At 30.4% G+C, this 72,089-nt stretch overlaps 5 protein-coding genes across 5 annotated transcripts in view; all 5 read right to left on the bottom strand.

Annotated features, from left to right (window-relative positions):
• Nucleotides 1-138, bottom strand: part of LOC107429195 (G-type lectin S-receptor-like serine/threonine-protein kinase LECRK1) — a 2,622-nt gene extending 2,484 nt beyond the window's left edge. The window contains exon 1 of the mRNA XM_016039845.4: nt 1-138. This exon is cut by the window's left edge and continues 2,484 nt beyond it. Within this exon, the coding sequence (XP_015895331.2) occupies nt 1-37 (37 nt within the window). The 5' untranslated portion in view covers nt 38-138.
• A 7,600-nt stretch (nt 139-7,738) lies between these two features.
• LOC107429196 (G-type lectin S-receptor-like serine/threonine-protein kinase RLK1) lies at nt 7,739-9,340 on the bottom strand. The gene is made up of 2 exons (XM_016039846.2): nt 8,412-9,340; nt 7,739-8,273 (listed from the first exon to the last, which is right to left on the bottom strand). Exons 1-2 carry the CDS (start codon nt 9,338-9,340, stop codon nt 7,739-7,741), a joined length of 1,464 nt encoding a protein of 487 aa, XP_015895332.1.
• Nucleotides 9,341-28,514: 19,174 nt separating this feature from the next.
• Nucleotides 28,515-30,888, bottom strand: LOC132800293 (G-type lectin S-receptor-like serine/threonine-protein kinase LECRK1). The gene has a single exon (XM_060813660.1). It carries the CDS (start codon nt 30,694-30,696, stop codon nt 28,675-28,677), a length of 2,022 nt encoding a protein of 673 aa, XP_060669643.1. The 5' UTR covers nt 30,697-30,888; the 3' UTR covers nt 28,515-28,674.
• Nucleotides 30,889-43,038: 12,150 nt separating this feature from the next.
• LOC132800147 (G-type lectin S-receptor-like serine/threonine-protein kinase LECRK3) lies at nt 43,039-44,778 on the bottom strand. Its single transcript, XM_060813159.1, has one exon. It carries the CDS (start codon nt 44,776-44,778, stop codon nt 43,078-43,080), a length of 1,701 nt encoding a protein of 566 aa, XP_060669142.1. The 3' UTR covers nt 43,039-43,077.
• On the bottom strand, nt 44,775-45,482 carry LOC132800146 (G-type lectin S-receptor-like serine/threonine-protein kinase RLK1). Its single transcript, XM_060813158.1, has one exon. It carries the CDS (start codon nt 45,480-45,482, stop codon nt 44,775-44,777), a length of 708 nt encoding a protein of 235 aa, XP_060669141.1.
• Nucleotides 45,483-72,089: the final 26,607 nt, after the last annotated feature.

Raw genomic sequence — 72,089 nt, 5'->3', positions numbered from 1 at the left:
GGGGAAGTTGGAGAAGAAGAAGAAAAAGGATAGCCATTAATGGTCAATGAATTTCAAGGACAAAGCTACTAGCTGATCATTTCTAGCATGGGAACTTTATTAATTCACTGCATTTGATTTTTTTTTTTTTTGTTTTTTTTTTTTTTTTTTGGGAGGCATTTAGTTGAATTGTGTTTGGTTGAACTTGAGAAAAAGAAAAGTTGAAAAAGTGTTGGAAAAATCAGACCGCATTTTATTTATTCTTATTTGGTTGGACTTTTTTTCTTTTGGTGGCTTTTTGATTAGTCATGAATAATAATATATCAAACTTTATGGAATTTTTATTTGAGTAATTAACATTTAATTGTTTAGAAAAATGGAAATGAGTAAAAAGAGGCTCTTGAGAAAACAAAAATTTTAGACCTGACAGTGTAATTAGTTGGGATTATTTTGACATTTTGAACAAATTTGGCATTTTCGTCAATGTCGTGCCGTAGGGGGGAAGCCAAGACTAAGACCTACGGCCAATGGGCAGTCTACGTCAATGCGGGATAAAAGGATAATCAAGGATCATTCAGTGTTTATGACCGTTTGATAGAAATGTTGCAATATAAATTAGATTATATAGTACCTCGGACTTATTATAAACATATACTTACTTTTAAGAATTGGAATATAATATTTTTAAAAAAATCAGAAATTACTTTTGACATTTTGAATCAAATTATATTCAAAACAAAAATAAAGGTAAATTTTTGAAGTGATTCTTTGATTTGTGTGAGTCACATAATCCAAATTCAGTTTTTTCATTTGTTTTCATTTTGAATCAAATTATATTCAAAACAAAAATAAATATGAATTTTTGAAGTGATTCTTTGCTTTGTATGAGTCACATAAACCAAACTCAGTTTTTTCATTTGTTTTCATTTCTTTCTTACATTAACATTTAGATTATACTCAAAATCCTCAAGAAAAAGAGGATTTATTTGTTAACTTAATTTTTTACTTTGCAACATACCCTTAATTTTTTGTTGGTTTTTTGTTTGGCTTTGATTGATAAGAAAAAGCTTTTTGCAAATACCTGACAATAGGTTCCAAGCAAGTGAAATTTCATCATACTTTGTTTACAATGAAGCAAAATTTTCCATTTCTTTTCTTTATCATAATTTTTTTTTTAAATAAAATACATTGTGATAAAAAAATTTTAGTATGTATGTTTTACTAACTATTTATTATATATTATGCCAGTTTAAAAACTTTATTAAATAATTAATAAAAGTGAAAAACTAAAAAAAGCACTTTGAGTTTTGTAAATAAAAAACTACTTTGATAAATTTTTGATCAATTCAATATAATATACATTCGTTTTTTTTTTTTTTTAAATGTCATAGTGTTATAGATACTCCAATTCAGTTTATGATTTTACGTCTCATATTATATCTTTCTTTTTTTTTTTTTGTGTGTCCAATTAAATAATTAAACAATGTAATTTTTTATCAAATAAAATTTAAAATTATATATTATATAATTTTTCAAATAGGATAATATATTTAAAACAACCCATTAATAAATTTTGTTCCTCAACAGCTGGTTCTTGGAAATTTCTTCATCATATACATAGAACAAGATTTATATTGAATTCAAATTAAACAATGAAATTTTTAACTATATACATGCTGAAAGATTTCACTGCACTAAATTGCATTTTGAACTTATTTTTGCTTGATATTAATTATGAACATACGCCTTAACTGGTACATCAGCCAGCAGTGCCTCATAAGCTTCTTCAACATCGTAGGATTAAATTCATGGAAACTTTAGATATTTTATGGCTTTTGCTAATTTGAATTGCATTTAATTGTTTAGAAAATATAGAATGTCATGAAATCATTGTATATGAAAGGAATAAAGGGACTCATTGGGTAGAATCCTTTCTTTTACCCTTCTATTATCCTTTAGAAAACAGAGATCAAACCGCTAAAAATAAAAATAAAAATGTATTTGTTTATTTATTTTTATATAGAAATATTATGAACATCCGCTTGTGTTTGAGTAGCAGTGCTACCAATGGTTTCTAACACTCGCTTGTGCGTTCTTTTGTGCCCACACTGTTACACGTTTTCTCTATATTGCGAAAAACAATACATATTTTACATGAAATATAGCCCACACTTCCTCATTTTAATTGTAGCAAGTGCTCTTCTTGACAGAGTCCTTTCTTTTTCAATTTCTTTTACTTTTAATTTTTTTTTTTTAAATAATAATAGTATACGTGCAAAGTTGCATAGGATGAGGTTAATGTTGGAAAGGGCAAACGTTCACGTGCCTCTTGACTACTAGATGATATATTTAAAGATAATTTATCTTTTTCTTTTTGTTTTTTTTTTTTTTTTCCTTGAGTCGGGTTCCATTTTAGGGTGAGGCCAAGAATATATTCTCCACCCTGTATCCCTCCCTACTTATGTATATATAATAAAAACAATATTATTATTATTTATTTTTATATATTTTTTATTTGTTTTAAATATGAATATAAAATTTGTTAACTGGGTTTTAAACATTTTAGTTTAATTTTTTTTTAAAAAAAAATAAAATTAAAAATAATTGAATAGGAAAACAGGGATGGGGCTTACCACAACAACTCCAAAGAAATTGAAAAAGAAAGGACTCTATCAATAAGGGTATTTGTAAAATATAAATTAAATAGTAATTCTATCCACACTATAGATTTTAATATGTATAATCTTTATTTTTAAACTTTCAAAGTCCTATAAATTTAGATATCTACAACCTTAATTCCTAAGTTTTCAAAACTCAATCCTTTTTCATGAATGTTTAAATATACAATCATGTTTCCAATTCCTTTTCATAAATATTTAAACCTAAAATGACGTTCATAATCTGTTTTTATGGAATATTAACATTCATAATCTATTTTCATGAAATGTTCCTTTTCATGAATGTTTGAACCTACAATCACATTTTCAAACCCTTTTTGTGAATATTTGAACCTACAATTATGTTCGCTTCTTTTTTAAGGATGTTTAAACCTATTTTAAAATTTTTTTTATGAATATTTGACCCTTTAATCATATTTTCAAATGCTTCTAATAATATTTGAACCTACAATTCACATTTCCAAACACTTTTTATGAATATTTAAACCTACAATCACATTCACTTGAATTTTTTCATGGAATGTTAACATTCATAATCTATTTTCATGAAATGTTTCCTTTTCATAAATATTTGAACCTACAATTACATTTTCAAACCCCCTTATTATGAATATTTGAACCTGCAATTACATTCACTTCTATTTTAAAGATGTTCGAACCTACTTTTGAAATTTTTTTTTTTTTTTAATGAATGTTTGAACCTAAAATCAGATTTTCAAACCCTTTTTATAAATATTTAAACCTACAATTCACATTTCCAAACTCTTTTATGAATATTTGAATATGCAATCGAATTCTTTTTCAGGAATGTTTGAACCTATTTTAGAATATTTCTTTTCCATAAATGTTTGAACGTAAAATCACGTTTTCAAAATTTTTTTATGAATATTTGAAACTACAATCATCTTCACTTAAATTAAGAACTGTCTAAACCTAGAATTATTCTAGGTTTTAAAAATTTTTTTTATGTATATTTGAACCTACAATCACGTTCACTTGAATCCCTTTTCATGAATAATTAAACCCACATTTACCAAGTTGTTCATTTTTCTTCACCGATCAATTTCCTAGATTCTTCTATATATATTATTTTTTACTTCTTCTTTCAATTTTCCACAAAACAGGACAAAGTTGCTTGGTTGGCCGGTGGGCCGCACGCATTCTTTTATTTAAGCAATGTTTTGAATGTTGGTCTTTCTCGATGTGGGCAAGGATATCAAGTTTCATTATATGTTTATTACTCAGTTTGAGAAAAATGTTCCAAGTATAAATTATATTATATAGTACCTCGGGCCCATTATAAAACATATATTTTTAAAGTATTATATTTACTTTTAAAAATTGGAATACAATATAAAATAAGGGATTACTTTTGAATCAAATTTTAGTCACCAAATTATATATCCAAAATCAGAACAAAAATAAAGTGTGAACCTTTAAAGTGTTTTGCCTTTAATTTTTTGAGTTCAAAATCTCAAATTGACTTGTCACATAAACCCAAACTTTTTTTTTTCCAATTTGTTTTTATTTCATTTTGGCATTATAAATTTAGGTTTATATTTGGGATCCTCAAGAAACAAGGGGGAATTATTTGTCAACCCAATTTTTACTTGCACCATTCTCTTACATTTTTGTTGGTTTTTCCATTTTTTTTTTTTTTAATGGCTTTGTTTCCAACTGGGTTGTTGTTTTTCCTCACAAGTACTTGATAATATAAGAGTCCAAGCAAGTGAAACCTTCGTCATACTTTGTTTAAATTGAAGCATATTTCTCCATTACTTTTCAAATACATGGAATGTGCTAGTAGATTGATCGCTTGGCATTGAAATTGCAAGTAATGTTTTCATAGCCCTTATGATATCCCAGTATATTTATATTATACATAAGGAGGTTCTTATGCAAGATCTTGTGTTAAAAACAATTGGTTGGCTTTCTAACAATGTAAAATACAGAAGTTCAACAACATTATCATACCTCTTGTAAAATTTCGCGAGCTGTGCATACAACAGCCTTTTCCTTTTGGCTCTTGCAATAAATCTTATTGGAATGGTCACCACTAATTGAAAAATCAATGCCAGAAGGGATGTCATATCATTCAAGGTACATCCTCAAGACAGGGGCTCTCTGCAGGATATTTCTATGCATTCTCTCATATTTATGAAAAAAAAAAAAAAAGCCATACCCTTCTCCACGAAACCAACAGGACAAGTTCTTAACTACCATGAAGTTATATTATTCTTCTAATTTAGTTCTCAAATGTTTTTGATCATCTAACTTGGCATGCATTTCAATGTTTTCACAGTTCTACAGGCTTTTGCATTCCCCAATTAGACACAAATTCTTAGCTTTTTGTCCATATTGATTTTATGATGTACGCATATGCACAACGACAAATTAAGTACTAATAAATTACATGCTCAAATTCCAGCTTCCCAACTTCCCCCCCCCCCCCCCCCCAAAAAAAAAAAAAAAACAAAAAAAAAAATCCAGCTTCCCTACAACTAAACTAAATTACTTTCTTTGTCTGTCCCTCTCTTTTTTTCTAAATCAATTCCTCATAATATTTCTGGTGTGGTTAACTGCAGGATCAAAATATTCACAGATTCCCCGTTTGAGCGCATATGGCAAAACTTGCATTAAAGTTTTCTTGCGCATATGGCTATGGTTCAAACTGGTTAAAATGATAGTTTTTGAAGAATCACAAGATCTTTGATTTGTATCATTGTAAAGATCATAACTTGTGCAAAAAGTGATTGCATTGCTCTTGGACTTTAGCTTAAAAAAGTAGTAGCATATCTTTGCCACATACCTGACAATAGGTTCCAGGCAAGTGAAATTTCATCATATTTTGTTTACAATGACGCAAATTGTTCCATTTCTTTTCTTTATCATAGTTTTTTTTAAACCTACAATCATTTTCACTTAAATTAAGAACTGTCTAAACCTAGAATTAGTTTTTTTTTTTCTTTTTTAATGTATATTTGAACCTACAATCATGTTCACTTGAATCCCTTTCCATGAATAATTAAACCCACAGTTATCAAGTCGTTCATTTTTCTTCACCGATCAATTTCCTAGATTCTTCTATATATATATATATATATATATATATTTACTTCTTTTTTCAATTTTCCACAAAACAGGACAAAGTTGCTTGGTTGGCCGGTGGGCCGTACGCATTCTTTATTTAAGCAATGTTTTGAATGTTGGTCTTTCTCGATGTGGGCAAGGATATCAAGTTTCATTATATATTTATTACTCAGTTTGAGAAAAATGTTCCAAGTATATAAAATATATTATATAGTACCTCGGGCCCATTATAAAATATGTATTTTTAAAGTATTATATTTACTTTTAAAAATTGGAATACAATATCAAATAAGGGATTACTTTGACATTTTGAATCAAATTTTAGTCACCAAATTATATATCCAAAATCAGAACAAAAATAAAATGTGAACCTTTAAAGTGTTTTTTTACCTTTAATTTTTTGAGTTCAAAATCTCAAATTGACTTTTCACACAAACCCAAACTCAGTTTTTTTTTTTTTTCCAATTTGTTTTTATTTCATTTTGACATTATAAATTTAGGTTTATATTTGGGATCCTCAAGAAAAAAGGGGGAATTATTTGTCAACCCAATTTTTACTTGCACCATTCTCTTACATTTTTGTTGGTTTTTCCAATTTTTTTTTTTTTTTTTAATGGCGTTGTTTCCAACTGGATTGTTGTTTCTCCTCACAAGTACTTGATAATATAAGAGTCCAAGCAAGTGAAACCTTCGTTATACTTTGTTTACAATGAAGCATATTTCTCTATTACTTTTCAAATACATTGAATGTGTTAGTAGATTGATCGCTTGGCATTGAAATTGCAAGTAATGTTTTCATAGTCCTTATGATATCACAGTATATTTATATTATACATAAGGAGGTTCTTATGCAAGACCTTGTGTTAAAAACAATTGGTTGGCTTTCTAACAATGTAAAGTACAGAAGTTCAACCACAATATCATACCTCTTGTAAAAATTCGCGAGCTGTGCAGACAACAGCCTTTTCCTCTTGGCTCTTGCAATAAATCTTATTGGAATGGTCACCACTAATTGAAAAATCAATGACAGAAGGGATGTCATATCATTCAAGGTACATCCTCAAGACAGGGGCTCTCTGCAGGATATTTCTTTGCATTCTCTCAAATTTATGGAGTGTGCTTACGAAAAAAAAAAAAAAAAAAGCGTACCCTTCTCCACCAAGCCAAGAGGACAAGTTCTTAGCCACCATGAAGTTATATTATTCTTCTAATTTAGTTCTCAAATGTTTTTGATCATCTAACTTGGCATGCATTTCAATGTTTTCACAGTTCTATAGGCTTTTGCATTCCCCAATTAGACACAAATTCTTAGCTTTTTGTTCATATTGATTTTATGATGTACGCATATGTACAACGACAAATTAAGTACTAATAAATTACATGCTCAAATTCCAGCTTCCCAACTTCCCCCCCCCCCCCCCCCCCCAAAAAAAAAAAAAAAACAAAAAAAAAAAAAAAATCCAGCTTCCCTACAACTAAACTAAATTACTTTCTTTGTCTCTCCCGCTCTTTTTTCTAAATCAATTCCTCATAATATTTCTGGTGTGGTTAACTGCAGGATCAAAATATTCACAGATTCCCCGTTTGAGCGCATATGGCAAAACTTGCATTAAAGTTTTCTTGCGCATATGGCTATGGTTCAAACTGGTTAAAATGATAGTTTTTGAAGAATCACAAGATCTTTGATTTGTATCATTGTAAAAATCATAAAGTGTGCCAAAAGTGATTGCATTGCTCTTGGACTTTAGCTCAAAAGTAGTAGCAACTCTGTATATTTAGAATATAGATGTGTTTTATGTGTGGTTGGAATGAAATTCGTCTTACGTTTTTTTGTGCTCTGATAGAAAATAGAAAATAATTTCCCATAGACGTCAATGCTCAGTAACTGGCTTAAATAAGAAAAAAATTCGTTATCATAAACTATAGTTATCTTGGCTAACAGAGCACAGAAGTCATGTATACATGTAGTTTTATTTGATTTAAGACGAACTTCAAATCCCAGAAACAATATCCTCAATTTCTATGGAAGAAGACGAAAATGGACGTGGCGCAACTGAAACCTGAAGTATTTCTTCAAGCATAAGCATAACCTTCTTCATGGTGGGTCTTACATGGGGGTCATCCTGGACGCACCAAATGGCAACCTTCACAAATCTCTCTACCATCTTTATATCATCCATGGCCTCCTTATCATTTTTAACCAGATCACCTAATTCCCCTTTCGAACAGCAATCATAAACCCATTTTATAAAAAATTTCCCATCAGTTTCCAAATCTTCATTTCTTCGACTGCAAATGATTTCTAGCAGCACCACACCGAAGCTATACACATCAACCTTTACTGACACAGGCCCAGCCCTGATCCATTCAAGGGCAACATACCCTTCTGTTCCTCTGATTTTGGTTTTTGTATTGATTTGATTGCGAGGCAAAAGGTTTGCCAATCCAAAGTCAGAAATCCGAGCATCGTCATTCTCATCCAGAAGTATGTTTCCAGGCTTTATGTCACAGTGGATGATCTGCTTTCTGCATTCCTCATGCAATTAATTAAGTCCTCTCGCAATCCCAAATGCAATTTTTTTCCTCTGTGTCCAACTGGGTTTCACTTCTCCAAATAGAAATCTTGCTAAAGTGCCATTTCTCAAGAACTCATACAACAGTAACCTATGTCGTTTCTCTTCACAATAACCAACTAGGCGGACAAGTTTCTTGTGATTTGTTTGGCCTATAATGTTAACTTCTCTTTTGAATTTTGTGTTATTGTTTTCAAACACTCTGTCTAACATCTTGACCGCAATGAGACCAGTTGATCTCGTTTTACCTCTGTAAACTATCTCAGAAGATCCCCTGCCTAGCTCTACCTTGAATCCATTAGTAGCCTTTGTAAGCTCCTTGTAGGTAAATTGCTGCAATCTACTTTCATTTGGAGAAACCTCAACTTCAAGGACCTTCCTCTTTAAGTATAAGGAACCCACAAGTATTGCACTCATAATTACATAATACACCAACTCAGAATGGCCTGAGAGTACCGACGATGGCAGAAAAACCACTATGCTCTGGTCCTTTTGTGGGATATTAGCTGTTTTGAGATAAGCTATGGCATTAAATTCAACTTTCCCATCGGAAAGTGGAGGCCTCTTCTTCCAACAGCGCATTGTATGGGGACCAAAAATGACTGCTGCACGTAAACAGGCATTTTTGCAGCTCTCCCTACTAATAGAGCTAAGCACCTCATAATCCGAAAATGGAAAATTAACGTTTGATATCTCCTGCATGAAGTGGTTCTCCTGGTGGATTTGCCCCGAACTACTATTACAACCCAGTATGAAATTTGGTCTGCAGCCACTATATGCGTCAGTTGGATTGAACAAAGAATAACCATCTGAGCATCTGCAATTTGTCCTTCCATCAGATAACCATCTGAGCATCTGCAATTTGTCCTGTCCTTCCATCAGATAACCATCTGAGCATCTGCAATTTGTCCTTCCATCAGATTGGATTGAGCAGATACTTTGAATCCACATACTCCACCTCCCGTTTCTCCTTTTACGGCGGAGCATACACTGTTCGGTATTGATGTTATGGTTCTCCATGTTTCATTTGCACCAGACGGATCTTTGAAGTGGGAGTTTATGGCAAGAGCCCCATCAAAATTAAGACTCACTCTCATATATACACTATCTACTAGGATTTCTACAAGTTTATAACTATAACTAATTATTATAACGCTTAAAGCCATTATAAAGGAAAGCTAAGGTTCAAGTTGAAAATCCAAGCCTGAAACTGCAAATTAAAGTAACTTTTTCATTAGGCCTTATGACATCTCAATATATATATTGGTAGACATAGTATATGTGCCTTCAAAATGTGGACAACCAAGTTGACTAGCAAGTTGAGATAAGCATGAAATGACCTTTTTGTTTTCTTTAAAGAAAGCGGCACATTCTTACATAAAAAATAAAAATAAAAATAAAAAATAAAAAATAAAAATTGTCTTCACTGGTGACGTAGTGTAATACAATTTGTGGGCTTCTGACAATGTCAGATAGCTATCAAGTGATATGCTAGAATGCTGTCACGTGACTGTATTTTGCTACATGGAAAAAATTCTACTATTCCCGGATTGCCCACCTATTCAATACTCTTTTAATGACAATGAATTACTTTTTTACATCAAATAATATATCATTTTTTTAAAAAATGGTTCCTTTCTCTTTCATATACTTTCTCATTTTCTCGATTCTATAACCAAAATAAATTCAGCATAGAAATCTTCTTATTTCTGCATCGTAAATTAAACCATATATCGGCCAAGGGCAAGACATCTAAAGCCATCCACTTTTTATCGTCAACAAATTTAAATAAATTTTTTACGGATTTTTTTGAAAAATATTCATTCTGTAATATGATTTTTGAAAAATAGTAAAAAAAAATTTTTAATAAAATTAGTCATCTTAAAATAAAAATATCTTTGATAAAATTAAAAATTATATAAAATATTTTTTTATCCCTTTTTTTTTTCCTCTACACAGTCGTTCATGTAAGGGTTTCTCTAACAAACCACTCTTTGCATCTCATCTCCTCTCACTCTCATTTTTTTGTATTTTTTCATAACTGAAACTAAATTCAAATAAAAATTTATTTTTTCTTTTATTAGATGAAACTAAGAAAATATGTATTTTTTTTATTTTTTCTCTTTCTCTTTTTTCTTATATTTTTTGTTAGTTTTGGAATTTTTAAGCTTTTTATTTAATATAGGTATGCAAGAAATTAATTTATGAGCTGTTATATGTGAGTTTAAAGATACTTAGGTGGCATATGGTTTGAAAATGGAAGAAAATTTTTGTAAAACTAAAAATTACGAAAAACAATAAAAACGGAGAAAATTTGGCCAAAAAAATGAACTTCCGCCATTTTCCTCTAGTTTGTTAGTTTTCGCAAGTTTTCCGCTAATTTTTTGACAGTTTTCCGCCAGTAGGAAAAAGCTATATTTGGCGGAAAAAAAAATATAATCAACTTTTTAATACAGTTAATATGTTTGTTTATTATTATTCAAATTTTTATATATTTATTGATTTAGTTTAACGTTATTCATTTAATTTTGTAATAAAATGGAAGATGATGATATTATAATTGCGGTTTTATACAATGGAACATTGGTACAAAATGATGATGGTAATTGGGAATATCGAAATGGTAAAAATATAATGGTTTCCATCGGTAAGAGATGCACAAAATCAGAGTTAGAGGATGAGATTTTCAATTCTATTGAGATAGATCGAAATGAATATTTGCTAAAGCTAAAATGGATATATAGACGATGTGCAGAAAAGTTGAATCCTACAGAAATACGCTGTGATAGGGATGTGAAATGCTTTCTTCAAGAAGTAAGGAATGGAGGGATGACAATGATGTGGCCTCCATTGTATGTTGAGGTGATTTCGAAAGTTGAACATATATGTAGAAATGTTCATCAAACAGCCTTTGCTTCGGATAGTGAGAGTAATCTTTATTATTTTTCTTGTCCTCCAATTGGCATTCGTCTACCACAAGTTTCTGGTACTGAACCTATTTAGACTACATCTCAGGAAATTATGGTTCAAAAAACTCAGTTTAGAGATCAAGTTGATGTTCATGAAGTCTGGACATCATTTAACATCCACGAAGGAGTTGATGTTGGAGGTGACTATGCTGAACGATTTCCTAACGATGAGGAGTATGAGCAGTTGCATAATATTGATCATGATGAGAATTACAATGCAGCAGGGGATGATGTTGATCATAATGATGTAGATTTTGATCATGAGTTACCGGACAATGATAATGAGATGCATCCTGAAATGAACAATGAAGGAGTTGATGATGTTAGGGTTCATCGTGCTACAAGTGACCACATATCATCGAGCAACAGAATTGGTTCTATAGCCATATTTTCGTCAAAGTTCACTGGCTGTGAGAGCATAGTAGTTGGACAATTATTTCGCAACAAACGTGACTTACAGAATAAACTGAGTATCTATTGCATGCGAAAAAATAAGGAGTTCAAGGTGACACAGTCAACTACACAACGGTATGAGGTTATATGCTTAGAAAATACTTGTAAATGGCGATTACGTGCAACCACATTTAAAAATGGAGAAATATTTGTTGTGAGAATTTTTGATAATGTACACAGTTGCTTGTTAGATATCGTGCATCAAGAACATAAGCAGCCCAGTAGACAGGTTATTGGGCAATGTATCAAATCTAAATATGAAGGTATTGCACGTGTTTACAAACCCAAAGAAATTTAACATGATTTTTTGCAGAAATATGGGGTGAATATAAGCTACAAAAAAGCATGGAGAGGTAAAAAGTATGCACTTAACAGTGTTAGGGGATCTCCAGAAGATAATTTTGCTAAGTTATCTGCCTACTGTTATGAGTTAGTGTCAAAGAACCCTGGAACTGTTACATGTATCAAAACAGATGATAATAACAATTTTGTATATTTCTTTATGGCGATTGGAGCAAGCCTTAGGGGATTTAAATCCCACATAAGACCCGTATTGGCTGTTGATGCAACTACATTGAAAGGAAAATATAAAGGGTACATGTATATTGCATCAGGCATGGATGGCAATAAGCAAATATATCCTTTGGCTTTCGGCATTGGAGATGGAGAGAACGAGCAAGCATATACATGGTTTTTCCAAAACCTCAAGGATGCCATCGAAGATTGTCCAGATTTGGTATTTGTGAGTGATAGACACCCCGCTATTGAAAGGGCATTACGCAAAGTTTTTCTCAATGCATACCATGCGTTGTGCACGTACCATATAAGCAGAAATATTAAAGCAAATGGACATGTGAAAGATGAAACAATAATATAATGTTTCATGCTCGTAGATAATGCATATTTGGTTGAAGATTTTGAGTTTTATATGGGGCAAATTGAGGCAAAAAACAGTAGGACTGCCCAGTACATTCGATCATGTGACCTGCAAGGTGGACACGTTCTCTTTTTCCATGTAGAAGGTACACTATCATGACCACCAATATTGCAGAAAGCTTAAATGGTATTTTGCTAGATGCTAGAGAGATGCCAATAGTAGCATTAATTGAGCATATACGAGATTTACTGCAAAGGTGGTTTTATGAGCGACGTACTGCAGGTGTAAAATTGACGAAGCCCACCATATGGAAGAGCAACTCAAACTACGAAATTTGGAGTCCATCGGACTACGTGTGAAAGCCATTAATATGCATGAATTTCTTGTGGAAGGTGGGAGTTTAAGGGGTACAGTTAATCTCCAACCAAAAATATGCTCATGCAAAATCTTCGATCTTGATTAATATCCTTGTGATCATTGTATTGCCACTTGCAGAGACCACAAAATTGCTCCTTATGGCATGTGTTCTCATTACTACACCGCGGATGCATATCGTGCAGCTTATGCTGAGTCCATTTACCCTGTGTTAGATGAAAAACAGTGGCATGCCCCGGATGACATGGCAAGTCGTATTGTTCTTCCACCAAGATGGACATGTAGGCGAGCCAGTAGGCCGAGAATGCAAAGCATACCATCCGAAGGTAAAGATGTTATTGGACGTAAATGTAGCCGATGCCGTGGTGTTGGACATTATAGGCAGAGATGTACGAATCCATTGTCTTATGCTTCGAATTAGAAAGTTTTAATTTAGTGTTATGGTTTAATATATTTTGATAATTATTTTATATCTTGGATATTATATTTTCTACTCCATGGTGGAAGATTTATTAGCAGTCTTTTTTTTTTTGAATTTAATCCCAAATGAAAAGAGGCTTTCTGGAGTTGATTTTAAATCTTTAGTTTACATATCATTTTACGAAATGCCCAAATGATTTTGAAAAAAAAAACAAACATATATCATTTTTTCTTTTCTTTAAAATGGTTATTGATTTTAAATGTCAATATATTTTTTGTTAATTCCATCTTCATCTTATATAATATTTGTCTCCACTCTCAATTTTTTTACCCCACTATTAACTTAAATAATCTATTAGAAATTGATTTTCCAAGTGGAGGAAATTAGTTTCTGATAGGAGTAAAAATTATTCAACGATTTCCGCTTGGAGAAAAAATTTTCCGCCTGGCAGAAAATTATCCAGAGGCTACAATTAATCTCCATATGGGATTTTCGACTGGTGGAAAAATTTTCCGCCTAGAGGAAATATTTTCCGACAAGCAGAAAATTTTTTAGAATTTGCAATTGAGCTTGTGAGACGTTTGTGCATAATGAAATTCTAATAAATAAACATGGCACATTTTCTATAAGGTCAATTAGTTATCATTACATCAATAATACATCATTATCTTTGTTAAATGAATATTATAAGCCACCATTATCTGTACAATTAAAAATCTAATATAATAAATAATATGCATCTATAAACATGACAAAAGGAAAGAAAAATGCATCACCACCCAGCTCATATGCTTCGTTCTTTGTTATAAGCCTCATATGCATACTTTTTCCTAAAGAACTCCATGTTATCTTTTGTGAATGTCACTGGTAATCTAACATGTAAAAACTCGATGGTCTTAAGTGTAAACATGCCACAGTCACCACTACAAAAAAAAATTATTATAACATATATTAGTATTATTAGAACCATATTCAATAGTTAATATTTATTCAACAAACATTTACGTATTAAGGGGTTTTACCCATTACTTTGCTGAGAGTAATTTTATGCCAATTCACATGTAAAATCATCAACAGAGTCTACAAGATCCGGCCGCTGTTCATAAAAGGATGCAAACCGCAGTAAGTAAGGTAACATAATGCATAATTTCTAGAAATAAATTTCTCCCCTGTTTCGGTTGCCAGCCTTATCTGAGTCATATACAGTCATATGACGCTCTTTCAAGTCCACGTGCCCTACCAGCCAATGTATGTTGCACTTGTTTAGTGGAATCAACAACTGTCAATACATTATAGGATTTCAGTTAGCACAACAAATAAAGGAAGGCATATGAATAAATGAATAGTTAACATTACACAATTTGGACATGTATATTGTACATGATTTACACATTTCCATGGCTTCGACTCCTTCATTCGAATCCCCAATACATATTCTTGCATTGTATATGAGAATTGGAACTTAGATGGATTGGCGAGGAACTTTCCATAACACTGCTCAATGTATACCTACAACAAAATAAATTATTAATTACCCAAAATCACAATAGCCACATATAGGACACCTGGCCTTTAAAACTTCTTTACTTTGAGAAAAATATTTTTCGATAGGAGAAAAATTCTTTCCATTTGGAGAAAAAAATTTCCGACAAGTGGAAAATTATCCAGAAGCTTGAATTGAGCTACATATAAGGGATTTGTGAAAAGTGGAATTATAATAAATATGTCACATTTTGTAGACGGTTAATTAGATATCTTTACACCAAAACCCATTATTATCTTCAATAAATGAACATCAAAATAATCCAATACAAGATAAGTATTAAAAAAATAGCTAGAAGTACATTATATATAAGAGCAAACTAATAAATGACTTCAACATCATACATAAATTTATCTGTACTTGGAAAAGACATATGGTAAAGACATCTCCATATCAAGCAGAGCTCGGCAGAGCAAGCTTCAACCTATACCATGCACTGTCCTATATCCAATCTACTTTCCTACTTCTATTTCTTGATTGGCCAAACCATATCATCACCATGGCCACATCATCATCTTCTACAATATTACTTCCAAATCCAATTTCCCACATCTCCAAAATTCAAGAATTTCAACTCCAATCTTCATACTATATCTATCAAAATTAAAACTCATGACTTCTAAACGAACCAAACATAGTAATATTTTTTACCCACACTCCACAAAATCATCTCCATCTATGGTTAAAGCCACCACCATAGCCAGCAGTCATGAATGCATACCAAGCTTAAAAATTAACCACCTACCAATTGTTTTGCCTCTTATTATGCTCTTGTATATCTACAGAGTAATAGAAATGACAAAAGATGATTATAAATATAATTACTTCAAGAAAATTGGAGAAAAAACATGAATTTTAAGACTAGAAGATGAGATTATCCCATTTTGGAACAATTGTTGGCTGGAAAGAAACTCTAAATTGAGTGCTTGGTGAAGTAAAAATAACTCCTACACAGATTTTATGTTTTGTGTAACATGGCGTTGTTTGTATTTTGATGTAATTTTGCATGGATTAGAAAAGCAAGTCAGCCATTAAAGCAGGACAGTGACTTAACTAACAAAGTAATTGTAATGCATATGTACGTACAACAAATAGTGGGGTCAAAAACAAAATAAGATGTTAAATATATAATCACGTATGTAATTTTTAGTTACTTGTTTGAAGCATGCCTAATTACCTAGTGCTTAGCCAAAAAAATATTCATAATAAGTGATGACGATGATAATTAAATATTTGATGATTCTGCAACTATAAATTAAAATTGCATTAAATAATAAAGCTCATAGCCAAAGAGATCGTTGGGTTGTTGAATTTGGAGGAAGGCCTAAAATCCATTTCGAATTGCTAAATGCTAATGTTGGATGGATGGATGGATAACCTAAATTTGCAGCCAAACAGATTAATTAATGGAATACTTGGTGGATCTTGAAGGAGAAATTACCTTCACTTCATCACTGCCTCGTGGGGAAATTGAAGGGCTACCCTCACTTGATAACTACTCAACTGGCTGTGACATTTCAAAGTGAAACTATGAGTCATACTATTTTTTGGGCCATTGCCACCCGTACCATTTCCCTTTCCTCTCCCAATTTCTACACATGATAAACAAATTCTTTAAAAACTAAACCCTCAAAATATAATAATAATAATAATAATAATAAACAATTTAAAATAGTAATAATAATTAATATAAAAAATTTGAATTTGTATAAACAGTGCAATTTCAAATCTTCATACCACCATCCTTGGAACTCGCCTTTTCCCTCCCATTTCCTACAATTTTAAGCATTGTTTTGCAAAAAATCATTGCCACATTCAGCAAAACTATACCCCAAAAAAAAAAAAAAAAAAGGTTTCCACATTTAGCAAGCTGAAACAGGGAAGAAGATACCTGAGGTTCAAATACCATAATTATTTTCAACCTTGCTGACATCCTTCCGATGAGAAATAAAGCAAGTCATTCTCTGAAAACCCATTAAATAATTAAAAAAATTAAAATTAAAAACAAAATTTGTACAGCCAGAAAACTAAAAATCCCACTTAAGTCGCCAACACAGAGAAAAAAATTTGTACAACCAAAAAACGTCTCTTTAAACGCGAAAAATTGAGAGAGAGAGAGAGAGAGAGATAGAGAGAGAAAGAGAGAGAGAGAGGAGGTGGAGAGGGGAGATGTGTCTGAGAGTGAGCTACAGATTCAGCCGTGCAGTTTTGGAAAGAAAGTGGAAAAAAAGAAATTGTATTGTTAAAGGGTATTTTAGTCCAAATACATAAAAAGGTGGTTATTGTTTTAAAAAAATATTTTTTTTTGTTATTTTTCAATTGTTAATTTAGAAGGTGATTACTTTTCAAAAAAACCCAATTTTTTACTCTTTCTCTTCCACCAAAAAAAATTGTAACAATGACATCAAAATTATTCTCTTATTGCTCAGAGTATCTTGACCGCATTTTAATTAAAAAATATATATATATATATATCAATTTTTGAATTATTTAAACAAAATCAAATATTGATTATTAATTTTGGAAATTTTGAAATTTCCATTATTTTTTCATTTTCGATTATTTTTCTTTTTCCTTTTCAGTTAAATTTTGGTTTGATCTTAGACTTCTATTTTACTGTTATTGAAGTAGATTTTGGTCCTGAAGTAGATTTTGGTTCCTGATTTTTAATGATTTTTTTTTTCCTAAAGAAGAGAAAGATTTGGTCCTTGACTTCAACTTTTTTTTTTTTTTTTTTTTGGTTGTAAAATGAAAAGTGAGATAAAAAACACATTGACATAGAGAATTTTAGTTATGTATATCTGATGATTTTAGGTATCGAAGAAAAGAGGCATTGATTGAGAATATTGATTGTGGTATTCTTGTGGCTTTCAATGTAGAAGAAAGAGGGTTGTGTGGGTTTGTTTTGGTTGCAGAGGAAAGAGAGTGAAAGTTGTGTTTGGGCGAGAAAAAAACCTTTGTAAGAGAGAATGAGGTGTTATCTAATATGGAAAAGTTATCCATATGACAATAAATCATATGAAAGAGTATTGAATGGGTGGGTACCGAGAGTATTAGAATTTTTTCCGTTATATATATATATATATATCATATTCCATAGCATGTACATTTAACCATTTGTATGTATATTTTTCAAAGAATAGACGTGTAAAATATTTACACATAATCACTGAAAAATTTACGCACATACTATAAAACTCTAGAAATGTAGAGAATGTCTTAAATGCCTAATAATCGCTTAATTGGCTCCAATTCAAGAAGTAAAAAACTTGTACAGCATTTGAGAAAAAATATGGAGAAAAGTGGAACTGTGGAAGACAGGCGACTTAATAGAGGTGTTTTGGGCATATAGGTTTTTTTTTGCTGCATTTGGTAATGGAACTTTATTTTCAAATGCTAGTTTATATATATTATGCAAGCTAGAAAATAAAAATGAAAAACCAAATTCCAAAACCATGTTAGGTTGGTTTACTATTTTAACTTGTAAACAACAACCTCTGCATGTAGGCATAGACCAATATATATATATATATATTCGGTAAATTCAAAAAAATAAAAATTATATATAGCTAAATTTAGACTTGGCAATTTATATCTATGGATCGTATTCGTGTCAATCCGTTTAATAATTGTGTCAAAAAAAATTCTAGCTAAACCTATATATATTACATGCTGAAAAATCCGACCGACCGACCGTATTGTAATTGGACTTGTTTTTTCTTAACTGGAACAACAAAGCAGAAAAGCTACACCTATACAATACATATATGTATATGAAAATGATGAAAAATCGGACTGCACTGAATTTCAAGTATCAAATATTAAATTTAAATGAAAAACACTTTTTGAGTCCTTGTAAAAGAGGGTGCCCGAGAAGCGAGGAGTAACAAACTTGCCAACCTTTTTTCACATCGTCGCGGGACAGCCCCACCATCAACTGTCTTTAAGAGTTCGAAACGATGCCGTTCCGTATTCAAGGTTTGAAGCTGCACGTGATAATTTCCACACCTTATTTACCGCGCGTATGAGAATTATATTTAAACAATGTCTTGAGTGCTGGTCTTCTCGACGTGGGACGAAGGATTATACCAAGGTTCCTCTGTGTTTATGACTTGTTCGAGAAAATGTTCCATGTATAAATTATATTATACAGTACCTCAGGCTCATTATAAAACATATATTTAAAGAATTATATTTACTTTTAAGAATTGTAATACAATATTTTTTTAAGAAAAAAAATCATAGATTACTTTGAGTTCAAAATTTCAAATTGACTTGTATGTGTCACATGAACCAAAATTCAATTTTTTTTTTCATTTCTTTTTATTTCTTTCATACATCATAATAAATTTATGTTTATAGTTGGAATCCTCAAAGAAAAAAAGAGGGAATTATTTGTTAACCCAATTTTTACTTGCAACATTGCTTTATATTTTTTGTTGGTTTCTTGTATGACTTTGATTGATTAGCAAGTAAAAATGAGTCCTTATGCAATCCCAAATGCTATTTCTTGTGCCTTTTGTTCCCAAATAGATTGTTATTCTCTTCATAATTACTTGACAATATAAGATTTCAAGCAAGTGAAACATTCATCATACTTTTTTTTTTTACAGTATTGAAGCATATTTTTCCATTTCTTTTCAATATATTGAATGTGCTAATATGTTATCGCTTGGCCTCCAACTGGACAAAAGTAAAATCTTTGTATTAATATTTTAGAATGAACTTGGATGTGATTAGAACAGTAGTTTTTATTTGGAATCCGAATTCTCCATTTGTTTTTACTGTATGTTTGTGTATATTTTTTTTTAAAAAAAAAAAAAATTTGATGATAGCATAATTACATGTAATCCCATGGCCTTCAACAAAAACAAGCAGAGATTCAATCCTTATCCTTTTTAGTTTTTTAGTTTTTATTTTTTAAGAATTTTTTTTAAAAAGAAAAGTACATTGGAATATATTTTAATAGCTACTTATTATATATTATACCTGTTTAAAAATTTTATTTAAACAATTAAGAAATAAAAACTAAAAGTATTTTAAGTTATTTGTACATAGAAATCTATTCTGATTAACTTTCGGTCAACTCAATATAATATATATGCTTACTGAAACATAAAAGATTGAGTTTTTACGTATTAACATGTACACGAAGAAAACAATTATAAACATCGACTGCATATAATGCAGTATAGTGCAACGAAATATTAATAACCGAACACAACTCCTGTATTTCAACAAATTAATTCCAAATCACTCCCACTATTTGGTAGATATTTTAGATTTTTTTTTTTTTCATTCTTTTAGGTCGTAGATACTTCAATTCATTTTATGATTTTACTACTCATATTATAACCTTTTCTGGGTCCAAAAAATAATAAATACATACCTTTCTTTTTAAAAAAATAGTATTCAAAATTATATTAAATAATTAAACAATATATTTTTATCAAATAAAATTTAACAATATATTTTATATAAATTTTCAAATATAATAATAATAATATTTAAAACGACCCATTAATAATTTTGTTCCTCATCGGCCGGTCCTGGGAAACTTCTACGTCATATTTCATAGAACAAGATTTATATTGAATTAAAATTAAACAATAAAATTTCTAACCATGTACATGCCGAAAAATCTCACTGCATTTAACTGCATTTTGAACTTATTTTTGCTTGATATTAATTATGACAATAAGCTAGCAGTGCTTGCTAACTTCTTCATAAAGAAATATTGGGCATTTTATGGCTTCTGTTAATTTGAATTGCATTTAATTGCTTAGAAAATTAAATGGAAGAAAGGAACTCATTGTTAATTGCAACTAAAACTGCTGTAGAATATCGTGGACTTATTGCATATGGAAGGAAGGGACTCATTGGGTAGAATCCTTTCTTTTACCCTCTTTTATCTTTTAGAAAAATGAGATAAAACAACTAAAAATAAAAGTAGAAAAATATTTATTTATTTATTTTTATATAGGAATTTTTTGAGCAATCTAATTTGACAAACCATCCAAACTAAATCCACTACAACTATTCACCCAAAAAAAAAATTTTAAAAAAAATTTCACAATTTTCAAAAAATAAAGATACTCCTTAATACTTGATAACTTTCCCAAGCCTTTCTATTAATAATTGACATTTATTAAACGAATAATGCTAGAGTATTAAGATGTTCACTTAAATAATGTATTATTCTTAAATAATTTTTGATATACCAACTAATCTATTAAGAATTTAATCAAGTAATATGTATTATTATATTATTGACTTACTTATTCATATTTAGAATATATTAAAATTTTAATACAAAATAAAAACATATCAGCATGTCACATCATTTAATATAGTAGTTGTTACTTTTAAAATTACTTTAAAATATTAATATAACTTAAATGTAAATAAATAAAATTTTAAAATAATAAGTGTATTAAATATAAACTAATATAATAATAACATAATGGAAGACTTTCTTATATTCCTAGCTTTATTTTATTTTGCTCACACACATCAATTATTTGACTTTATTTGGAAAAGTGAAAATGTATAGAATGTTATGTCTATTTATATGTGGAAAAGTCTCGGAAACTAAATCTGAAAAGCCTAATCAAACTGAGTCGATTTGGTTTGAATTTTGGCCCAATACTTTATTTTTTTATTTCTTTTATTTCTTTAATTTTTTAATTTTTTAAAAAATATTATTTTTATTTTGTAATAATTTAAATTTAATGCTACTAATATTTTAAACTAAATAATTAAAAATCATAAAAATATATCTAAAATATGATTAGGTATAATAAAAATATTTTTAAAAAAATATATTTGTACATGATTAGTTCGATTCAATTTGATTTGAATAAAAAAACCAAACAGAACCAATTTGATTCAATTTGATTAATATAGATCAATTTATGCCCACCCCTAATTCTAGGTGGCACCTCACAAATAGCCAAGTTAACATCAATTTGGTAGAACATTCATTACTGATAAAGTTAATGAAAAACCACACTTTTCAATTTTCATTAACAATAGAAGAACATGATGGATAAGAAAAGGTATACAAAAAATAACATAATATATATATTTTTTGTGGAAAAGTCTCGGAAACTAAACCCGAAAAGCCTAATCAAATTGAATCGATTTGGTTTGAGTTTTTGCCTAATACTTTATTTTTTATTTCTTTAATTTTTAAATTTTTTAAAAAAATATTATTTTTATTTTGTAATAATTTAAATTTAATGTTACTAATATTTTAAACTAAATAATTAAAAATCATAAAAATATATCTAAAATATGATTAGTTATAATAAAAATATTTTTAAAAAATTATATTTGTATATAATTAGTTCGATTCAATTTAGTTTGAATAAAAAAACCAAACCGAACCAATTTGGTTCAATTTGATTAATATAGATCAATTTATGCCCACCCCTAATTCTAGGTGGCACCTCACAAATAGCCAAGTTAACATCAATTTGGTAGAACAGTCATTACTGATAAAGTTAATGAAAAACTACACTTTTCAATTTTCATTAACAATAGAAGAACATGATGGATAAGAAAAGGTATACAAAAAATAACATAATATATATATTAGAGAGTTTTTTTTATTTTAGCAAATATTAATTGATTGCATTTAGCTTTTTATTTTTTACACTAAAAAACTGATGTAGGAAAAATAAACTTTCTAATGTAGCCAGTTAAATCTTGCGGGTCCCATAAACATTTCATTATTGGTGATAATAAATAACATTCTTTTTTTTTTTTTACTTCATTTAAAAAAAAAAATTAGCACTTTTTCACATTATAATACATATATGATTTCTAGTAACTAGTAAGAATGGCCCATTATCTAAATTGGGCTAAACTGCACTCAATCAACAAAATGAGCATATCTGGGCTAGACTTATGGGCTCTCAGTCTGCCAAATTTTAGAAGGTGAAAGCCATAAATTATTATTTCTTCCCGCAGTCAGAGAAGTTCCAACAGTTACTTTGCCCCTGGGTTGGGCAACAAGAACGTAAAAGGGAATATGGAGAAGAAGAACAAGAAGAGAAAATGTAGCCATTAATCGTCAGTGAAATTCATAGACAATGCTACTACCTGATCATTTCTAGTATGGGGAACTTCAAAAAGAAGAAAGATTGCAAAAGATTGCAATTATAGGATATACGTGTTTCTTTTTTTTTGTTTTTTGTTGCTAGAAAAGGATATACGTGTTTCTACTACTATATATATATATATATATATGATACTGCTCTACAAGTTTATCATTATTATTATTATTATTAAAGCGCTTAAAGCCATCAGAAAGGAAAGCTAACGTTGCAAATTGAAAATCCAAGAGCTTAAACTGAAAATTAAAGTAACATTTTCGTACGCCTTATAACTTTCTAGTATATACATACATATATATATATATATATTTTTAAGCAATGGAGCCCAAGAGATTGTGCATGGTAGCACATATATATATATATATATATATGTACCCTAAATTACCGTCCAATATATTTTAAACTCCATCCGTCAAGATAAAATTACTATCCCAATATATATAGCTATAGATGATGAACTACAAGTGAATGTAATTAGACTTCTTTTGTTTTTTGCTTAACTGGAACAATTAAGCAAAAAAGTTTCAGCACAAATATTATTAAATATTTAATAATTAAAATTCAAAGGAAAAAAGGGAAAAAATTATCTATGAAGATGACCAATAAAATTATCAAATTGAATGGTTCTATGTATAGATTACACTAATTATCATCTAGGAAATGAATTGAAAAAGTAATTGCTTTAATGCATATCCAACACAGGATATGTATGTTGCTGCCCAACTTAACCTAGGCTTTTATCGACCAAAATATTGAAACAATCAAGTAGAAAAGTTTCAGCATCAATATTATTAGAGATATGATAGTTTAAATTTAAAGGAAAAGTAAAAAAAAAAAATATATATATATATATATATATATGTATATATCTTTGAAAATGATCAATAATATTATCTAATTGAGTGTCTTTGTATATGAATTATATTAATTATCATATAGAAAATAAAACAAAAAAGGGATTGCTTTAACACGTATCCAACACAAAATATATCGATCACCAAGATAAAATTACCATCCCAATATATATAGCTATACATGTCGAAAAATATGATTGTAATTGAATTGTAATTGGATTTTATTATTATTATTTGCTTAATTGTAACAATCAAGCATAAAAGTTTTAGCATCAATATTATTAAAGATTTAACAACTAAAGTTCAAAGAAAAGGAATATATGTATATATATATATATATATATATTTTATATCTTTGTGTATGCATTATATTAATTATCATTTAAAAAATAAAATAAAAAAACAATATGGGTGTTCTCTTCTTCTTCTTCTGTTTGTTTGTTACTTTTTTTTTTTTTTTTTTTTTTTTTTGCTATTCGAAGGTACAAATAAAGGCACTTACCACGGAGCCATTCACTTAGGAGTGGGCTCGGTGCTGGTTGATTCGATTTTATGGGCTTTTTTAAACAGAACCGATCAACTTGGTTTGGATTGGATACAAAATTTAACCGAACCGACTGTCACGTTCAATTCGAAAACGAACCAAACAGATGGTTATTGGTCGGTTTGGGTTGGATTAACGGTTTGGGCCGATTTGAGCCTCATATTGGGCATCGGCCCAAATTTTTTTATTTATGCTATTTTGAGATAGAAATTATATACATTGAGCTCAAAATTATATAAAAAAATTTTAAGCCTTTTTAATTATCAATCTTCAATCATATTCATGCATTATATTTTGAATTAAGCATCTTTTTCAAACTATTATTTGAATTAAATAATATCTAAATTAAATGCTTGTAACAAACATTCACCTAACAAAAATACCAAATAAACTAACTATTAACTACAATACGACATAAAACCATACAACTACGATACAAGTGAAATAATATAATATAAAACCATACAACTACAATATAAGTCTACAACTACAACCTAATTATATAAAATACATCATACACCAATAAATAAATTCTATAACAAATCTAAAATCATTATTAATTATAAAATAGAATACAATTCGTATTTGAAATCTTAAATTTCAAAATGAACTTATAATTAAATAAATTAACAATCCATAGAAATGAAATTTATTTTAAAAAGTTTTCTTCCACACTCTTCAATCTCATTCTCACAATAAATAAAATAATAGTTTTATTTTATAATTATATACTATATTTATAAATAAAAGTAAAATAAAATATTAGTTTAATTGATGATCGGTTTGATGCGGATTGGATTGGATAAAATTTCATCCAACCCGCAATCCAAACCGATATATTCAAATTTTTTATATATTTAACTGAATCAAACCGATTAATAAGTTAAAATCAACCTAAACCATATAAAATATATCAGTTTGGTCAGTTTGATCGATCTAGTTCAGTTTTTGCCCACCTCTACATCCACTTCGTCAATATAGGTATCTCATCTACTATAGTCTAGCAATTCACCTTAAATGTGAAATCATAATTGTATTTGAACAATCCTCTTTTTTTTTTTTTTTTGGGCTTAAGAATCATCAAGCAGAAAAAGTTACAATTGGACTTTAAATGTGAACCGTAATTGGACTTGAACAATCATCATTTTTTTTATTTTTTATTTTTTTTTGGCTTAAGAAGCATCAAGCAGAAAAAGTTGCAATTGGACTTTAAATGTGAATTGTAATTGGACTCTTTTTTTTTTTTTTTTTTGCCCTCCTCTTTGCTTAACTGGAACAATGGACTTTAAATGTGAATCATAATTGGACTTGATCAATCTTTTCTGTTTTTTTTTTTTTTGGGCTTAACAAGCACCAAGCAGAAAAAGTTGCAGTTGGACTTTAAATGTGAATTGTAATTGGACTTCTTTTTTTTTTTTTTTTTTTTTTTCCTCTCCTTTTTGCTGAACTGGAACAATCAACTTTTCTTTTTATTTATTTTTACCTAAAAAGCATCAAGCAGAAGAATTTCAGTATCAATATTATTAAAGATTTGATTAAATGGAATAGCAGCAATGGAGAACAGACAGCCACAGATCGCCTTGACTTTGACTATTAGAGATTTAATAAATGGAAAAGCGACAACGTAGAACACACTGCGACCGACCACCATGACTTTGACTTTTGGAAAAAAGGGGTTGTCCGAGAAGCAAGCAGTAACCAGAGTCGCTGGACCACACCTCGACAGAGGGCAACCCTACCTTCAAACTTCTCGGAGGACATTTTCGTCAACGTGGAAATATTCACGCTCAAAGCTCCGTCTTTCATTTTTCTGGCCACAAGGGGAAAGATACTGGATTAAAACCCCCACTTTTCCCTGTTCGAAACGACAGGGTTGAACGATCAGGTTTTATTTTCATGTGTGATAATTTCCATGCCTTATTCACCCCCCGCCCCTGGTTGGCTCGTGGGTCATCTGCATTCCTTGTTTGAACAATATCTAAGAGATGGCTTTGGTCGATGTGGGACAAAAATATCAAGGTTCATCTGTGATAAATAAGACTAGTATATTTGAAGTACTATATTTACTTTTTAAGAATTAGAGAATAATATAAAAATTAGGATTACTTTGACATTTTGAATCAAATTTAGTAGTCAAATTATATTCAAAGGAAAAAAAAAAAAAAAAAGGAGTAAGTGTGAACCTTTAAAGTGATTTTTTTCCTTTTTTTTTTTTTGGCTTTGAATTCTCTTGAGTTCAAATGGATTTGTGTGTGCCGCATAAACCCAAACTCAGTTTTTTTTTTTCATTTGTTTTTATTTCTTTTCTTGCATAATAAATTTAGGTTTACATTTGGAATCCTCAACAAAAAAAGAGGGAATTATTTGTTAACCCAATTTTAACTTGCAACATACCTTTACATTTTTGTTGGTGTTTTGTATGGCGCCTTTGATTGATTAGCAAAACCGTGCAAGTAAATGAGTTTTTTTATAATCCCAAGTGCTATTTCTTCTGTCCTCCGTTTCCAATTGGGTTGTTGTTTTTCTTCATAATTACTTGACAATATAAGGTTTCAAGCAAATGAAACCTTCATCGTACTTTGTTTACAATATTAAGCATATTTCTCCATCTCTTTATATTACATTGAATGTGCTAGTATATTATCGTTTCGCCTTCAATTGGACAAAAGTAGAATCTTTGTATCAATATTTTAGAATGAATTTGGATGTGATTGAAACAGTGGTTTTTTAGTTTGGACCTCTTTTCGTAGAAAAAGGAAAGGGCTAGTCATCATGCTCATGAGCTTGAATGTGGCAGTATTATTGGACAACCCCCAGGACCACGCTGCAAAGTCACTCGTAAATATTTCAAATTCACGGCTGCTTCTTCTTCCCTAAACCCTCCAGTTGGACCTCAAAAACCCCCTAGGTAATGGAGAAAATAACTTCCAAAATGGAAATAAAATAAAATAAAATAAAATAAAAGAAAGGAAATGTGATTTGCTATCATTGTGCAAGCATTTTGTTTTCAAAGTTTTTACCATGAGTTTTGTCATCATTACTAAATATTTTTTATATAATATTTAGTCACAAGAAATCATAACGTTACATTGTGGTTGTCAAGATGAGAACTTCCTTTTTCTTGAGCACTCTAATCATCAGAATATATATATATATATATATTTTTGGATCTCTTCAATTTCTTTAAGATCTCCATATATTTTTTGTTCCATTGATTTGCTTGTATAATTGGCTTGTGTAATTTCTTTTAATTTTGTCTTTAAAATTAGATACCATGAAATTACCTTAATCGTCTAATTTACTTTTCAATTTTTTATTATTATCTAACTTCGCATGCATTTCAATGTTTTCACAGTTCTACAGTTTTGCATCCCCCAATTAGAGACAAATTCTTAGCTTTCTTTTCATCTTGATTTTATGAGGTATAAATATGTACAATGACAAATTAAGTATTAATAAATTACATGTTCAAATTAAAGATTCCCAACAATTAAACTAAATTACTTTTTTCACTATCTCTCCCTCTCTTTTTCTAAATAACTTCCACATAATTCTGGTGTGATTATGACCAAAATATTCACAAATTCCCAACTCTGGTGTGGTTGACTGAAGGAACAAATTAGTCAAAAATTCCCAGTTTATGCGCATATGGCAAAATTTGCATTGAAGTTTGCTTGGCCATATGATTATAGCTCAAACAGGTTAAAATGATAGTGCTTGAAGAATTGGAAGATATTTGATCTGTATCCTTTTTAAAATCATAAATCTGAGCAAGCATTCATATGTAGCAAAGGCAAGGCATAAACTGCCAAAAGTTATTGCAACGCTCGTGGGCTTTAGATCCAAAAAAGTATCTACTTCGTTTATTTAGAATATGGATGTCTTTTATGTTCGGTTGGAATGAAATTCTTCTCACTTTGCTGTGTACTATGAAAGAAAATAGAAAATAATTTGGCATAGATGCCCATGCTCAGTAACCGGCTTAAATAACAAAACATTTTATTATCACAAACTATATAGTTACCCTGGCAAGCAGTGCAGTACATGTATTTTTATTTGATTTAAGACCAACTTGTATGGAAGTAAACGAAAATATGCATCCTATTATATACTATTAATAAGGTAAACGAAAATATGCATTCTATTATATACTATTACTAAGGTGCACTCTGTTATATGTTATTACTAAGGTGCATATCTAATGCTCAATTTTTATGGAAGTAAACGAAAATGGAGCAGGCGGAGCTGAAACCTGAAGTATTCCTTCAAGCATGAGCAATACCTTCTTCATGGTGGGTCTTACGTTAGGGTCTTCTTGGAGGCACCAAATGGCAACCATGACAAACCTCTCAACCATCTTCCTATCATCCATGGCCTCCATGTCATTTTCAATCAGAGCATCCGGCTTCCCTTCCAAATAGCAGTCGAAAGCATAATCAGTTAAAATTCTTTTATGTTCCTCATTAACCTCCGTATCTAAGACATTTCTTCTACAGCAAATGATTTCTAGCAGCACCACTCCAAAACTGTACACATCAACCTTCACAGACACCGGTGCAGACCTGAACCAATCAGGAGCAACGTACCCTTTTGTTCCTCTGATGTTTGTTTTCGTATGGCTTTGGTTGATAAGCAAAAGCTTCGCCAACCCAAAGTCAGAAATCCGAGCATTGTAATACTCGTCCAGAAGTATGTTTTGAGGCTTTATGTCGCAGTGTATGATCTGTTTGCTGCATTCATCGTGCAAGTAAGCGAGTCCTCTTGCTATCCCAAATGCTATTTCTGTCCTCTGTTTCCAACTGGGTTTGGGATCTCCATATAGAAATTTTGCTAAAGTTTCATTTCTCAGGAACTCATAAACCAGCAGTCTGTGCTGTTTCTCATCACAATAACCAACTAGCCGGACAAGATTCTTGTGATGTGTTTGGCCTATAATGTTAACTTCTGCTTTGAATTCTCTGTCAATGTCTTCAAACACTCTGTCTAACATCTTGACGGCAATAAGACCAGTTGATCTCGTTTCACCTTTGTAAACTATCCCACAAGATCCTCTTCCTAGCTCTTCCTTGAATCCATTTGTGGCCTCTATCAGCTCCTTGTAGGTAAATTGCTGCAATCTGTTTTCGATAGAACTTTCATTTGGAGAAATTTCAGGTCCAAGGAGATTCCTCTTCAAGAACATGAAGAAACCCACAAATACAAAATTGACCATCACAGAACTGCCTAAGAGAACAGACAACACCACAATCATCAATATGTTCTGGTCCTTAGCTGGGACTTTTGGAGGAAGAAGTGGGATATCAGGAGACGAATTATAAGCTGTTTTGAAATAAGCTGTGGTATATAATTCAACTCTCCCATTGGAAAGTGGAGACCTCTTCTTCCAACAGCGAAATTTAAAGGGGTTAAAAACGACTGCTGCACATAAACAATCATGTAAACAAGCGGTTTTGCAGCTCTCCCTATTAATAGAGCTAAGCACTTCGTAATCCGAAAATCCAAAATTAACATTTAATTTCTCTTGCATGAAGTGGTTCTCTGGGTGGGTTTGCCCCAAACTATTATCGCAACCCAGTAAGAAATTTGGTCTGCAGCCACTATATGCATCAGCTGGATTGACCAAAGAATAACCATCTGGGCATATGCAATTTGTCCTTCCATCAGATTGGATTGAGCAGATACTGTTAAACCCACATACTCCACTTCCCATTTCTCCTATTATCTCATAGCATACATCCTCCGGTATTGATGTTATGGTTGTCCATGTTTCATTTGCAGCAGACGGATCTTTGGAGTGAGAGTTTAGGGTAAGAGCCCCATCAAAATTAAGACTCACTCTCATATAGTAGTCCAAAGGATTTGAGACCGGAACTTCCGGTTTCATAATAAAGATTTTGCTTTCATTTTTTGTCAGTACATACAAGCCTGACAAATCAAACACTACTTGGTCACCAGGATTCGATGTATCGCCAATGGAAGAGTAATTATAATAAGAAAAGTTACCAGGCAAATTTATGGTAATAAGCTTAGCAATACCATCAATATCCAAACAAAACTGGAATCTTCTCGGTGTGAAGTTGTTATTACTTGTTCTTGCAGAAAGAAAACCACCAAACTTCATGATCTGAGAAGGCAGTAGCGTATCAGTGGGATGGTTGAAGCTCTCCCATAGGGGTTTAGAACTACCATCCAACAGCATAAAGTTGCCTGTATCATTCATCACAGCATAGTTTACTTCAGCAGAACTCGTTTTTCCAGAGTTCCATAATGTTTGAGCACCGTTTTTGAGCACGAGAGCACTGTCAGAAGTTAGCTCCAGTTTGGAATTCCTTGGAACCGGTTTACCTTGATTTGCATTTGCATACCAAACTGGGGTGAATGGGCGGATAGTTTGTAATACCAAATGGCAAGTACGAAGGCATCATCATCAAGCTGATGGAATCCAAATGCAAAATCTTCCGAAGGTGAAAGCCATAAAGAATTATTGCTTCCTGCAGTCAGAGAAGTTGGAACATTTATTTTGCCGTTGGTTTGAGCAACGACAACGGAAAGGGGAAGTTGGAGAAGAAGAAGAAAAAGGATAGCCATTAATGGTCAATGAATTTCAAGGACAAATCTACTAGCTGATCATTTCTAGCATGGGGAAGTTTATTAAGAAAAAAAAATTGCAGAAAACTGGAATTTATAGGCTACACGTACATGTTGAAAAATACAATCTGCATTTCATTGTTTTTTTTTTTTTTTTTTGTCTTTTTTTTTTTTTGGTGGAGGCATTATCAAACTATATGGCACTTTTAGTTGAGTTATTAATATTTACTTACGAAAAAAAAATTGCAAAAAACTGGAATTTGTAGGCTATACGTACATGTTGAAAAATACAATCTGCATTTGATTTTTTTTTATTATTTTTTTATTTTTTAGGTGGAGGCATTATCAAACTTTATGGCACTTTTATTTGAGTTATTAATATTTTCTTACGAAAAAAAAAAGACCTGACAATGTGTCAGGCCTAAAAATGTTCCAATAAAAATAGTTGGGATTGTTTTGAGATTTTGAACAAATTTGGCATTTTCGTCAATGTGGAGATATGCATGTTCATATTCATTTTGTGCCTTAGAGGTGGGAATGCCAATACTAAGACCTTCTAGCACGTGATATTTCCACACGTTAAGGTTGACTTGTGGTCAATGGGCAGGCTTCGTCGAAAGAAATCATAACGTTATGGTTGACTTGTGGCCAAGATTAAGACCTCCCGGTCTCGGAGTTCGAAACGGCAACGTTCCCAGTCTTCGTCAATGTGGGATAAAAGGATAATCAAGGTTCATTCTGTGTTTATGACTCTGTTTTAGAAAAATGTTCTCATAATTTTCTCCATTTAGAAAAATCATTTTATGATTTTACATCTCATATTATACATATATATATATATATATATTTTTTTTTTTTGTGTGTGTCCAATTAAATAATTAAACAATATATTTTATATAGTTTTTCAAATATAATAATATATTTAAAACGACACATTAATAAATTTTGTTCCTCATCAGTCGGTCCTGGAAATATTCTTCATCACATAACATATAACAAGGTTTATATTGAATTCAAATTAAACAATGAAATTTCTAACCATATACATGCTGAAAGATCTCACTGCATTGAATTTGTATTTTGAACTTATTTTTGCTTGATATTAATTATGGACATACGTCTTGACTGGGACATCAGCCAGCAGTGCTTGATATGCTTCTTCATCACCGTTAGATTAAGTTTATGGAAACTTTGGATATTTCATGGCTTCTGCTGATTTGAATTCATTTAATTGTTTAGAAAATATAGAATACCGTGAAATTATTGCATATGGAAGGAAGGAAGGGACTCATTCGGTAGAATCCTTTGTTTTACCACTCTCTTTTCCCTTATAAAACAGAGATCAAATGGCTAAAAATAAAAATAAAAATGTATTTATTTATTTATTTTTATATAGGAATTATTCTACGTACAATCTATTCTGACAAGTTTGAGCAGTGCTAACAATACTTTGTAGCACTCGCTTGTGCATTATTTTGTGTCTGTACGTTACACGTATTCTCTACATTTTGCCAACACCAATACATTATTTTACATGAAATATAGCCCACACTTCTTCATTTTAATTACAGAAGTTCTATTCACAGAGTCTTTCTTTCCAATTTCTTTTACTTTCAATTTTTCTTTTGTTAATAATAGTATTATGCACAAAGTTGCTAAGGATGAGATTAATGTTAGAAAGGGCAAACATTCACTTGTCTCTTGACTTCTAGAGGATTTAATTAGGGTTAGCAAGTTATCTCGAACCATCTTATCCCTATAATATCCCAATTTTAATTGGACGGGGATTCCCCCAAGTTAATCACGATGGCGGAGTAGAGATGAGCAAAATTTTATTTTATTTTATTTTATTTTTTTTTTTTGGGGCCTTAGGTTAGAGACCAGGAATATAGTCTCCGTCTGTATCCCTCCCTATTTACATATATATATAAAATAAAGAAATATTATTATTATTTATTTTTATATATTTTTCATTTATTTTAAAAAGAATATAAAAACGTTAACTAAGTTTAGATATGTTTGTTAACAAAATTTAATTTTATTTTATTTTTTTAAAAAAATGTGGCCTATCCTGATTCTCCAATAAATGAGAAATGAGACAAGGATAGGAATGGAAAATCAACCCGCTCAACCTCTCAAATAAAGGTGTACAAGCTAAGGACACTTCATGTGAAATGTGTATTGGTTTAAGCAAATGATGGTATAATTCACATTCAGTTCTTTTTTTTCTGGTCAGGCAATTTCCTAACTTCTTCAACTTTCTTTTTCTTCATTTTCCATCTTTTTTCAAAACAACGATATATTAAAACGAGACAAAATTATTGGGTTGCCTTGTGGGCCATGGGCATTCTTTATTTGAGCAATGTTTTGAGGTTGGTCTTTCTCGATGTGGGACCAAGATATCAAGGTTCATTCTAAGCTTATGATTCCGTTTGAAAATAATGTTCTAAGTATAAATTATATTATATAGTACCTTGGGCTCATTATAAAACATATACCTTAAAGTATTATATTTACTTTTAAGAATTCGAATATAATGCAAAATAATGGACTACATTGACATTTTGAATCAAACTTTAGTCACCAAATTATATATTCAAAATCAAAACAAAAATAAAGTGTAAACCTTTAGAGTGGTTTGCTTTGTTCTTTTGAGTTCAAAATTTCAAATTGACTTGTTTGTGTCACATAAACCCAAACTCAGTTTTTCCTTTTTCTTTTTTTTTTCTTTTTTTTTTTTCAGTTTGTTTTTATTTCTTTTTGACATTATAAATTTAGGTTTATATTTGAAATCCTCAAGAAAAAAGAGGGAATTATTTGTTAACCCAATTTTTACTTGCAGCATACCCTTTTTTGGTTTTTTATTTTTTTATTTTTTTTATTTTTTTATATGGTTTTGTTTCCAACTGGGTTGTTGTTTTTCCTCACAAATACTTGATAATATAAGGTTCCAAGCAAGTGAACCCTTCATCATACTTTATTTACAACATTAAAGCATATTTCTCCAATTCTTTTCAATACATTGAACGTGCTAACTGCAAGTTAAAGTAATGTTTTCATAGCCCTTATGACATCGCAGTATATTTATAAGATCTTGGGTTAAAGACAATTGTTTGGCTTTCCGACAATGTAAAATACAGAAGTTCAACAACATTGTCATGTCTCTTGTAAAAATTCACGAGCTGTGCATGCAATAGTCTTTTAACTTTTGACTCTTGCAATAAATCTTATTGGAATAGTCACCACTAATTGAAAAATCAATGACAGAAGGGATGTCATATCATTCAAGGTAAATCCTCAAAAGAGGGGCTCTCTGCAGGATATTTGAATGCATCCTCTCAAATTCACGAAGTGTGCTTTTGAATTAATGGCCAGGACTAACTTTAATTGCATTTATAAGGCACTCAACTTCATACCCTTCTTCATCACCCAAAACTGCTGTAGAATATTGTGGACTTGTTGCATATGGAAGGAAGGGGCTCATTGGGTAGAGTCATTTCTTTACCATCTCTTATCTCTTAGAAAACGGAGATAAAACAGCTAAAAATAAAAATAAAAAAATATCTGTTTATTTATTTTTATGTAGGAATTTTTTGAACAATCTAATTTGACAAACCATCCAAACTAAATCCACTACAACTATTCACCCAAAAATTTTTTTTTTTTAAGTTTCACAATTTTCAAAAAATAAAGGTACTCCTTAATACTTGATAACTACCCCAAGCCTTTCTATTAATAATTGACATTTATTAAACGAGTAATGCTAGAGTATTAAGATGTTCACTAAAATAATGTATTATTATCTTAAATAATATTAGATATACCAACTAATCTATTAAGAATATTAACCAAGTAATATATATTATTTTATTATTGACATACTTATTCATATTTAGAATATATTAAAATTTTAATATAAAATAAAAACATATCAGCGTGTCACATTATTTAATATAGTAGTCGTTACTTTTAAAATTATTTTAAAATATTAATATAATTTAAATGCAAATAAATAAAATTTTAAAATAATAAGTGTATTAAATATAAATAAACTAATATAAAAATAACATAAGGGAAGACTTTTTTATATTCCTAGCTTTATTTTGTTTTGCTCAAACACATCAATTATTTGACTTTATTTGTAAAAGTGAAAATGTATAGAATGTTATGTCTATTTATATGTGGAAAAGTCTAGGAAACTAAACCCGAAAAGCCTAATCAAACTGAATCGATTTGGTTTGAGTTTTGGCCAATACTTTATTTTTTATTTCTTTTATTTCTTTAATTTTTTAATTTTTAAAAAAAATATTATTTTTATTTTGTAATAATTTAAATTTAATGTTACTAATATTTTAAACAAAATAATTAAAAATCATAAAAATATTTCTAAAATATGATTAGTTATAATAAAATATTTTTAAAAAATTATATTTGTATATGATTAATTCGATTCAATTTGATTTGAATAAAAAAACCAAACCGAACCAATTTGGTTCAATTGATTAATAATATAGATCAATTTATGCCCACCCCTAATTCTAGGTGGCACCTCACAAATAGCCAAGTTAACATCGATTTGGTAGAACATTCATTACTGATAAAGTTACTGAAAAACTACACTTTTCAATTTTCATTAACAATAGAAGAACATGATGGATAAGAAAAGGTATACAAAAAATAACATAATAAATATATTAAAGAATTTTCATATTTTAGCAAATATTAATTGATTGCATTTAGTTTTTTATTTTTTATACTAAAAAACTAATGTAGAAAAAATAAACTTTCTAATGTATCCAATTAAATCTTGCGGGTCCAATAAACATTTCATTATTGGTGATAATAAATAACATTCTTTTTTCTACTTCATTTAAAAAAAAAAAAAATAGCACCTTTTTACATTAAAATACATATATGATTTCTAGTAACTAGTCAGAATGGCCCATTATCAAAATTGGGCTAAACTGCACTCAATCAACAAAATGAGCAGTTCTGGGCTAGACCTATGGGCTCTTATTCTGCCAAATTGGGATCAAACTAATTGTTTGGAGGATGTGGGAAACATTGCCGACAACGTTTGGATGAAACCATAGACACATATCTTATATGCATAAAACTCAACCAAAACCTAGCAGTAGCTTCATTATGAGACTACTCATTTGGACATTAAGGGGCAAAAATCATGATTAGGGAAAATATTCATTATTCTATTTGGACCCTCTTTTCACAGGAAAAAGGAAAGGGCTAGTCATCATGTTCATGAGTTGAATGCACTACTATTAGACACCCACAGACCTCGCTGCAAAGTCATTCATAAATATTTCACATTTACGGCTGCTTCTTCTTCCCTCAACCCTCTACTTGGACCTCAAAAACCCCCTAGGTAATGGAGGAATTAACTACAAAAATAAGAAGGGAAAACGAAAAAAAAAAAAAAAAAAAGGGCAATGGAATTTGCTATCATTGTGCAAGCATTTTGTTTTGAAAGTTTCTCTACGGGTTTTGTCATCATAAGTTCATAACTAAATATTTTTTATATAATTTGTAGTCACAAGAAATCATAACGTTATATAGTGGGTTGTGGTTGTCAAGATAAGAATTTTCTTTTTTGAGCCCTCTAATCATCAGCATATATAACTGCTTGATGTAGATAACTACACCAATCTATCAATAGTCTCTTTTTTGGTCTCTTCAATTTCCTTCAATCTGCATATCCTTTTGTTTTATTGACTTGTTTGTATAATTTGTTTTAATTTTGCATTTCAAATGAAATTCGGCTTTGCTGCCAAAAAATTAAATAAATAAATAAATAAAATTAAAGTAACAAATTTTGATTAGTGTTTGGGGGAGCTAGATTGCTACACAATCTTAGTTTGCACGTAAATATATTTCATATAATACTCACTTATTCACTGTTTTTAGGCTTTCGTAGTGTATAGGAAAGCATGGAAAGCTATTTCCCAAAAGATTTGGTGTAATGTTAAGCATGTGAGGGAGGGTTTGTGATCTCTAAAAATAATAATAATAATAATAATAAAATATAATAAAAAAGACTTATTCCTAATTTCATGCCAGAATTTATTGAAATACTTGAGGTGGATTCTATATTCTGTATGTCCATCAATCCTTATCAACTTGAAAGGGTAACAAATAAGAGAAGGAAACAATAAAAATGAGAGAAAACAATAATTGGAAGTCTAGGAATTGGAAGAGTATATATATAATTGGAAGCTTAGGACTAGCTACGTACACAAAATTCCTGAATTATAGCCTGGAAATATAGCCTTAAAAGTCATCAAATTTGTAAGTTTTTGAAGCAAAAAGAAGTATAAAAATCTTTAATCAAACTCCTTTTTGTCTGCCACATCCTAATCAAATCCAAGACTACCCTGTTTCTCCTTAAGCATTAATATTTATTTGTTTGTTAGCTTGATTGATCTAATAAGTACATTTATACATATTTGTGTAAAGAGTAATGTTACAAAGCATCAAACCAAGACATTAATTTTTTGATTCAAAAATAAATATGAACTACATATAGAGAAACTAAAAGATAAGTTAAATTCAAAACAAATTGATAAAATAATATCACATCATTCACAAATCACAATTACTTAAATAGCATTCACAAATCACAATCATTTAAATAGTAGTCCAAAGGATTCGAGATCGGAACTTCCGGTTTCATAATAAAGATTTTGCTTTCAGATTTTGTCAATACATACAAACCTGGTAACCAGGATTCGATGTATCCCCAGTGGAATAATATGTATGATAAGATTGGTTTCCATGCAAAATTATGGTAATAAGCTTAGCAATACCATCAATATCCAAACGAAACTGGAATCGTCTCAGTGTGAAGTCGTTGTTACTTGTTCTGGCAGAAAGAAAACCACCTATCTTCATGATCTGAGAAGGCATCAGCGTATCAGTGGGATGGTTGAAGCTCTCCCATATGGGTTTAGAACTAGTATCCAGGAGTATAAAGTTGCCTGTATCATTCATCACAGCATAGGCTACTTCAGCAGAACCCGTTTTTCCAGAGTTCTGTAATGTTTGAGCATCGTTTTTGAGCACGAGACCACTGTCAGAAGTTAGCTCCAGTTTGGAATTCCTTCAAGCTGGTTTACCTTCAATTGCATACCAAACTGTGGTGAGTTGGCCGGATAGTTTGTAATACCAAATGGCAAGTATGAAGGCATCATTATCAAGCTGGTGGAACAAATGCAAAATCCTTAGAAGGTGAAAGCCATAAATTATTATTTCTTCATGCAGTCAGAGAAGTTCCAACAGTTATTTTGCCCTTGGGTTGAGCAACAACAAGGAAAAGGGGAAGATAGAGAAGAAGAAAAAGAAGAGAAAATGTAGCCATTAATGGTCAATGAAATTCATAGACAAAGCTACTACTTGATCATTTCTAGTATGGGGAGCTTCAAGAAGGAAAAAGATTGCAAAAGATTGGAATCATAGGCTATACGTGTTTCCAGTACTATATATATATATATATATATATGATACTACTCTACAAGTTTTTTATTATTATTATTATTATTATTATTAGCAACGCGCTTAAAGCCATCAGAAAGGAAAGCTAACGGTGCAAATTGAAAATCCAAGAGCTTAAACTGAAAATTAAAGTAACTTTTTCGTACGCCCTATAACTTCCTAGTATATATATATATATTTAAGCGATGGAGCCCAAGAGATTGTGCATGGTAGCATATATATAAATATATATATATATCCTAAATTACCGTCCAATATATTTTGAAGTCCATCCGTCAAGATAAAATTACTATCCCAATATATATAGCTATAAATGATGAAAAATGTGACTACAAGTGAATGTAATTAGACTTCTTTTGTTTTTTGCTTAACTGGAACAATTAAGCAGCAAAGTTGCAGCACGAATATTTTTAAATATTTAATAATTAAAATTCAAAGGAAAAGGGGGAAAAGATATCTATGAAGATGACCAATAAAATTATCAAATTGAATGGTTCTACGTATAGATTACCCTAATTATCATCTATGAAATGAATTGAAAATGTAATTGCTTTAATGCATATCCAACACAGGATATGTATGTTGCTGCCCAACTTAGCCTAGACTTTATCGACCAAAGTATTGAAACAATCAAGTAGAAAAGTTTCAGCATCAATATTATTAGAGATATAATAGTTTAAATTCAAAGGAAAAGGAAAAAAATATATATATATATATATATATATATATGTGTATATGTATATATCTTTGTAGATGATCAATAATATTATCTAACTGAGAGGCTTTGTATATGGATTATATTAATTATCATCTAGAAAATGAAACAGAAAAGGGATTGCTTTAACACGTATCCCACAATAATATATATATATATATATATATCACCAAGATAAAATTACCATCCCAATATATATAGCTATACATGTTGAAAAATATGATGGGAATTGAATTATAATTGGATTTTATTATTATTATTATTATTATTATTATTATTATTATTTGCTTAATTGGAACAATCAAGCATAAAAGTTTTAGCATCAATATTATTAAAGCTTTAATACCTAAAGTTCAAAGGAAAGGAAAATATATAAATATATTTATGGGATGTTTGACAAAATGAAAAATATTGAAGGAAACTGATTTTTGGAAATCAGTTTTTTGAGATTCAGTTTCCTGATAATGAATTTTCTTAGGATTGTTTTTACAGTGTTTGGTTAATTATAGAGGAAAATAGGACTTACAAGTAATTAAATAAATTTATATATTAAAATTAAAGGATAAAATTGTATTTAAAAAATACTTAATATCAGTTTCTCAGGAAATTTTAGAATGACATCTCTTTAATAGGATCCACTTTCCCTGTCAGTTTTCTACATTATAAGATTTATTTTCCACTAGGGTTCACAAATTTCTTCTCTTAAAAATTATCCAAACAGAAAAAAATTTCACTTTCCTAAAAAATTTTAAATTACCACTAATTTTACTACTACCCAAAAACCCCATTTGTGTATGCATTATATTAATTATCATTTAAAAAATAAAATAAAAAACAATATGGTGTTCTCTTTTTTTGTTTTTGACTATCCTCTAAGCTCTCATCATTCAAATGACTTGAACTGTGTACTCAAAAATATAAATAAAGATGTTTACCATTGAAATCATCCACTTTGTCAATATAAATATCTCATCCATTATAATTTAGCAATTCACCGTACTTGGACTTGGACAATCTTTTTTTCTTTTTTCTTTTTTTTTGGCTTAAAAAGCATCAAGCAGAAAAAGTTACAATTGGAATTTAAATGTGAATCGTAATTTGACTGGAACAACCAATTTTTTATTTTTTCTTTTGGCTTAAGAAGCATCAAGCAGAAAAAGTTGCAATTGGACTTTTTTTTTTTTTTTTCTTTTCTCCTTTTTGCTGAACTGGAACAATCAACTTTTTTTTTTTAACTTAAAAAGCATCAAGCAGAAAAATTTCAGAATCAATAATTATTAAAGATTTAATAAATGGAATAGCAGCAATGTGAACACACAGCCACAGATCGCCTTGACTTTGACCGTTAGAGATTTACTAAATGGAAAAGCGACAACGTAGAACACATTGCGACCGACCACCATGACTTTTGACTTTTGGAAAACGGAGGGTGTCCCAGAAGCGAGCAGTAACCAGAGCTGCTGGACCACCTCGACAAAGTGGGGCAACCCTACCTTCAAAATTCTCGGAGGACATTTTCGTCAACGTGGAAATATTCACCCGCAAAGCTAACCGTGATAATTTCCATGCCTTACCAACTCCCTGCCTAGCTCGTGGGCCATCGGCATTCTTTGTTTGAACAATATCTAAGAGATGGATTTGGTCGATGTGGGACAAGAATATCAGGGTTCATATATGATAAATAAGATTAGTATATTTGAAGTACTATATTTACTTTTTAAGAATTAAAAACTAATATAAAAATTAGGGATTACTTTGGCATTTTGAATCAAATTTAGTAGTCAAATTATATTCAAAGTAAAAAAAAAAAAAAAAAAAAAGAAAGAAAAAAAAAAGAAGTAAGTATGAACCTTTAAAGTGATTTATTTCTTTTTTTTTTTTTGGCTTTGAATTCTCTTGTGTTCAAATGGACTTGTGTGTGCCTCATAAACCCAAACTCAGTTCCTTTTTCATTTGCTTTTATTTCTTTTCTTACATAATAAATTTAGGTTTACGTTTGGAATCCTCAAGAAAAAAAGAGGGAATTATTTGTTGACCCAATTTTAAGTTGCAACATACCTTTACATTTTTGTTGGTCTTTTGTATGGCGCCTTTGATTGATTAGCAAAAGCGTGCAAGTAAATGAGTTTTTTACAATCCCAAGTGCCAGTACTTCTATCCTCCGTTTCCAATTGGGTTTCTCTTCATAATTACCTGACAATATAAGGTTCCAAGCAAGTGAAACCTTCATCATACTTTGTTTACAATATTAAGCATATTTCTCCATCTCTTTATATTACATTGAATGTGCTAGTATATAATGTGATTGGAACAGTGGTTTTTTAGTTTGGACCTCTTTTCGTAGAAAAAGGAAAGGGCTAGTCATCATGCTGATGAGCTTGAACGTGGTAGTATTATTGGACAACCCCCAGGACCACGCTGCAAAGTCACTCGTAAATATTTCAAATTCACGGCTGCTTCTTCTTCCCTAAACCCTCCAGTTGGACCTCAAAAACCCCCTATGTAATGGAGAAAATAACTTCCAAAATGGAAATAAAATAAAATAAAATAAAAGAAAGGAAATGTGATTTGCTATCATTGTGCAAGCATTTTGTTTTCAAAGTTTTTACCATGAGTTTTGTCATCATTACTAAATATTTTTTACATAATATTTAGTCACAAGAAATCATAACGTTACATTGTGGTTTGTGGTTGTCAACATGAGAACTTCCTTCTTCTTGAGCACTCTAATCATCAGAATATACCTTTTTTTTTTCTTTTTTGGGATCCCTTCAACTTCTTTAAGATCTCCATATATTTTTTGTTCCATTGATTTGCTTGTATAATTGTCTTGTATAATTTCTTCTAATTTTGTCTTTAAAATAAAATACCATTAAGTTACCTTAATCGTCTTATTTACTTCTCAAATTTTTTTGATTATCTAATTTCGCATGCATTTCCACGTTTTCACAGTTCTACAGTTTTGCATCCCCCAATTAGAGTCAAATTCTTAGCTTTCTTTTCATCTTGATTTTACGAGGTATAAATATGTACAACGATAAATTAAGCATTAATAAATTACATGTTCAAATTAAAGCTTCCCACCAATTAAACTAAATTACTTTCACTATCTCTCCCTCTCTTTTTCTAAATCACTTCCACATAATTCGGGTGTGATTATGACCAAAATATTCACAAAGTCCTAACTCTGGTGTGGTTGACTGAAGGAACAAAATAGTCAAAAATTCCCAGTTTGTGCGCATATGGCAAAATCTGCATTGAAGTTTGCTAGGCCATATGATTATAGCTCAAACAGGTTAAAACGATAGTGCTTGAAGAATTGGAAGATATTTGATCTGTATCCTTTTTAAAATCATAAATCTGAGCAAGCATTCATATGTAGCAAAGGCAAGGCATAAACTGCCAAAAGTTATTGCAACGCTCGTGGGCTTTAGATCCAAAAAAGTATCTACTTCGTTTATTTAGAATATGGATGTCTTTTATGTTTGGTTGGAATGAAATTCTTCTCACTTTGCTGTGTACTATGAAAGAAAATAGAAAATAATTTGGCATAGATGTCCATGCTCAGTAACCGGCTTAAATAACAAAACATTTTATTATCACAAACTATATAGTTACCCTGGCAAGCAGTGCAGTACATGTATTTTTATTTGATTTAAGACCAACTTGTATGGAAGTAAACGAAAATATGCATCCTATTGTATACTATTAATAAGGTAAACGAAAATATGCATTCTATTATATACTATTACTAAGGTGCACTCTATTATATGTTATTACTAAGATGCATATCTAATGCTCAATTTTTGTGGAAGTAAACGAAAATGGAGCAGGCGGAGCTGAAACCTGAAGTATTCCTTCAAGCATGAGCAATACCTTCTTCATGGTGGGTCTTACGTTAGGGTCTTCTTGGAGGCACCAAAGGGCAACCATGACAAACCTCTCAACCATCTTCCTATCATCCATGGCCTCCATGTCATTTTCAATCAGAGCATCCAGCTTCCCTTCCAAATAGCAGTCGAAAGCATAATCAGTTAAAATTCTTTTATTTTCCTCATCAACCTCCGTATCTAAGACATTTCTTCTACAGCAAATGATTTCTAGCAGCACCACTCCAAAACTGTACACATCAACCTTCACAGACACCGGTGCAGACCTGAACCAATCAGGAGCAACGTACCCTTTTGTTCCTCTGATGTTTGTTTTCGTTTGGCTTTGGTTGATAAGCAAAAGCTTCGCCAACCCAAAGTCAGAAATCCGAGCATTGTAATACTCGTCCAGAAGTATGTTTTGAGGCTTTATGTCGCAGTGTATGATCTGTTTGCTGCATTCATCGTGCAAGTAAGCGAGTCCTCTTGCTATCCCAAATGCTATTTCTGTCCTCTGTTTCCAACTGGGTTTGGGATCTCCATATAGAAATTTTGCTAAAGTTTCATTTCTCAGGAACTCATAAACCAGCAGTCTGTGCTGTTTCTCATCACAATAACCAACTAGCCGGACAAGATTCTTGTGATGTGTTTGGCCTATAATGTTAACTTCTGCTTTGAATTCTCTGTCAATGTCTTCAAACACTCTGTCTAACATCTTGACGGCAATAAGACCAGTTGATCTCGTTTCACCTTTGTAAACTATCCCACAAGATCCTCTTCCTAGCTCTTCCTTGAATCCATTTGTGGCCTCTATCAGCTCCTTGTAGGTAAATTGCTGCAATCTGTTTTCGATAGAACTTTCATTTGGAGAAATTTCAGGTCCAAGGAGATTCCTCTTCAAGAACATAAAGAAACCCATACATGTTGCACCCACAAATACAAAATTGACCAACACAGAACTGCCTAAGAGAACAGACAACACCACAATCATCAATATGTTCTGGCCCTTAGCTGGGACTTTTGGAGGAAGAGGTGGGATGTCAAGAGACGAATTAGAAGCTATTTTGAAATAAGTTGTGGGATATAATTCAACTCTCCCATTGGAAAGTGGAGACCTCTTCTTCCAACAGCGCTTGTTATCGGGGTCAAAAACGACTGCTGCACATAAACAATCATGTAAACAAGCGGTTTTGCAGGTATCCCTATTAATAGAGCTAAGCACTTCGTAATCTGAAAATGCAAAATTAACGTTTAATTTCTCCTGCATGAAGTGGTTCTCCTGGTAGATATGACCGAAACTATTATCACAACCCAGTAAGAAATTTGGTCTGCAGCCACCATATGCATCAGCTGGATTGACCAAAGAATAACCATCTGGGCATATGCAATTTGTCCTTCCATCAGATTGGATTGAGCAGATACTGTTAAACCCACATACTCCACTTCCCATTTCTCCTTTTATCGACCAGCATACATCCTCCGGTATTGATGTTATGGTTGTCCATGTTTCATTTGCAGCAGACGGATCTTTGGAGTGAAAGTTTAGGGTAAGAGCCCCATCAAAATTAAGACTCACTCTCATATAGTAGTCCAAAGGATTTGAGACCGGAACTTCCGGTTTCATAATAAAGATTTGCTTTCATTTCTTGTCAATACATACAAGCCTGACGAATCAAACACTACTTCGTCACCAGGATCCGATGTATCGCCAGTGGAAGAGTAATCGTAATAAGAAAAGTTACCAGGCAAATTTATGGCAATAAGCCTAGCAATACCATCAAGATCCAAACGAAACTGGAATCTTCTCGGTGCGAAGTCGGTGTCACTTGTTCTGGCAGAAAGAGAACCACCTAACTTCATGATCTGAGAAGGCAACAGCGTATCAGTGGGATAGTTGAAGCTCTCCCATATGGGTCTAGAAAAAATATCCAACAGCATAAAGTTGCCTGTATCATTCATCACAGCATAGTTTACATCAGCAGAACTCGTTTTTCCAGAGTTCCATAATGTTTCAGCACCGTTTTTTAGCACGAGAGCACTGTCAGGAGTTAGCTCCAGTTTGGAATTCCTTGGAACTGGTTTACCTTTATTTGCATTTGGATACCAAACTGGGGTGAATTGGCGGGATAGTTTGTAATACCAAATGGCAAGTATGAAGGCATCATTGTCAAGCTGGTGGAATCCAAATGCAAAATCTTTAGAAGGTGAAAGCCATAAATTATTATTGCTTCCTGCAGTCAGAGAAGTTGGAACATTTATTTTGCCGTTGGTTTGAGCAACGACAACGGAAAGGGGAAGTTGGAGAAGAAGAAGAAAAAGGATAGCCATTAATGGTCAATGAATTTCAAGGACAAATCTACTAGCTGATCATTTCTAGCATGGGGAAGTTTATTAAGAAAAAAAAATTGCAGAAAACTGGAATTTATAGGCTACACGTACATGTTGAAAAATACAATCTGCATTTCATTGGTTTTTTTCTTTTTTTTTTTTTTTTTTTTTTTGTTTGGTGGAGGCATTATCAAACTATATGGCACTTTTATTTGAGTTATTAATATTTACTTACGAAAAAAAAATTGCAAAAGACTGGAATTTGTAGGCTATACGTACATGTTGAAAAATACAATCTGCATTTGATTTTTTTTTATTATTTTTTATTTTTTAGGTGGAGGCATTATCAAACTTTATGGCACTTTTATTTGAGTTATTAATATTTTCTTACGAAAAAAAAAAGACCTGACAATGTGTCAGGGCTAAAAATGTTCCAATAAAAATAGTTGGGATTGTTTTGAGATTTTGAACAAATTTGGCATTTTCGTCAATGTGGAGATATGCATGTTCATATTCATTTTGTGCCTTAGGGGGGAATGCCAAGACTAAGACCTTCTAGCACGTGATATTTCCACACGTTAAGGTTGACTTGTGGTCAATGGGCAGGCTTCGTCGAACGGAATCATAACGTTAAGGTTGACTTGTGGCCAAGATTAAGACCTCCCGGTCTCGGAGTTCGAAACGGCAACGTTCCCAGTCTTCGTCAATGTGGGATAAAACGTAGATCCAACGGCTAAACATAAAAATAAAAAATGTATTTATTTATTTATTTTTATATAGGAATTCTACGTGCAATCTATTTTGACAAGTTTAAGCAGTGCTAACAATATTTTCTAGCACTCACTTGTGCATTCTTTTGTGTCTGTACGTTACACGTATCCTCTCTATTTTGCCAATACCAATACATATTTTACATGAAATAAAGCCCACACTTTCTTCATTTTAATTACAGAAGTGCTCTTATTCACAGAGTCTTTCTTTCCAATTACTTTTACTTTCATTTTTTTTTTTTTAAATAATAGTATATGAACAAAGTTACCAAGGATGAGATTAATGTTAGAAAGGGCAAACGTTCACGTGTCTCTTGACTACTAGAGGATTTAATTAGGGTTGGCAATTTAACTCGATCCATCTTGTCCCTATAATATCCCAATTTTAATTGGACGGGGATTCCCCCAAGTTAGTCAGGATGGCGGAGTAGAGATGAGGCAATTATTAGTATTTTTATTTTTATTATTATTATTATTATTATTATTTTGCCTTAGGTTAGATTTTAGGGTGAGACCAGGAATATGGTCTCCATTCTGTATCCCTTCCTATTTACATATATATATATATATATATATATATATATTTATATATATTTTAAAAAGAATATAAAAATGTTAACTAAGTTTTAAATATGTTTGTTAACAAAATTAAATTTTTTAAAATTTTATTATTTTTTATAAAAATAAAATAAAAAATGAGGCCAATCCTGATTCTCCAATACATGAGAAATGAGACAAGGATAGGAATGGAAAATCCCCGCTTAACCTCTCAAATAAAGGTGTACAAGCTAAGGACACTTCATGTGAAATGTGCAAATGATGGTTCTATTCACATTATAAATCACATTACAAATTTAATATCTACAATATTAATTTCTAACTCTCCTTATACCCTTCATTTTCAACAATTTTACAATTAAAAATATCTGAACCTATAATCACATTCACCCGTCAACAAATTTTGATATCTACAACCTTAATTCCTAAATCTTCAAATACCCTTCATTTTCAAGAATCTAATTGACAACTTTCTCTATAAGTCTAATTGAACCTATAATCACATTCAGTTCATTTTTTTCTGATCAGGCAATTTCCTAACTTCTTCAACTTTCTTTTTCTTCATGTTCCATCTTTTTTCAAAACAACGATATATTAAAACGAGACAAAGTTGTTGGATAGGCTTGTGGGCCATGGACATTCTTTATTTGAGCAATATTTTGAGGTTGGTCTTTCTCGATGTGGACAAAGATATGAAGGTTCATTCTAAGCTTGTGACTCTGTTTGAAAATAATGTTCTAAGTATAAATTATATTATATAGTACCTTGGGCTCATTATAAAACATATATTTTAAAGTATTATATTTACATTTAAGAATAGGAATATAATGCAAAATAAGGGACTACTTTGACATTTTGAATCAAATTTTAGTCACCAAATTATATATTCAAAATCAAAACAAAAATAAAGTGTGAACCTTTGGAGGAAACCACGGACGCATATCATATATATGCATAAAACTGAACCAAAGCCTAGAAGTAGCTTCATCTTGAGACTACTCATTTGGACATTAAGGGGCAAAATCATGATTAGGGAAAATATTCATTATTCCATTTGGACCCTCTTTTCACAAAAAAAAGGAAAGGGCTAGTCATCATGTTCATGAGCTTGAATGCACTACTATTAGACACCCACAGACCTCGCTGCAAAGTCACTCATAAATATTTCACATTTACGGCTGCTTCTTCTTCCCTCAACCCTCTACTTGGACCTCAAAAACCCCGTAGGTAATGGAGGAAATAACTACAAAAATAAGAAGGGGGGAAAAAAATAAAAGGCAATGGAATTTGCTGTCATTATGCAAGCATTTTGCTTTCAAAGTTTTTCTACGGGTTTTTTCATCATAAATAAATATTTTTATATAATTTGTAGCTACAAGAAATCATAATGTTATATAGTGGGTTGTGGTTGTCAAGATAAGAATTTTCCCTTTTTAAGCTCTCTAATCATCAGCATATATAACAGCTTGATGTCGATAATTGCACCAATCTATCAATAGTCTCTTTTTTAGTCTCTTCAATTTCCTTCAATCCGCATATCCTTTTGTTTTATTGACTTGTTTGTATAATTTGTTCAAATTTTGCATTTGAAATGAAATTTTGTTTTGCTCCCCGCCGCCCCACCCCCCACCCGCCAAAAAAAAAAAAACAAAATTAATAACAAATTTTGATTAGTGTTTGGGGGAGCTAGATTGGTACACAATCTTAGTTTGCACGTAAATATATTTCATATAATACTCACTTATTCACTGTTTTTAGGCTTTCGTAATGTATAGGAAAGCATGGAAAGCTATTTCCCAAAAGATTTGGTGTAATGTGAAGCATGTGAGGGAGGGGTTTGTGATCTCTAAAAAAAAATAAATGAATAAATTATATAATAAAAAAAACTTATTCCTAATTTCATGCCAGAATTTATTGAAATACTTGAGGTGGATTCTATATCCTGTATGTTCATCAATCATTATCAACTTGAAAGGGTAACAAATAAGAGAAGGAAACAATAAAGATGAGATAAAACAATAACTGGAAGTCTGGGAATTGGAAGAGTATATAGATAATTGGAAGCTTAGGACTAGCTACGTACACAAAATTCCTGAATTATAGCCTGGAAATATAGCCTTAAAAGTCATCAATTTTATAAGTTTTTGAACCAAAAGAAGTATAAAAATCTTTAATCAAACTCCTTTTTGTCTGCCACATCCTAATCAAATCCAAGACTACCCTATTTCCCCTTAAGCGTTAATATTTATTTGTTTGTTAGCTTGATTGATCTAATAAGTACATTTATACATATTTGTATAAAAAGTAATGTTACGAAGCATCAAACCAAGACATTAATTTTTTGATTCAAAAATAAATATGAACTACATATAGAGAAACTAAAAGATACACTACTAGAATCGAGCTGATACACGATGCAAGTACTGCGTCGCACTAAATAAACAGCGACGCATTCGACGGAGTCGCCAAATATCCTGTTGCGAAATATGTAAGATAACAGGCGACGTATCATAACAGTCGCCTATTCACAATTTTTAGCGACGCACATTTAATTTTTAACGACGCATACAATAATGTACTTATAGCGATGCATAAAATAGCGACGCTTTAGAATATTGTCGTTAAAACTTTTTAGCGACATTACCTTAATACGTCGCTAAATATTTGTGTCGCTAAAAATTTATTCTGAATAGCAACTCATTCATTTTTAGCGACACATTTTTTTATCGCCTATTTAGCGACGCATTATGTTTTAGAGACGAATTATGTGAGTCTCTTTTTTAGCAACCCATATATTTTTAGCGACTATTTTTTAGTGTCTCCAAATTAGTGACTCATGCATTTTTAGCGATACATTTTTTTGTCGCCTATTTAGTAACGCATTATGTTTTAGCGACGAATCTTGTGGGTCTCTTTTTTAGCAACCCATATATTTTTAGCGACTATTTTTTAGTATCTCCAAATTAGCGACCCGTTCGTGTTTTAGCGACAAATTATAAGAGTCGCATATTTATGAATTTTTAGCGATGCATTTACCCATTTAGCGACATATGCAGCAATTAACTTAAAGCGACACATTGATTTAGCGACGCTTTACGGAAAAGTCTTTAAAAATTTATTAGCGACTTTTTCGTTTAGGGTCGCTATATATTTATGTCGCTAAAATTGGAAAAATACTTTTAGTGACATTTTGTGTAGAGTCGCAAAATTTATGAGTCGCTAAATTGATCTTATTATATGTTGTTATATATTTTAGGCGACTTTTAATTATCTTAATGAGTCGCCATTTCTTTTATATTTTTTTAGATTTATATTTTTTAATTTTTAAAAATTTATTAAAATATAAAAGTAATTATAATACCAAAAAACCCAAACTAGCTTTGTCCAAAATAATTAGAATATAAAAATTTAAAATAAATACTTGTTCATAACAAAACAATTATCAATATAATTAAATATCATTTCATTGACATATTTTTACATATGCATGCTCATTAAGATGGAAGTTGATGTTCTCGTGTTGACGATATTACACCCTCATACTGCATATGGAAAAATAAAAAAATTTATTAACATTGACGCAAAATAAATTAATAAAAACTTAATCATTAATAAATTAATTTGTAATTTGGTAAATGAAAATTTAATGAATATTTTACCTTCTTAAGGTTTGGTGTGACACATTTCTCCTAATTAAAGTGGAAAACACATAAGAAAAAAACACATAATGAATAAATAAATATTACTTAAAACATAAGTTAATAAATATACGTACCAATTTATTTAGAAGATATTGTTTATCCATATCCCCTCACATTCATTACGAACATAGCCACTCTCATATTCATCCTCATGATCATTTTCATCAACACTTGGCAATTGTATGGCAAATGGATTGTGAGCCATTGTAGTATCGCCAAGAACATCTTCTTCAACAAAAGTACAATGTCATGGTGGCATGAAAACAACAGACCATCTCGAATCAAGTTGATCTTCAACATAAAATATTTGTTGAACTTGTGAAGCCATGATGAATGGGTCAAATTTATATCCAGTTTTACTAAAGTTAACACATGTAAACCCCATCTCATCAACTTTCACACCACTGTTGTCAACCCAATCACACTTGAACACTGGAATTCGAAACATAGTGTAATCGACGTCCCAAATCTCTCTTATGATCCCATAGTATGTCATCTCAGCTAAAATTGGGTTATTATCCTTAGCACTAGCAAAATGCTCACTTTTGGCAATAACTTTGACACCACTATTCTGGGTGACCCTCTTATTATCCATATTTATAGTGTTGAATCTAACCCCTCTAATGACATATCCTTCATGTTTCGTTACCACCCATTGCGGACCATGGGCTAACTATCGTAATGTTTCAGAAACTGTGTGATTAGGTTGACTTCGCTCTTGTGCAATCTAGTCAATTGAAAAAAAATATGAAAAATTAAAGCTAAAACAATGATATTATATATTGAATATTTAACTTTCCCATACCTTATCACGTAACCAGTACATAAATGTACGTTTGTGTTCGTCTTGAAACCATTTTGCTTTTTTTCCTTGATTTTTTTTGCTTGACTTCAAGACTTCAAAATGAATACTAAAACAAATAAAAGTTGTTGTAATTAATAAAAATATCCAACATATCAACTTAGTGATGCATATTAATATATTCAAAATATCAACTAAATTATACATGTTGATATATATATATATATATATATTAAAAATATCAACTAATTTATACATTAACATGTATATATGCACCTGACATACGGTTCCACTTCTGGTGTATTCGAAAGTACACATCTATGGACTTGCTCCCAAAGTTGTTGATCAATTGATTGATTTTTTCCACCTTTAATGGGGGCACCAACATCATACTTATCATTTAACTTTTGATATCTACCAATTGGGTTTCCAATGCATCTAATCCTCTCTGAAATTCACTACAAAACTCAATCACTTCTTCACATATGTAACCCTAGGCAATACAACCTTCTGGCCGATTTTTGTTTCGAACATAACTTTTCAATACTTTCACGTACCTCTCAAACGGGTACATCCACCTGAAATGTATTGGTCCACACAATCTTACCTCTCGAACCAAATGTACAGTTAGATGAACCATTACATCAAAAAACAATGGTGGAAAGAATTTCTCTAAAAGGCACAAAGTTGTAACAAGATCATTTTGAATATTTTCCAATTCAGCAACAATGATAGACTTCTTGCAAATTGCATTGAAGAAAAAAAAAAAGTCTTGCAATTGCATATCTCACATGTTTAGGAAGGATTGCACGAATTGTAAGAGGCAAGAGTTGTTGCATCAATGTATGACAATCATGAGATTTCAATCCTACCATCTTTAAGTCCTCCATTGAAACAAGATTCCTAAAGTTTGAAGAATAACCATCTGGAACCTTTAAATGCGCTAAACACTTACAAAACAATTTCTTCTCATGCTTTGATAATGTATAGCAGGCAGGTGTTAGGAAAGTTCGATTTCCTTGAGGCTTAGGGGCCAAGTTTTTCCGCAAACCCATTTCTTGTAAATCTAAGCGAGCATTAACTCTGTCTTTCATCTTACTAGGAATATTGAGCAATGTACCATATATGCTCTCACAAACATTTTTCTCAATATGCATGACATCTAAATTATGTCGCACATGGAGAAATTTCCAATATTCCAATTCAAAAAAAAATGGACTTCCTCTTCCAACATTCTTCAGAATCAACAGTCCTTTTCCTCTTGTTTGAGTTATCAAATCTTATTGCATTAAGCTTATCTAAGATTTCTTCTCCAGTCAATGGTTTTGGAGGCACTCCAAATTCTTGAAATCCATTGAAAGCTTCCTTTTGCCTTCTATAGTGATGATTTGGAGGAAGAAATCTTCTATGCCTGGTAAAACTCATTTTTTTTCCATGCTTTAGCCTTGTAGCAAAAGTATTTTCACTGCAAATTAGACAAGCATAATATCCCTTCACCGCATGACCGGACAAGCTACCATAAGCTGGAAAATCATTTATTGTCCATAGCAACGCTGCCTTCAAAGTGAATTTCTCTTGACGGTAAGCATCGAAGACCGTAACACCCTCATTCCACAACAGCTACAGGTCTTCAACTAATGGCTCCATGTATACATCAATTTGATTTCCGGGTTGCTTCGGTCCAGAAATTAGAAGACTTAACATCATAAATTTTCGCTTCATACACAACCAAGGAGAAAGATTATACACAACCGTCATCACAGGCCAACAACTATACCTACTACTCAACATATTATGTGGATTAACTCCATCGGCCGTGGTCCCAAGTCTCAAATTCCTATCTTCGGATGCAAAGTTTGGCCATAAACGATCAACCAACTTCCAAGATGGAGAATCTGCAGGGTGTTGCATGTCCCCTGTCTTAACCTTTTTCCCATTGGCATATGCCATGTCAAATTCTTAGCCGTTTCAACACTACGAAACATTCATTTGAAACGCAGAATAATAGAAAATACCATAAAACTTTATTTGGAATATTGCTAGCAACTCCATTCTTATCAATTTTCCATCTAGCAGATCCACATTTAGGACATTCATTAAGGTCCACATATTCCTTCCTAAATAGAATACAACTTTTAGGACATGCATGAATCTTGATGACTCCATTCCCAAAGCACTTAAAGTCTTCTTAACATTGTACATGGAGGTTGGCAACACATTGTTATTTGGCAACATCTCGGATAACAATTGCAACAGTACATCAAAGCTCTTATCAGAATATCCATATCTTACCTTTAAGTTGTACAATTTAACCAAGGCCGACAACTTGGTAAATTTGGTACAACCTAGGTACAAAGATTTCTCCGCATCTTCCAATAAGGTAGCAAATTCATTAGGATCATTATCAAAAGTTTCTAATGCAGCACGGGTTATGTCTAAGCTATTGAAAGCCACGTCTTCCTTATTACTACTATCATTTTCATTATATTCTACATTAATATTCGCAAAATGAGAAGATGGTCCAATACCATCAGCACATGACTCACCATGCCAAATCCATCGCTGATAGTTGACATCAAACCCATTCCAATATATATGGCCTTTAATATCCCTAATAGTATGGATTTTCATATTCCCACATTGCATGCAAGGACACTGTATGGCATTACAATCATTGGCATTTTCCATGCTAAATTTCAAAAATTCACTCACCCCCTTAGCAAAATCGCTTGAGGTTCTATCCTTCATTATCCACAATTTATCCATTTCCTTACCAATCTAAGCAAAACAATATCAAACAATATCACAAAAAAAATTATCGACAAAAGAAAGATTAAGAAAACCCATCGCAAAAAAATTATCGACAAAAGCAAGATTAAGAAAACCCATCGCAAATAAATTATCGACAAAAGCAAGATGAAGAAAACCCATCACAAACAAATTATCCACAAAAACAAGATTAAGAAAACCCAGCGAACCTAACCTTCGGTTATAATGAATAAATAAATAAATAAATAAAAAATAACCCAATCCACCACATGTCACCGCCAATCATAAAGCGAAAAGAAACTCATTGAAACCATGGAGACGAAGAAAGAAGAAGCCAAGCTAACCACGAGGGCAACACAGAGAAATCCAACTTCCAGATAGCAACGCAAGCAAATGGAAAATTAAACACGAAATATCCCACTCTTCAAGTCTCTTTTAGATTGCTTCCAATTCTAACACCTATTATGAAGTGTACTAACACATATTTTGTGAAAAGAAATGGTATTCAAAATCCCGCTTAAATTTTGAAAACGAGCCAAAAATTTTAAGAAAATGGATAAACAGGCGACGTATTCAAATAAACTGTGTCGCTAAAGTTTCTCCCTTTTTTTAATTCTTTTAAAACAAAAAAGTTTCTCCAAGTACTGTTTATTTCCTTCCTAAACTTTTGGCAATAACTCTAAAATTGTAATTTTTCGTTTAAAAAACTAGATGATTTAGCAACTCATTGAGATAAACAGGCGACGCATTTACATATAAAAGGGTCGCCTTATCCAATAGTAATTAAAATTTATTTTTTAATTTTAGTTACTTTTTTTAAAATTACATCTAAAAATATTTCCACATAGCATTCCAATGAACACCAAGTCAATTAATCTAAAAATATAAAACAGTTCTATCAATGCCCTTTTCAATTATTCACATATATGAGTATACACAAACACAAAAACACATCTCACGACATAATTTGAGATAGGATATAACAATTGTAAATTGGTCTAAAGCAAAGACCCATAGTCCAATTGCTCGAAGTAAGTATGTTCAATGAGTTGCACTTTCGTGTTTTTGGCTATCAGTGATAGTTTATTTGAACTCAAATAAACTAATAGATTACATTTGGGAAGGACATTTCAAATAACAAGCGACGCATTAAAATATTTATGAGTCGCTTATGAGCAAATAATTTGTTTTTGTGGGTTTGTGATCTTTCTGTTTAATCAATCTGATATTCTTTCAGCATCAAATAACCAGTGAAAATATTTAAACAAGATAAAGTAGGTTTTTTTTTTTTTAAATTATAAGTAATAGGCGACGCATAACCACTCTTATGCGTCACCTATAATAAAATATAATTTATTTTTTTTGGTCTCTTTTTTTAAACTCAATTTGATTTTCTTTACAACATCAAATATCCTGTGAAAATATTGAAGCAAATTATTAAATTAACAATTTTTTTTTTAAATTCATGGTAACAGGCGACTCATAAAAGAATTTATGTGTCGCTTGTTAGAAAATAATAATTTTTTTTTTTTGTTATCTTCCTGTTTAATCAATTTGATTTTCTTTCAGCATCAAATAACCAGTGAAAATATTTAAACAAAATAAAGCAGGTTTTTTTTTTTTTTTTTTTTTTTTTACTTATAAGTAATAGGTGACGCAGAATCACTCTTATGCGTCGCCTATAATCAAATCATAATTTTTTTTTATGTGTTATCTTCCTGTTTAATCAATTTAATTTTCTTTCAGCATCAAATAACCAGTGAAAATATTTAAATAAGATAAAGTAGGGTTTTTTTTTTTTTTAAATTATAAGTAATAAGCAATGCATAATCACTCTTATGCGTCGCCTATAATCAAATATATTATTTTTTATTTTGGTTCTTTTTTTTAACTCAATTTGATTTTCTTTACAAAATCAAATATCCTGTGAAATTATTTAAGCAACTTATTAAATTAACAATTTTTTTTTAATTAATGTTAACAGGCGACGCATAAATAATTTTATGCGTCACTTCTTAGAAAATAATAATTTTTTTTTTTTGTGTTATCTTCCTGTTTAATCAATTTGATTTTCTTTCAGCATCAAATAACTAGTGAAAATATTTAAACAAGATAAAGTAGGGTTTTTTTTTTTAAAAAAAAAATTATAAGTAATAGGCGACGCATAATCACTCTTATGCGTCGCCTATAATGAAATATAGTTTTTTTTTTTTGCTCAATTTGATTTTCTTTACAACATCAAATATCTTGTGAAAATATTTAAGCAACTTATTAAATTAACAATTTTTTTTTTCAATCATTCTAACAGGCGACTCATAAAAGAATTTATGCTTCTCATGTTGGCAAAATTAATATGATTTTTTTTTTTTTTTGTGATCTTTCTGTTTAATCAATTTGATTTTCGTTCAGCATCAAATCACCAGTGAAAATATTTAAACAACATAAACTATTTTGTTTTTTTTTATTACTTATAAGTATTAGGCGATGCAGAATCCCTCTTATGCGTCGCCTATAATCAAATATAAATTTTTTTTCTTGTTCTTTTTTTTAACTCAATTTGATTTTCTTTACAAAATCAAATATCCTTTGAAAATATTTAAGCAACTTATTAAATTAACAAATTCTTTTTTAAATTAATGTTAACAGGCGACGCATAAAAGTACTTATGCATCGCTTGTTAGAAAATAATAAATTTTTTTTTTTGTGTTATGTTCCAGTCTAATCAATTTGATTTTCTTTCAGCATGAAATAACCAGTGAAAATATTTAAACAAGATAAAGTAGGGTTTTTTTTTTAAATTATAAATAATAGGCGACACATAATCACTATTATCCGTCACCTATAATGAAATATAGTTTTTTTTTTGTCTCTTTTTTTTTACTCAATTTGATTTTCTTTACATCATAAAATATCCTGTGAAAATATTTAAGCAACTTATTAAATTAACAATTTTTTTTTTCAATCATTCTAACAGGCGACTCATAAAAGAATTTATGCTTCTCATGTTGGCAAAATTAATATGATTTTTTTTTTTTTGTGATCTTTCTGTTTAATCAATTTGATTTTCGTTCAGCATCAAATCACCAGTGAAAATATTTAAACAACATAAACTATTTTGTTTTTTTTTTATTACTTATAAGTATTAGGCGATGCAGAATCCCTCTTATGCGTCGCCTATAATCAAATATAAATGTTTTTTCTTGTTCTTTTTTTTAACTCAATTTGATTTTCTTTACAAAATCAAATATCCTTTGAAAATATTTAAACAAATTATTAAATTAACAAATTTTTTTTTAAATTAATGTTAACAGGCGACGCATAAATGTATTTATGCGTCACTTGTTAGAAAATAATAATTTTTTTTTTTTATGTTATCTTCTTGTCTAATCAATTTGATTTTTTTTCAGCATTTTAAATAACCAGTGAAAATATTTAAACAAGATAAAGTAGGGTTTTTTTTTTTTGTTTTTAAATTATAAGTAATCGGCAACGCATAATCACTCTTATGTGTCGCCTATAATCAAATATATTTTTTTTTTGGTTTTTTTTTTTAACTCAATTTGATTTTCTTTATAAAATCAAATATCATGTGAAAATATTTAAGCAACTTATTAAATTAACAATCTTTTTTAAAATTAATGTTAACAGGCGACGCATAAAATTATTTATGCGTCACTTATTAGAAAATAATAAAAAAACTTTTTGTGTTATCTTCCTGTTTAATCAATTTGATTTTCTTTCAGCATCAAATAACCAGTGAAAATATTTAAATAAGATAAAGTAGGGGTTTTTTTATAAAAAAATTATAAGTAATAGGCGATGCATAAGAGTGATAATGCGTCGCCTATAATGAAATATAGTTTTTTTTTTTGTCTCTTTTTTTTTTGCTAAATTTGATTTTCATTACAACATCAAATATCCTGTGGAAATATTTAAGCAACTTATTAAATTAACAATTTTTTTTTTTTAAATCATTCTAACAGGCGACTCATAAAAGAATTTATGCTTCGCTTGTTGGCAAAATTAATATTTTTTTTTTGTGTGATCTTTCTTTTTAATCAATCTGATTTTCGTTCAGCATCAAATCATGAGTGAAAATATTTAAACAACATAAACTAGTTTTTTTTTTAATTAATTATAAGTATTAGGCGACGCAAAATCCCTCTTATGCGTCGCCTATAATCAAATATAATTTTTTTTTTTGTTCTTTTTTTTAACTCAATTTGATTTTCTTTATAAAATCAAATATCCTGTGAAAATATTTAAGCAACTTATTAAATTAACAAATTCTTTTTTAAATTAATGTTAACAGGCGACGCATAAAAGTACTTATGCATCGCTTGTTAGAAAATAATAAATTTTTTTTTTTGTGTTATGTTCCAGTCTAATCAATTTGATTTTCTTTCAGCATGAAATAACCAGTGAAAATATTTAAACAAGATAAAGTAGGGTTTTTTTTTTTAAATTATAAATAATAGGCGACACATAATCACTATTATCCGTCACCTATAATGAAATATAGTTTTTTTTTTGTCTCTTTTTTTTTACTCAATTTGATTTTCTTTACATCATAAAATATCCTGTGAAAATATTTAAGCAACTTATTAAATTAACAATTTTTTTTTTTTAAATCATTCTAACAGGCGACTCATAAAAGAATTTATGCTTCGCTGGTTGGCAAAATTAATATTATTTTTTTTTGTGTGTGATCTTTCTGTTTAATCAATCTGATTTTTGTTCAGCATCAAATCACCAGTGAAAATATTTAAACAATATAAACTAGTTTTTTTTTTATTAATTATAAGTATTGGGCGATGTAGAATCCCTCTTATGCGTCGCCTATAATCGAATATAAATTTTTTTTTGGTTCTTTTTTTTAACTCAATTTAATTTTCTTTACAAAATCAAATATCCTGTGAAAATATTTAAGCAACTTATTAAATTAACAAATTTTTTTTTTAAATTAATGTTAACAGGCGACGCATAAAAGTACTTATGCGTCGCTTGTTAGAAAATAATAATTTTTTTTTTTTTTGTGTTATGTTCCTTTTGAATCAATTTGATTTTCTTTCAGCATCAAATAACCAGTGAAAGTATTTAAACAAGATAAAGTAGGGTTATTTTTTTTAAATTATAAATAATAGGTGATGCATAATTACTATTATGCGTCGCCTATAATCAAATATAGGTTTTTTTTGTCTCTTTTTTTTAACTCAATTTAATTTTCTTTACAACATCAAATATCCTGTGGAAATATTGAAGCAAGTTATTAAATTAACAAATTCTATTTTTAAATTCACGTTAACAAGTGTCGCTTGTTAGAAAATAATATATATATTTTTTTTGTACTATCTTCCTGTTTAATCGATTTGATTTTCTTTCAGTATCAAATAAGCAGTGAAAATATTTAAACAAGATAAAGTAGTTTTTTTTTTTTTTAAATTATAAGTAATAGGCGACGCATAATCACTCTTATGCATCGCCTATAATCAAATATAAATTTTTTTTTTGTTCTTTTTTTTAACTCAATTTGATTTTCTTTACAAAATCAAATATCCTGTTAAAATATTTAAGCAACTTATTAAATTAACAAATTTTTTTTTTAAATTAATGTTAGCAAATAATTTTTTTTTGTGTGTGATCTTTCTATTTAATCAATCTGATTTTCTCTCAGCATCAAATCACCAATGAAAATATTTAAACAACATGAATGAGTTTTTTTTTTTTTTTAATCAATCTGATTTTCTTTCAAGTATATTTATTTTTTATTTAACATTTCAAAACACTTAAAATTTATATACTTTTTAATTTTTATAGGCAACGTAGTTTCTTCTTTATACGTCGCGCGTTCTAATTTCTTTTTGATTTTTTTCTTTTGTATTTCCATTTTTTCTTTTGTTTGTGTCTTTGAATATTTTTATTTGCCCCTAAAATGTTTTTAATAACCATTTTTTATTCCCTAATATTCAGGAAATATTAGAAATAAAATGGCACGCTAATCGATGGGCTTTCTTTTCAACAATTAACCCCAAGTACGAAAACTTGAGAGTTGGAAGCAATCTAGGAGGTATGAGAAGATTTTGAAGGATCACACTCTCATTAGGCATTCTTGTTTCTTTCAAGGGTTTGAAGGATTTTGTGGGTTTCTTTCCTAAATTTCAAAGTTTCTTCTTCCTCTGCTTCTTCTTCTTGCCGGTGGTTGGGTTGGAAGCACTTCACCCTTTTGTCGTCGCCGTAACCGTCACCATGTTCGGTGGGTCGTGTACTTCGCCATCGAGGTGGGTGGCTGGGATTTTTGCCGTCTTGTCACCGGGATTGGGTTGCTGGGTTTCTGCCGTGCCGTCGCCGTCGGCTGCTGTGGTGGCTTGAAGTTCCTCTTGATTGCTGGATTTGTAAAGGTGTGCTGTTTTTATCCCTTTTTGGGTTCGGTGGTGCATGTGTTTGCTGGAAAAAATATTCTATTTGTTGGTTTTTTTGTTTTTTTAAATATTTGTTCGTTACTGTAATTTTGGTGGGGTTTTATGTTGTCAAAATCATGTCTTGTCGTCGACAATGGGTTAGCTAAATTTTTTTTGGAAAAATAGCTATATTTATTGAGTGGGGTTCGATTGTATGTAAAGCAAAATGATATGCTAATATTTGTATTATGTGTTTATATGGTTAAATTCAAGATATAGCCTTTATAAATTGCGTGGGAAATGCCAGAGATGGTGCTCTGTTATGGGTCTTAAAACGACTTCGTTTGTACAGCTCAAAATCCATTAGTGATTTAGTCGCCGGATGCAAAGTTTGAAAATGTTAATGACTGTTAAAGAGGATAGATGTTAAGAGAAGATACTATTACTGCATCACTTGGTAAATAAATTACATGAATTTATCATTTATTATTGTTATTAATGGTTTATTCATTATACTACACACTATGTTCATATTGTTAGTAATATTAATTTGTGTTTATGTTTTTTGTTTGTAGAATTATGGATCCTTTTAATGAATATGTCCTCTCAGATGGGGATGGTGCTGGATCACCATCCAGTGATATGGAAAGGCTGAATACGTCATCCCCAAGGCGTAGAAAATGAGGGGCTACAACAATGAAAGGCCTTAGGAAGTATTTAGCAAGAAACAAAAGCTTAGAACCTCAATATAATGAGGTTGGAGTTGCTATTAACTCTGAGGTCGTTCGACTAAACAATTTGGAGGGCTCGTTGGCTAGGAGCACAATACCAATTAATATACCTAATTGGAGAGATGTGTTCGATAGGTTAAAAGATAACATATGGGCATCAATAAAGGTACGGAGTGCATTATTGTTAAATATTGTTTATTATGAATAATATTTAATTGATGAAGATTTTATAATTCCTTTTTTGCATTTGTAGCTTGTATATATGCATTTTACTTGCATTTCTAACTTACCGCATTTACTTGTCAATCAATGTTACTAAATATATATATATATATATTTATTTATTTATTTTTTAATTTTGCAGTAATATACGGGTAAGGATGATAGTTTTAGGAAAGCAACTTTGAAAGATTGTTGTTACAAATGGAGAAAATTCAAGAATTACTTATATAGATATTTTGTTCGACCATATAGTGACACACCCAAAAAGTTGAAGCATCGACCCTCAATTTATGAATTCATAAGCCAAGAGATGTGGGACGATTTTGTACAACAAAGGTTGTAGGATAAATTCCAGGTATAGTTTTATTTAATGCATGTTAATGTTGTATTAAATTGCGCTGCCATTATTTATATAAAAATTAAAATTTGTTATGGTGACTTATGTTATTTGGGTTTTCTAATATGTATGTTTATAACTTTTGTAGGCATTAAGTCAAAAATATTCGGAAAAAAGGCAATTAAACAAGCATCCGCATAGGATGGGTTCTATGGGCTACGCAAGATTAGAAAGAGCCATTGTATGCAATTTATTTTTATTTGCATTTAACCATATTAATTTTGTCATTGTTACTTGATCACTTGCATTATTAAAATTAATTTATTTGTAATTTTGAAGTAACTTGAAAGAGGCATTGAAGATTATGTAGACCGAGATGACCTGTGGATACAGGCACGTATGGGGAAGGATGGAAAATATGCAAATGAAGAAACTAAACATGTAGCGGAAAAAATTATGAGTATTGTATTTTTTATGAATATTTGTTGCATGTATTATTATTTAGTTCATTATTATATAAACTGATATATTCATTTAAACAATATATTGTAGAATGACTTAAAGAAGAAGGCAACAGAAGGAGAAATTCGGCCTTCACCTCCGGTGGATATCCTCACACAAGCTTTGGGAAAAGAGGAGTATGGAGGTAGGCTTAGGGGTCGAGGCAAAGGATACACGGTGAATAACTTTTTCCATACTCCTAAGCCGAGTTCACAAAAAAAGACCAAGTCGGAGGGAAGTGGAAACAATGCAATCTATGAGATGCTGCTCAAAAGTCTGGTGGCGATCGTCAGAAATTTAAGCAGCAGCAACGCTGCCTAAGTTGATGCGCTTATATCGGCATGTGGTATTGACATTCCTTCACTCACTCATCCAACCGATACTGTTGCTGCTCCTGGGACCCAAGTTGATGATGTTGTTGGTCAAGGGACCCCCCCAGCCGATGAAGTTAATGCTCCTGGGACCTAAGCCGATGATGTTGCTGCTCATGGGACCCCCCCAGTCGATGATTTGATGCTCCTGGGACCCAATTCAATGATGTTGTTGCTCATGAGACCCAATCTACATCTTGGATTGATGCTCTTCGGATCTATCCTGAGGTAATTATTTCATATATATATATATATATGTATGTTTAAGTGGGTTATTATTATTTATATAGCTCCCATGGTTGAAGAGTCTTACCTACCGCCATGAGGTCATAAGATCGAGTCTTTAAGTTGAAGGAATATTGTCATGTGAACATATATTAATTTTTTTATTTTTTTTTTTAAACTTTGCAGGGTGTAAAATGCAATCTTGCACAAGGCAATGTTGGCCATATAGTAGCACGTGGCATTTTGGTACCTTCGCTGCCAACGGATATGTGCCATGGTGTGAAGCTAGGTGCAGTAAATTATAAGATCACTGTTGACGACGTTATTGATGGATTTGCACCTTTACCTACTCCGTCATTTGACATCATACGTGTCGGTGATGCTGAAGGTGCATTTGTTACATGGCCAAGAGATCTTGTTATCTTGCCATCTGAGGAGGTATTGTTCGATGCAGCTATATATATCAATGAAGTTTAAAATAATTTCATTTTTGTTCTATTTTAAATGTTGTTTGTTGATATTTGTAAGGAAGCTCGAACAGGTCAAATGTTGAGAATGATCAAGATGATAATGTTGATCCCTTAGTCGTTACCCCAACGATCCGAGAGTTGCTACGTTGGATCAAGGACGTCGATAGCGATCATTTATGCTTTTTTAATATGAAAAAAGCGATCTTTGGGGAAGAACAACAGTTAGGCATAGCGAGGAGCGATATAAACGATTTTTGTTACATGCAAGAATTATCTTCCGAATGCATCTTGTTCTACATAAGGTAAACTAAATTTGGATGTCTTTATAACTAATTCTTTAATTTAATTAATTAGACACTATAATTACTTGTAATCGGATTATGTAGGCATTTATGTAAGGGATTGACGGGCTCCTTCGAAGGGAATTATTGCTTTGTTCATCCGGATATTATTACTTCGGTTGGTCATCCAAACCCTCATGAACGGATGATAAATATATTGAGTAGATGGCAAGATGCAAGAAATAATCAACTATGGTTCTTTCCCTACTGTGCAAGGTAATATTGTGTTAGTTTTAATTGAATTATGTTGTGAAAATATTAATTTCGAAAAAATCATATTAACTAAAATATTTATTGGTGTTTTTAGGAATCATTGGATGCTATGTGTTGTTGATTTATACAAAGCAGTAGCATGGTTTTTTGATTCTTTGAAGACTTATAAGAATATAATTGATAAGGATCTAAAAACTTTGATCGACGAGTAAGTTAATAACTCTAATATTTTTAATTAATTATTCTTATATTGGATTTGTACTTTTGAAGCTACTATATAATCTTATACAATATTTATATTTCTGTATAGTTCCTTCGTTGCATGGGACCAAGGAAAGACATTTGAAAAGAAACTTCGGTGGTAAAATACTAAGGTAATTATTATATATAAACTTAGCAGTATTAGTTGTTAGTTAATCTAAATACTTGTATATATTCGTATCTAATATTACACATAATTTACTGTTACCAAATTTAGACACCGATGCAGCCCGGGAGTATGGAATGCGGTTACTACATTATGATGATAATGCGAGATATCATTAGGCACAAATTTCCTCCCCGGGACTTAAGAGGAATGGTAAATTATTATTAATTTAATGATTTCATCATATTTCTATTATGTAATAATTAATATTTATGATTATTTGTATATGTATTAACATAAGTTTCTCATGTTCAGTACGAAGGTGTCACTTGGTTACAAGCTGAAAATGTCAATGAATTTAGAGATGAATGGGCAACAGCGATGATCACAAGTATCTTAAACCAATGAATATCTATGCATGGTAGTGAAATAGCTAGCTTTTGTTAATAGCTTTTGTTTGTACATATAAAATATCGTAGACAAATTTGTGAACATCGCTCATAAGGTAATATTTGTTTTGCATGAACTTTGGTTTTAAACATACCAATTTTACAAAATTTCAAACAATATTAAAAATAATTAAAATAAACGGTGAACAGGCGACGCAAAATATGCTTGAGAGTCACCTGATACAAATAATGTAAAAAAAACAAAAACCATCATAGTTATGTGCTTTAATATTTTAACAGATTATTTGATGCCAAAAGTAAAACAGATTGATTAATATTTTTACAAAACCAAAAGAAAAAAAAAATATTTAAATAAAAGGTGAACAGGCGACGCACAAAATGCTTGAGGGTTGCCTGATACAAATAAAGAAAAAAAAAACAAAAAAAAAAGCTCTGTGATGCTGCTTAAACATTTTCACTTGTTATTTAAAGTTAAAAGAAAATCAATTGTTTAAAACTTACAAAAACACAAAAAAAATAATAATAATAATACACTAATAGGCGATGCATAATATTGTTTATGCGTCGCCTGATATCAATAATATGTCTTCCAGAAAAATTAAAATCCAGAACAGTTATTTTTCTTAAATATTTTCACTGGTTTTTAAAGTTGAAAGAAAATCAGATTGATTTATATTTTATGAGAAATAAATAAATATATGTAAGGGAATAAGGCGACGCAAAAAAATACTTTTGCGTCGCCTGATACAAATAATTTTTGGGAAAAAAAAAAAAAGCTCTGTGATGTTGCTTAAACATTTTTATTTGTTATTTAAAGTTGAAAGGAAATCAACTGTTTAATACTTACAAAAAACAATAAAAATAATAATTAACTAATAGGTGACGCAAAATATTAATTATGCGTCGCCTGATATCAATAATGTGTCTTCCAAAAAATTAAAAATCCAACACTGTTATTTTTCTTAAATATTTTCACTGATTTTTAAAGTTTAAAGAAAATCAGATTGATTTATATTTTATAAGAAAAACAAAAAAAAAAAATATATATATATATAAGGGAATAAGGCGATGCAAAATACACCTATGCATCGCCTGATACAAATATTTTTTGGAAAAAAAAAAAAAAAGCTCTGTGATGCTGCTTAAACATTTTCACTTGTTATTTAAAGTTGAAAGAAAACCAACTGTTTAATACTTACAAAAAATAAAAATAAAAATAATTAATAAATAGGCGATCCAGAATTCTAGTTACGCGTTGCCTGATATCAATAATGTGTCTTCCAAAAAATTAAAAATCCAGCACTGTTACTTTTCTTAAATATTTTCACTGGTATTTAAAGTTTGAAGAAAATCAGATTGATTTATATTTTATGAGAAAAAAAATATATATATATATATATATACATGGGAATAAGGCGACGCAAAATACACCTATGCGTCGCCTGATACAAATATTTTTTGGAAAAAACAAAAAAAAAGCTGTATGATGCCGCTTAAATATTTTCACTTGTTATTTAAAGTTGAAAGAAAATCAACTGTTTAATACTTACAAAAAACCAAAAAAAAATAATAATAAACTAATAGGCGACTCATAATATTGTTTATGCGTCGCCTGATATCAATAATATGTCTTCCAAAAGATTAAAAATGCAGCACTATTATTTTTTTTAAATATTTTCACTGGTTTTCAAAGTTGAAAGAAAATCAAATTGATTTATATTTTATGAAAAAAAAATATATATTTATATGTGAATAAGGCGACGCAAAATATACCTATGCGTCGCCTGATACAAATATTTCTTGGAAAAAACAAAAAAAAAACTCTGTGATGCTGCTTAAACATTTTCACTTGTTATTTAAAGTTGAAAGAAAATCAACTGTTTAATACTTACAAAAAACCAAAAAAAAATAATTAATTAATAGGCGATGCAGAATTCTATTTACACATCGCCTGATATCAATAATGTGTCTTCCAAAAAATTAAAAATCCAGCACTATTATTTTTCTTAAATATTTTTACTGGTTTTTAAAGTTAAAAGAAAATCAGATTGATTAATATTTTATGAAAAATGAAAATAAATAAATATAAAGGCATCAGGCGACTCACAATACGCCTATGTGTCACCGAATGTATATGTTTTTGGAAAAAAAAAATTATCTTTCTAATGCTGCTTAAATATTTTCACTTGTTATTTAAAGTTGAAAGAAAATCAACTGATTAATATTTATAAAAATCCAAAAAAAATTAATAATTTAATAGGCGACGCATAGAGTTTGTTATGCGTCACCGGATATTTATAATGTGGAACGAAAAATAATTTAAAATACAGCTCTGTAAGTTTTCTTAAATATTTTCACCTATTTGTAAAGTTGAAAGAAAATCAGATTGATTAACAATTTTCTTTAGTGTAGCATTTAAACAATACAATTGATATAAAATATACGCACTCTATTAAAGGCGACTCTGTTGGGCTGAATATTCAGCGACTCTTAACGGATGCGTGGTGTGTTGTTGTTTCTCGCGACTTCTTGACGCTGACATTTTTTGTATGCGTCGTCTATTGGTCGAATTTTACTAACGCATTAACCTCAAACTCGTGGTTTTTTTTTTTTTAAACGCATTTATTTCGTAGCGTCGCTAATAGTGTGTCACTAGAGCTTAATTTTCGTGTAGTGATAAGTTAAATTCAAAACAAATTGATAAAAAAATATCACATCATTCACAAATCACAATTACTTAAATAGCATTCACAAATCACAATCATTTAAATAGTAGCCAAAGGATTTGAGGCCAAAACTTCCGGTTTCGTAATAAAGATTTTGCTTTCAGATTTTGTCAATACATACAAGCCCGACGAATCAAACACTACTTGGTAACCAGGATTCGATGTATCGCCAGCGGAATAGTATGTATGATAGGATTGGTTTCCATGCAAAATTATGGTAATAGGCTTAGCAATACCATCAATATCCAAACGAAACAGGAATCTTCTCGGTGTGAAGTCGTTGTTACTTGTTCTGGCATAAAGAAAACCTCCTAACTTCATGATCTGCGAAGGCATCAGCGTGTCAGTGGGATGATTGAAGCTCTCCCATATGGGTTTAGAACTAGTATGTAGGAGTATAAAGTTGCCTGTATCATTCATCACATCATAGGCTACTTCAGCAGAACTTGCTTTTCTAGAGTTCCGTAATGTTTGAGCATCGTTTTTTAGCACGAGAGCACTGTCAAAAGTTAGCTCTAGTTTGGAATTCCTTCGAGCTAGTTTACCTTCAATTGCATACCAAACTGTGGTGAGTTGGCCGGATAGTTTGTAATACCAAATGGCAAGTATGAAGGCATCATTATCAAGCTGGTGGAATCCAAATGCAAAATCTTTAGAAGGTGAAAGCCATAAATTATCATTTCTTCCTGCAATCAGAGAAGTTCCAACAGTTATTTTGCCCTTGGGTTGAGCAACAACAAGGAAAAGGGGAAGATGGAGAAGAAGGAAAAGAAGAGAAAAATGTAGCCATTAATGGTCAATGAAATTCATAGACAAAGCTACTACCTGATCATTTCTAGTATGGGGAACTACAAGAAGAAAAAAGATTGCAAAAGATTGGAATTATAGGCTGTACGTGTTTCTACTAATATATATATATATATACACTAATATATATATATATATATATATGATACTGCTCTACAAGTTTATTATTATTATTATTATTATTATTATTAAAGCGCTTAAACCCATCACAAAGGAAAGCTAAGGTTGCAAATTGAAAATCCAAAAGCTTAAACTGAAAATTAAAGTAACTTTTTCATACGCCTTATAACTTCCTAGTGTATATATATATATATATATTTTAAGCGATGGAGCCCGCCATGGTAGCGCATATATATATACTAGGTTTGGCCCACGTGTTTTGCACGTGTATTGATGTGTAATATGTTAGCGTTATTAATCATAGATTGTTTTATATTAATTAGTATAATTATTATTTTCAAAATAGATAATTTATAATCAAAATTCATAATATTTACAAATAAATATAAAAATAAATAAATAAATGTGAGAATTTACCTGGAAATAATCATGACCTATCCCGTTCTTTCATTTGCCCCACCTTTTCTCTTCTCAGATTTCCAATTTTCTCTTTGTTTTGGCAGCAAGAACTAAAACTAAAAAATGAAAAAATAAAAATAAAAAATAAAAAATAGGTTTTTAGCTATGGCCATCCTTTTACGTAAAAGCGTCACTTATTATGTATAGATTTTTATCGAAGTTTTTTTAAAAAGTATCGCTAAAAATGTTTATAATAGTTATTATTTTTAAGAAAAGCGTCGATTTTTCTCCCTTTTGGCGACAATTTTTTTTTTAAAAATTAAAATCTATTTTTATCTTTTTATTTTTATTTTTTTTTTTACATTTTGTTTTTGTTGCCAAAAATGCTTAAAAATATTTATTTATTTTTTTGCTTGAAATATATTGCATTTAATTTTTAAAATTACATTGCTAATATTATAGAGAAATAAATCAAAATTAAAAATTATTTTTTTAATTTACCTAAAACAAAAGATCATTTCAATTAATACAATTTTAGTAGAGAAATACCAATTTTATAAGAAACTAATGAAAGCATATTGTAATACCAAAATTTAAATATTTTTTTATTTTTAGTGTTTGGTCTTGCTGCCAAAATTGCTTCAAAATATTATTTATTATTATTTGCTTGAAATATATTGCATAGAAGCCATACCGTGTCAGTGTGATCTCAAAGTCATCAGTTAGGAATTTTGTATTTAATAGAAATGAAATATCTATTTTATCCTTGGCATACTATTGTAGAAGAAACAAAAAAATGTAAATTTGGATAAATGAAATTGTAAAAAAAATAAAAAAAGAAAAAAAGAAAAAGAAAAAGAAAAGCCAAAACGCACGAAAAGCAGCCGTTTTTTAACCATTTTAAACAGTAAAACATGACCAAAACTTAGAAGCCCTTCTCGCTTATAGTATAGACTAAAAGATATATATATATATATCCTAAATTACCGTCCAATATACTTTGAAGTCCATCCATCAAGATAAAATTACTATCCCAATATATATAGCTACAGATGATGAAAAATGTGACTACAAGTGAATTGTACTTAGAGTTTTTTGTTTTTTGCTTAATAGGAACAATTAAGCAGAAAAGTTTCAGCACGAATATTATTAAATATTTAATAATTAAAATTCAAAGGAAAAGGGAAAAGAAAATATCTTTGAAGATGACCAATAAAATTATCAAATTGAATGGCTCAATGTATAGATTACGCTAATTATCATCTAGGAAATGAATTAAAAAAGCAACTGCTTTAATGCATATCCAACACAGGATTTGTATGCTGCTACCCAACTTAAACTAGGCTTTATCGACCAAAATATTGGAACAATCAAGTAGAAAAGTTTCAGATCAATATTATTAGAGATATCATAGTTTAAATTCAAAGGAAAAGGAAAAAAAAATTATATATATATATATATATATATATGTATGTATATATACAGTCCGTCTATGGTGCGGACCACAGTATTGGTGGCGATTTTTCATAGTATTAGTGACGATTTTCTAAAAAACCGTCGTTAATACTATAAAAAATCGTCACTAATACTGCGGCCCTCATGCGGACCATCCTCACCATAGAATTTTCATATATATATATATATGTATATATATATATATGTATATGTATATATGTATTTTTTTTTTGGGTAATTATATGTATATGTATATATCTTTGAAGATAATTAATAATATTATCTAATTGAGTGGCTTTGTATATGGATTATATTAATTATCATATAGAAAATAAAACAAAAAAGGGATTGCTTTAACATGTATCCAACACAAGTATATATATCACCAAGATAAAATTATCATCCCAATATATATAGCTATACATGTTGAAAAATATGATTGCAATTGAATTGTAATTGGATTTTTTTTATTATTACTATTATTTTTTGCTTAATTGGAACAATCAAGCATATAAGTTTTAGCATCAATATTATTAAAGATTTAATAACTAAAGTTCAAAGGAAAGGAAAATATATATGCATTATATTAATTATCTCTTAAGAAATAAATAAAAAATACGGGTGTTCTTTTTCTTTTTCTTTTTTGGGTTTTCCCTATCCTCTAAGCCCTCCCCACCCAAATGACTCGAACATGTGCATTCGAGGGTACAGACAAGGATGTTTACCATTAGAACCACTCACTTCATTAATATGGATATTTTCATCCATTATAATCTAACGATTCACCTTAAATGTGAATCGTAATTGGACTTGAACAATTTTTTGTTTTTTTTTTTTTTTTTTGGTTGAAGAAGCATCAAGCAGAAAAAGTTGCAATTGGTCTTTAAATGTGAATCGTAATTGGATTTGAATAATCATTTTTTTCATTTTTTTTTTGTTTTTTTTGTGGCTTAAGAAGCATCAAGCGGAAAAAGTTGCAATTGGACTTCAAATGTGAATTGAAATTGGACTTTTTTGTTTTTTTTCCTCCTTTTTGCTTAACTGGAACAATCTAACTTTTTTTTATTTTTTTTATTTAAGAAGCATCAAGCAGAAAAATTTCCGTATCAATATTATTAAAGATTTAATAAATGGAATAGCAGCAATGCAGAACACATAGCCACAGACCACCATGACTTTGACTATTAGAGATTTAAAGCGACAACGTAGGACACACTACGAAGGACCACCTTGACTTTGACATTTGGAAAAAAAAAGGCTGTCCGAGAAGCGAGCAGTAACCAAAGCCGCTGGACCACCTTGACAAAGTGAGGCAACCCTACCTTCAAACTTCTCGGAGGGCATTTTTGTCAACGTGGAAATATTCATTCGCAAAGCCCGGCGTTTCATTTTTTGGGCCGCAGGAGAAAACACCGGATTACAACCCCACTTTTCTCTGTTCGAAACGACAGCGTTCAACGTTCAGGCGTTTATTTCGCGCGTGATAATTTCCATACCTTATTTACACCCTGGTCAACTCGTGTGCCATGGGCATTCTTTTATTTTTCTGAGGGATGGGTTTGGTCGGTGTGGAAAAAGAACGAGCGGTTATTTTTTACAATTTTACAATGGCTCTATACATTATTATTTAAATATATAAAAATATAAAATTATTTAATATTATATTATTTATTTTTGAAATATTTTTAATTTATATTATTTTAAAATTATATATTTTTACAAATAAAAAAAAATTTATAATTCTAAAATAACTATATATAATTTCATAAAAATAAATTTTACTAAAATATTTTTATTATCTTTTTTTTTTTTGAATTAGGATTGATTTTTGTTTATTTTTATTATTTTTTTAATGACATAAAAAATTATTTATTTAAAAACAAAAAACTAACTAACAATGGAGGGTGTTGGAGA

This window comes from Ziziphus jujuba, chromosome 12, assembly GCF_031755915.1.
Source record: "Ziziphus jujuba cultivar Dongzao chromosome 12, ASM3175591v1".
NCBI lineage: Eukaryota > Viridiplantae > Streptophyta > Magnoliopsida > Rosales > Rhamnaceae > Ziziphus > Ziziphus jujuba.
This window is presented reverse-complemented; position numbering and strand designations above follow the sequence as displayed.

Excerpts from the sequence above, each read along its gene's own strand:
- LOC132800146 (XM_060813158.1), bottom strand. The coding sequence starts at position 45,482 with ATGGCTATCCTTTTTCTTCTTCTTCTCCAACTTCCCCTTTCCGTTGTC.
- LOC132800293 (XM_060813660.1), bottom strand. The coding sequence starts at position 30,696 with ATGAATGATACAGGCAACTTTATGCTGTTGGATGGTAGTTCTAAACCC.
- LOC107429196 (XM_016039846.2), bottom strand. The coding sequence starts at position 9,340 with ATGGAGAACCATAACATCAATACCGAACAGTGTATGCTCCGCCGTAAA. Across the intron at positions 8,274-8,411 it reads TGTGAAGAGAAACGACATAG|AAAGCAGATCATCCACTGTG; the intron begins GTTACTGTTGTA and ends TGAGGAATGCAG.
- LOC132800147 (XM_060813159.1), bottom strand. The coding sequence starts at position 44,778 with ATGAAACCGGAAGTTCCGGTCTCAAATCCTTTGGACTACTATATGAGA.